General features: G+C 44.6%; 3 protein-coding genes and 1 long non-coding RNA gene across 6 annotated transcripts; 1 reads left to right on the top strand and 3 right to left on the bottom strand.

Moving 5' to 3' along the window:
* Positions 1-11858: 11858 nt before the first annotated feature.
* Positions 11859-13229, bottom strand: LOC136482537 (uncharacterized). Of its 2 annotated transcripts, XR_010765114.1 has the most exons (3): positions 13095-13229; positions 12493-12974; positions 11859-12370 (listed from the first exon to the last, which is right to left on the bottom strand). It is a non-coding gene; the product is annotated as an uncharacterized lncRNA (long non-coding RNA). The 2 variants fall into 2 exon arrangements; XR_010765113.1 differs by having other exon boundaries at positions 11859-12974.
* Positions 13230-50775: 37546 nt separating this feature from the next.
* Positions 50776-54276, bottom strand: LOC136480488 (uncharacterized). The gene is made up of 5 exons (XM_066478016.1): positions 54196-54276; positions 53587-54075; positions 52655-53226; positions 52069-52618; positions 50776-51561 (listed from the first exon to the last, which is right to left on the bottom strand). Exons 2-5 carry the CDS (start codon positions 54037-54039, stop codon positions 50776-50778), a joined length of 2361 nt encoding a protein of 786 aa, XP_066334113.1. The 5' UTR covers positions 54040-54075; positions 54196-54276.
* A 928-nt stretch (positions 54277-55204) lies between these two features.
* On the bottom strand, positions 55205-57483 carry LOC136482538 (uncharacterized). 2 transcript variants are annotated; one of them, XM_066479744.1, is made up of 2 exons: positions 57379-57483; positions 55205-57275 (listed from the first exon to the last, which is right to left on the bottom strand). In XM_066479744.1, exon 2 carries the CDS (start codon positions 57236-57238, stop codon positions 55577-55579), a length of 1662 nt encoding a protein of 553 aa, XP_066335841.1. In that variant the 5' UTR covers positions 57239-57275; positions 57379-57483; the 3' UTR covers positions 55205-55576. The 2 variants fall into 2 exon arrangements, with proteins under 2 accessions (XP_066335841.1, XP_066335842.1); XM_066479745.1 differs by having other exon boundaries at positions 55205-57306; positions 57379-57457.
* Positions 57484-63297: 5814 nt separating this feature from the next.
* On the top strand, positions 63298-64139 carry LOC136482539 (homeobox-leucine zipper protein ROC7-like). The gene is made up of 3 exons (XM_066479746.1): positions 63298-63722; positions 63849-63950; positions 64047-64139. The coding sequence occupies exons 1-2, from the start codon at positions 63360-63362 to the stop codon at positions 63930-63932; spliced, it is 447 nt and encodes a 148-aa protein (XP_066335843.1). The 5' UTR covers positions 63298-63359; the 3' UTR covers positions 63933-63950; positions 64047-64139.
* The last annotated feature ends 7950 nt before the right edge of the window (positions 64140-72089 follow it).

Consider the following 72089-nt stretch of genomic DNA (forward strand, 5'->3'; position numbering starts at 1 on the left):
GAGGACAAGGACTTACAGGCACCACGTGCGAATTAGATTCATCTCTATTTCTCCCAGGTGAAAGCATGTGTGCATGTCATTGAAGTCAAAGACAATTTTCCCGGCTGGGCTTCCAAATGTGCTGGTGGGAAAGCATGCTTGTATGATATCTATGCTCGTTGGGAGAACACGCAAGTACCAATCATGGAACCTTCTCATTCCAAGTGGTAGGCGCTGGATGTCCCGGTTTGGTAGGAAGGGCTTGCCTCTTTCATATCTTTTCGGGCAATCCTTTGACCATTCGATGGCATCAACATTTGGATACTGCTTTGCAATTTGGTGGAGTTTGCTGCTGACGGCCTCCTCAGAACCCCATGATGGGACTTTTTTAACTTGGTTTTTAGGCTTGAACTGATCATGGGAATACCACTTGGACACCGACGACACGTCTTTGATCGGAACATAAACTGGCCTTATGTTGATTGGAATCTTCTTTCGGAGTTCCCATTCAGGCACGTCCTCATCTTCTTGTGCATCACCTTCTTCAGGAGGCACTCGTTGTTCATGTATCGGTTGTTCTTGTTGAGAAGACTATGGCATCTCATGATGCACTTGCCCGGTACGAGTTGGAGAAGGTTGTGGCATCTCATCAGGCACATGCTCGATAGGAGGCGGGGAAGAATGTGGCATCTTAGGAATGTGGGGGTCACGAGACGGTGAAAATATCTCCCTGGCCTCAACAACTCGCTCCAAATTTGGGAGAGGGGGAGGTGGCGAAGAAGCAGTCAATATAATGTCCCGTTTGTGCCAGAGGATGAACTGCCCCATAACGTCTCCGAGGAACACCAGCCCCTTGGGAGTTGCGTAGTCTATCCTCCACTTCATGAACTCGGGCTTCACTGTATGCACCTCGACCCTAGTGTAGTCCGGCAGTATCTTATTATTGTGGTGTAAGCCACCGGGAGGATGTGCCACACCCGTTGCCACCTCCATCACAGTGTTCTGCCGGCCGCTGAGAAACACCAAGGTGCAACTAGTAGGTTCCTGTATGAGATCGACTAGGGTTGTGGCTGCAGTGGAACCTTGGCTGCTAGGAACTTTTGGAGGGCTGCCAACTAATGCCAGTTCTCCCGGCGGCGTCACTAATATACGTGGCTTCGTAGACATTTGTTGCTCCTCCAGCGCCTTCGCAACTAGAGCCTTCACTTGGAGCTCAAGACTAGTCTCCCGGTCTCGACCATGTTTCTTGTACATGTGCCTGTCCTCTTCGAATCCTTGCTTCCAGGTCATCCTTTTCCCTAGCCCCCTAGTGCGGCCTGTGTGCTCCTTGTTTCCCAAGCCAAGGTTAAGCTTGTCCCTCTCTCTGGAAGGATTGAATGAGCCCATCTCTTTGTCTTCAGCATATTTCAGTATCCTCGATACCGCCTCTTGGGTCTTCGGCTTATCAAACTTAAGATTACTGCCGGATGGTTCTGTACTCCTCGCATATATCTAGTTCCTTGAGCGTACCTTCAAGTTCGTCACATCGATATTCCCAGCAGCTGTGGCCTCTTCATCCATCTTCCTAAACTGCTCTTCCTTGGCATAGTAGCCACCGGGGCCTAGATGATGGTGGTGTTTGTTCCTCTTCGCCAGCTCGGTGTTACGGGCACTGAGCTCCAATGCCTCCGCTGAAGTCTTCTGAGCCACGAGCTCCTCCCATTGACTAGGAGTTATTTTGCCAAACTCGTTGCAGGGAGTTAACCCCTTTTGGATATACTTCGTGTTGAGCTCCGACCTCCAACGTCGAAATGACTCTCCCATCATCCTGATAGCATTTTTTTACCAATTCGTGCTTACCCTCCGGAAATCTAAAATTGACCTTCAGCTGCCTATCCCATAGTGCATTCTTTATGTTCTCTAGTACCTCTTTCCAGTTAGGGATTGCTAGGTTCAATTTATCTCTTACTAGGGCCCGATCGTATTACGGAATCATCCTCTTAACTCCTTCGGCTCAAGGATCTCCCCTGCTGGCCCAACCTCCATTATCACATAGCAAGCCTTATCTGGATATAAATTTCCTTTTCTATCCCCTCATTTCCTCTTAGGCTTGGTAGTCGTGGTTGTGTCTTGAGTTTGTGGAGCAGAGGCATCATGATCCGTCTCTGTGGTTGTTGGCTCTGCTCTCCTTTCCTCTACTCCGTCTTGTCCAGCGAGATGTCGCGGACGTCGACATCGTCTTTTTTGAGTTTTAGGAGGGACCTGTATATAGGACAGGTCAAAGTGTTAGCAGAGGTAACATAGCCAAAGCTTTAGCAAAATTTACAAGCTAAGGCTTCTTCCCTACCTCCTCGTTCGGGTCAAAATCCTTGTCCAAATCTTCCTCCGTTGGCCTCCTTCTTGCTTCAGGTGGGAAAGGATCCTCGGGACTTTCATATCCCTCTTCTGACTCATCATCCTCTTCTTCTTCGCCTTCAGCAGCCTCTCCTTCGGGGCCTTCCTCCTCGTCACACTCCTCCTGAGTAAGCATCACTTCTAGATCCTTTTCTACCTCGTTATCGAACTGTTCCTGAGTAAGCTGGTCTTCTAGTGCTTGCTCCTCAAGGGTTGGCTGCTCATCATGCTCGGGGCATCGAGCTGCACTGTCTGTTGTCCGCGACATTATTCCGCGCTTTTATTCTAAAAGATGCAAGAAAGTGTGCTTTAGGTACGCGAGAAGGTATAAGAAATCAAAAAGGTCTATAAACCAAAGTAGTCCTATAAAACAACAATATAAAAAATGAGAAGTAGCAGTGGTAGAGGCCTCAGAAACATGTCAATCATCATCTGATCTTGAACTTGGAGCATCAAGGCATCATAACAGAGAAGAGAGGAGAAGGTAATGTAGGGGCGGCTGCTAATGATGCCAAGTTCCTCACAAGTTCTTGATCATCAGCTCATATTCCATATAATGTATGGACTTAGACAATTTCATCATCGGCAAAACAATGGAGGGGAGAGGAGAGGGAAGATTTGGCAAAAAAAAAGCAACAGCTGCTTAACAAACACAGAGAGGAAATGGTGTAAAAACAAGCAGCTGCTGCTTCCCAAACATAGAGGATAGGAAATATGACAAAAATAGAGGAGATGGGAGATTTGGTAAAAAACAGCAGCTACTGCTTCCAAAAAAAGCAACAGCTGCCATACTGCTATCAGAAGTAGTAGACAATAGTAGTAGGGAACCTGTTATCTAAAAAAAGTAAGCAAGAACAGAAATATATTGTGTAAGTCTATAAATAACAAGGTGTAGATAAGCAAGAACATGCACTTATATAGAGAACAGAAATATACTGCCATCAGAAGTAGTAGGTAAAGGTGCTAAACTCATAGAACATGCACTTATATAGAGAACAGTCACAATAAACTGTATAAAAGAAGAAAAAGAATGTGTAGCAGCCAGCAAGTACCAATCAAGAAGCAAAACGCTAAAAATGTAGCACTAGCATAAAAAGAAGACAAATCTGCATGTGGGTTACTTGATAAAACACTAGATCACCTTTTTCCAGCACATGGCTATGACAGAGACCACCCAGGGCAGGAAGACGGGCCATGCTCTAAAAAGACATATACTCCAATCTAATCATACTACTACTATCATACCCTTGCACAGTAAAGTAATTACCCAATCTAGTCATAAGCGTGTTGCCTTCCAATCTAGCCATTGTCAACACAAGGAATGACCTCTATTATACATACACAGCCTCTGAAGGATCACCCTACATACGCGTCTGGCTTGACTACACCGACAAGATAAGGACTCAAATAGACCGTACATTCTATTTAAGGCAAACAGACATCAAATAAACTGTATCAAAATACCATCTCTCGTACTTTATGCTGGTGTTGATGCCTTGATGGCATCAAATAGTAAAAGAAAAGGGTTAGAAACTGCTAGATTTACTTTTAATTTTGCAGCGCTAAACTTCATAAGAGCATGAATAAAGCGACTTGAACTTTTGCGCGGACACTGGACTAGAACACTTTGCAGTGGCAAATTATACATAATTGTTCCTATAAAGAAACCCATCAACAATGTGCAAGGGTAACTGCTTTGAGTGTTCACAAATTGGTCTTTTACTTCTATATAAGTTAGTCAAGGATCACCACTAAGCATGGCCCTTTGCAAGTAAACTCACACTATTGCAAATGATGCTTGATGATGTAAATTCTGATAGATATATTTCCATGTACAGTACAGAAGAAGAGCAATTTAACAAAGATTTTACTCCCGGTTATAGCTTTTGTGCTGCTACTCACATTCACAGCCCTTGTCTGGACATGTAAAAGAAGAGGTACATAGAAAAAGACCCCTTATTTTCAGAAATGTAGTTTAGTATGTAAATGTTCAGGGAAAAAACAGAGAATCCATTGATGTTTCTATAAGCAGATAGACGACAAAAGAAGAAAGTTCAGAAGAGAGTGATGCTAGAATACTTTAGGTCTTCGGACGAAACGGGGGACAAGAATATAGAGTTCCCAATTATTAGCTTTGAAGACATTGTTGCAGCAACAGACCATTTCTCTGACTCCAATATGCTTGATAATCACATTGATAGAAAAATATGTTATTGATTGTTTTCTGATTAAGAATGATAGAAATGAAGTTGTCTTGATTGCAAAACTGCAGCACAAGAACCTAGTTAAGCTTATTGGTTGCTGTATTCATGAAGATGAGAGGTTGTTGGTATATGAGTACTTGCCCAACAAAAGCTTGGATTACTTCCTCTTTGGTACATTCAATTGTCATATTTGTTAATAAAACCATACAAATAAATATGCGTATGTTCCTAGTGATATGCCTTGTTTCATGTTATTCTCATCAGTCTCGTCAAAAAAATCAATGCTTCAGGGAAGGCAAGGCAAGTCAATCACAATCAGAACTTCCGGGAAGCGAGGTCTGTCATGGTAGAATACCTGAAAACGATGGACCCAGCAATCCAGCCCCAAGAACAATCTGGGGCGTGGGTCGTCGGCGTGCGGGGGCGGGCGCTGGGCGCCGGGCGCGGGACGCTGGGGGTCGGCGCGCGGGGGAGGGCGCCGGGGGCCGGGCGTGGGACGCCGGGGGTTGGCGCGCCGAGGCGGGCGCCGGGGGCCGGGCGCGGGACGTCGGGGGTCGGCGCACGGGGGAGGGCGCCGGGGACTGGGTGCGGGTGTGGGCGGGCACGGGACCGGCGACGGAAACCCTAGGCAGCCTGACGGCGTCGGAGGAAGAAGACAGCGCCCAGACGATGACTCCCGTGCGCTTCCTCCTATTTATACTAGGTACCATTTGTAGGGGCGGTTCCTGATCCAACCGCCCCTACAAATGGATTTGTAGGGGCGGTTCCTGATCCAGCCGCCCCTACAAATGCATTTTTAGGGGCAGTTCCTGATCCAACCGCCCCTACAAATATTTTCTATTTTTTTAAATTATAAATTCTATATTTTTTATATCATAAAAACACAAAGTAATATAAAAAAATTATGTATATACACAAATATAATATTTTGTATTATTCTATATATGAAGAAATATATATATAAACAATTGTAGTCAAAATAATATAGAAAACAAAAAAAAACAAAAATTAAAAATTTGAATTTTAAAACTTCGAATACAATTTTATGATGTTAAATGAAATAAAATGAAAATGTTGTAAACATAAAAGTTGTATAACTCATTAACATGTACAACTTTTATTTTGGTCATCTTGTCATCTGACTTTGTTTGAACGATTCAAATTTTGAAATTCAAATAATTTCAACTTGAAACAATATTTTGAAAGAGTAAATGATTTCACATGAAAAACTCATGAATACCAAAGTTGTAGAACTCATCAATATGTACAACTTTTATTTTGATCATATTTTCATTTGACCAAATTTGAACAGTTCAAAATTTGAATTTCACTAAAGGGCAACTTCAAACAAGATTTTGAAATCTTAAATGATTTCAACAATAAAAGTCGTGAACATAAAAGTTGGTGAACTCCTCACTATCTACAACTTTTATTTTGGTCACTTCTTCATGTGACAAAGTATTAGTAAACATTCTTCATAAATTCACATGACTCATAGTTTCATGAACTATACGAGAAACATGTTGATTTGTGAACAATGTTTACTATCACTTTGTCAGATAAAGAAATGATCAAAATAAAAGTTATAGATCTTGATGAGTTATACAACTTTGGTATTCATCACTTTTTCAGCTAAAAAACATTTAGTGGTTGAAAATCTCGTATGAACTTGTCATTTTTTTAAATTTGAAAATTTGAAGTGCTCAAACTTTGACAAATGAAATTTTGTAGTAATAGAGTGGATGTTCAAATAGAGTCATCTGGATGTTGCAAAGGGTAGTCTCACACGCATGCATAAAATGTAGTCTCATACACATACAAAAATATGTAGTCTTACACACGTACATAAATATATAGTCTCACACGCATGCATAAATGAAGTCTTACAAACACACACTTACACAAACACTCCACGTTCAACAACTAGCTAGCCCGCTGTAACGACTTTCTCTTTGACACCTTTTCGTTCCCATGGCATTATGTCTTTGGGGAGGTTCTTTTTCACAACACTGATCTTCGTAGAAAAGTCTGTGAATAGCGGCATCTCATCGTAGTTATTGTAAGCTTCAACATCATCCACGCCATCAACTCCAATAATGTGTTGTTTCCTGGAGGCAACCACGTGCTTTGTCTTCTTCTTCGGGGGGAGGTTACTTTGTGGGTCAGACATATAGAAAACTTGTGCGACACGTGAAGCGAGTACCCAAGGGTCATCTTGGTAGTCTAGATTCTCGAGGTCCAGAACTCTCAATCCGATCTCATTCAGTTGGTGTTGTTTGATCCAGCGGCATCAAAACAGGGCCACCGTTATATCCCTTCCATAGTTAAGTTCCCATATCTCTTCAATGATGCCAAAGTATTAGATCTTTCACCCCAATCCATCAAGAGCCTCTATTCGAACGCTGTTGTTTTGGTTCACATATTTACTATCCTTTGCGTGGGTATAGTACGTGTACCCATTGATGTTATAAGCATTCCAAGATGTCACTTGTCTCGATGGCCCCTCCGCCAACCTACTGATGGTAATAGAGTCTATGGTTTCTCTAGGCGGTATGTTTTGGTCCTTCAACCATGTAGTTAGTCATTGCTTGTGCTGTTTCATGACCTAATCATCCGAACGGCTATTTCTCTCCGCCATAATGATAGCCAAGTGTTCATCAATATACGGTTGCATCAGTTGTGTACTCTGCAAGACACTGTAATGCGCCCAACTCACCTCTTTGTAATCATGGTCGATGAACACTTTTCTACCACTGGTGCCCTTCCCAGCCAGCCTACCCTTGTGACGAGAATCGGGTTTACCAATCCCTTTCTGTACTTTTAGGTACTCTTGACAGCACTCAACGACTTCTTTAGTACTGTAACCCTCTATCATGGAGCCCTCTGGGTATGCTCGATTATGCACGTATCGACTTAAAACCGACATGAACCGCTCATAGGACCACATTTCATGCAAGTAGCAAGGGCCAAGCGCCTGTATCTGATGAACCATGTGAATCATGAGATGTGGCATTATATCAAAAAAAGCAGGAGGTAAACACATCTCCAGTTGGTTTTGTGTCTCCACTACAAATTCATGTAGGTCACTCAGCTCTTCCTTGCCAATCGTCTTCTGTGAGATCTTCGAAAAGGAGTAGCACATGCGGGTGATGGCCATTTTCAAGAACTCTGGCTTTATAGCCCTGACTGCAATAGGTAGAAACACTGTCAGCATCACATGGCAATCGTGAGCCTTGTAGTGTGTTATTGACAAGTCCTTCATCGACACTAGCTTCTTCACATTTGCTGAAAACCCAGTCGAGACTTTGATCCCCCTCAGGAAAGTGCATATAACTCTCTTCTCGTCTGGTGTTAGGTTGAAGCACGCCGCGGGCAGAGTGTATTTTCCATTAGCCTCAGGTACCGGGTGAAGCCGTGGCATCACGTTTAGCTGCACCATGTCTTTTCGTGCTTTCAGACCATCCTTTGACTTGCCTGTGTCCATCAAGGTAGCAATGAGACTCTCAAAGACATTCTTCTACATGTGCATAGCATCAATGGCATGGGGGACCTCCAAGTCTGGCCAATAAGGCAGATACTGAAAGAAGATCGATTGTTTCTTGAAAGGTACGCCTTCGACAGGAGGTGTGCTTCTATCTCTGTTCTTCCCATCCGGATTCTTCTTTCCATAGACGACGCGTATGTTTTTCACCATTCTGTACACATGTTCTCCGTTATGATGTCTCTCTAGAGGGGGTTCAATCTCCGGGGCGTTGTCATAAAATCTAAAGAACAATTTGCTATGGTACTTGTGACTTGTCTTTAAGAAGCCTCGGTTCCTTAGGTAAACTATCTTCTTGGATGCATCCAGGTACACCCATGTAGTACCATCCAAGCAAACCAAGCATCCTGTCTTCCCTTTGATCTGTCTAGACAAAGCAAACTGCGCGGGGTAATCATTGATAGTAACAAATATTATTGCTCTACATATGAAGTCCTCCTTTCGGAACGCATCGTACATCTGCTCCCCATGCCTCCATAGCCTCTCCATTTCTTGCATCAAGGGCTCGAGGAACAAATCTATATCAATGCCTGGTTGTTTAGGGCCAGAAATAAGAATAGTGAGGAGAAGGTACTTTCTCTTCTGACACAACCATGTTGGGATGTTGTACATGGTCAAGATCACTAGCCATGTGCTGTGGTTGCTCATCCTCTCATTGAAGGGATTCATTCCATCGGTGCTCAGGCCAAACCGTACATTCCTTGGGTCATCGCTGAATTCTTTGTGCTTCTCATCAAACCTTTGCCACTGACTACAATCAGCCGGGAGTGCAATCTTATCATCATCCACCTTGCGCTCATCATTCCACCATGTCATGAGTGCGGCTTCTTTAGGGTTTAGGAACATACGTCTCAAGCGGTCAGTCACTGGCAGGTACCACATTACCAGGGCATGAATTCTTCTCTGCTTTGCATCGTTGCCTAATGGAGTGTCCTCTGGGGGCTGAGATTCTTGTACCATCTTTTTTGTACCCTTCTTATTCCTCTTTTTCCCCGTGGAGGGTTCGTCCCCACCATAAAGGTCATTATTCTTGTACCGGCTGGCCCCACACCTGGGACATTTATCCAATGACTTGAACGTTTCGCCACAAAAAAGTATACAGTGGTTGGGGCATGCATGTATTTTTTCAACCCCCATTGTCAATGGACTTATGACCTTCTTCGCTTGGTATGTGTTGGCGGGAACTGAGTTTGGTTGTGGCAGCAACCATGACAGGAGATGCAATAGATAATTGAAACTACAGTTTGACCAGTCGTACTTAGCCTTTAGGATGAGCAGCTCAAGCACGAAACGTAGCAATGTCCAATGTGTCGGACAGCCCTTTTCAACACCATACACAGTCTCCTTCGATGCTTTTGTCACTCTTTCCAAATTTTCTAGACCTTTCGGGCTATTTAGTAAAATCTCTGATCCAAGGGTTCGAATCATGTCATCTAAATCATCTTCAACTCCGACACGTGCTCCACCATCATTATTGGCACCACCTTCGTCGTTACCATCCCAACCACCAGCATCACCACCTTGTTCATTGCCAAACTCGAAATCCATTCGTGCATCCAGCTCTGCTGAATATTGGGACAGGCATTCTATGGTTTCGTCGTCGTATTCCTCCTCATCCTCGTCGTTAACAATAACCGTTTCACCATGATGAATCCACACTGTGTAGTCCTCAATAAATCCTCGCATAATCAAATGTGATCTGATGATAGTCACATCTGTCCATGCCATACGGTTCTTGCAATCTTTACAGGGCCAAATAATTGTATCCTTATTCTCTTTCAATGTCGTTGCATGCTTCGTTGCAGCTTCAATAAATTTATCCACCTCTTCACGGAAACCTGCCTTGAATCTTAACGAACCATACATCCAAGAGTTCTTGTACTCCATCTTTTACAACAACAACAAAACAAACATTAAAGGACTACTTATTCAGATATATATAAAAATGAATCAAAGTAATAATTATTTGAGAATAATTGTATATACCTCAGATATATATGAATATAAAACTAATATAATTACATGAAGCATACAAACACACCATGGTAGAGGAAAATTAATTAATGGCCCATTTATCCACAAATAATTAAAATACATATTTATTGATTACAATAAACAATTTCAAAGACAACAATTAGCAATAATTATACTTTACCCAATATCTTTCATACAAACCCTAGTCCAATTTTATCAAACATAAATTTACAAAAACAAAATTAATAAAAAAATCAAACCCTAGATCTAGATCACATGCACATGAAACATCCATAAAACTAACTAATGGTTCACTAAAATCAAGAAACATGGACCAAATAAGGGTATGATCTTGTTCCCCTCCCTAATTTACCCTAGTACATTTAAAAGTTGGGTCTAATTTGCTCATAAATAGCTCAAGCACCATAGAAGAGAGAGAAAAACAAAACTCTAATTACTCACTAACCAACTATTAAAACTTCAAAAAAAAGTGTGGAATAGCATTTTCTTACCTTCTACAACCTCTCCACCAAAGGATTTGAGACCAAAATCTTCCCCCCTTAGTAGAGCAATTTTTGAGAGGTGCCCAAGGCCTCCCCACCTTTCTTTCACAGGTTGGAGTGAGTGACCCGAGGAGGAAGAAGGTGCCGCTTCTGTTTTATATGGGGGGCATTTGTAGGGGCGGCTGGAGCTATAAATACGGGGCCATTTTTAGGGGCGGCTCAATCACCAGCCGCCCCTACAAATAGCATTTCCAGGGGCGGCTGGTGATTGAGCCGCCCCTACAAATCAGACCCCATTTGTAGGAGCGGCTCGTAACACCAGCCGCCCCTGCTGTTCCATTTGTAGGGGCGGCTGGTGTCTGGACACCTGAGCACGCCACTATAGGGGCGGCTCCATCACCATCCGCCCCTACAAAAAAATCGAACCATTGCTAAAAATCATTTTCTACGTAGTGTCATCGTGTACTACAATTCCATACACAGGACCGAGCAGTCTAGTCGACGGTGGACTAATAAACGTAGAATATATAGAAGGTCTAGAGGGACACCAAAAGCAATTAATGGACCCCAAATTTTCATCACAATTTCAAATGTGCAAAAAATAGAAAAATGACTGGTCAGGATGACAATAAATAAATACACGTGGGTTGAATGCAGAAATTGGACGGAGACGGAACATTGTTTACTCCGAGTGTATTCACCCGTAATAACAATATCCCACCATAAGTTAGTCTACTTTATTTTTTGAGGCAAACTAGAGCGGGGAATACTAAATATTTATTAAAAGAAGGTGAGAAATAAGTTACAAGCGGTTCAGGAAACAAAGAAAGAATAAAGTTAGTATATTTCTTATGGTCATGTGGATATAAAATTATAAAAGGGTCACACTAGAGGAGTCAACCTTGACTCCCACTATAGTGCCCCTAGATCAACCTTTTGGTTGGATCCATTCCGAGTCAACTACCTCAACCAGCAACAAGGACAAAAGATAGCCGCAGCAGCAACAAGAACAAAAGATAGCCACAGCCCGCCATATGTGGGAAGACCAGAAAATTCTGGCTTCCTAGCACCATAAGCACAAAAAATAATCAATGGAAATAGATTGCAATTATCTGGACTGTTAGAAATGATGCTACAATCAAGCAAGTACAGCCCTCAATTCCTCACTGCAAATCAGTCTTCAAGAGAGAATTTGCTCAAGTTATTCTTCGAGCAAAAAAGCAGCTTAGCACCTTTGTTTACCCAATAGCTAGAAGCTTATGTGTAATTCTTTAGATTTTTTCATTTCTTTTTTTTTTGTTTCTTTTTTTTTGTTTCTTGAGCCACCTTGTAAGATCTGTACTCTGTTTTTTTTTAAATTCAATAAAAGCACAGTAGGGGGGGCACCCCTCCTGTTTCCCTTCAAAAAAAAACTTAACCCTGTTTAGATACCATACAAAAGAATAAATAGGATCAAGAGGATTTTAGAGATTTAGGGTTTGCCAGAGAAGAGCCATCAATAGCCAGTTCGGAAATTCTGCAACGATCCTTTTAGTGTTCTTTTATTTAATATCAATTTATAGTTTTTCCTTTTAGTCCCCACAATTTAAGCAATTACATAACAAGGCTTACACTTACATACACACCAATGGAACATGCGAGATTGTCTAACAGGCAACATAGAAATCGATCTGAATTTTCCATCATGACAAGCTTCCTCTTGTAGAGCTTAATGCCCGGATGACACACACTTAGTAACATCAAATCCTTTAGGCATTGAATATGCGCTGCACGATTTGATCTTCCTTGCTAAGGATCTGTGATATTGCGAAGAAATCAACAAGATTTGACAATTGTTGATGCAAGGATTAGTTTTCAATAATAACGGTAGCGGTCAAAAAACGTGTATCTGCGTGGTGTGCCACCATGCTCCACGTACCTCAAGAATTCGTTCGCACCTTCTGCAATCTGTTCGAATCGCCAGGTGGCAGTGGATCCTCTCATCTCATCATCGTTACCGCGACTAAAGATTAACGAAACATACGACACGGCAGTATGCGCGATTCTCTTCGGAAAGGATGAGCTCCTTAACTCTTGCTGTACTTCTTCCTATTCTTGGAAGCGCTGCCTACAGCTGCGCAGAGTGTTGTCGCATTCCTGCGAGGCGCGCTTGAGCTTTCTCTGCCAACGCAGCAGTGGTGCGCTGGTGACATTCCACTTGTTGGATGTGTCTAGGGCGGCCTCCATCTTGATGTGTGCCATCTCCATCCTCTCAATGTGCTCCTTTGCATCTGACTTATCCTGACAACCCTCCTTGATTCTTGATAAGATTTGGATGACAGCCTCCTGGGCCACTGCAGATCTGACCATCTCTGCTGCCATTAAGATTGTTCAAACAAACCTGATGTAGAATCGGTTCTCCTGTATGCAGAGAAAGGAAGAAAAATATTCCACACTTATATGAGCCAGATCGTCTCAGTTCAACAGCTTAAAATCTATGATCGATCTTGTAAAGTGCAAGTGCGGAGAGGAAATCAATACCTGGCGTGGTTGAACACTTGAACTAGCTGTAGTGTCACAGAAAGTGGTACCAGCACTATGACATTTGACAGTCTAAAACCATGACAGCACACACAAAAGGTTGGGGAATCTAGCCTGCTCAGCCAGGCAGTTGTGAATTGTGATCATATACATATAGAGAGGTACTTTAATTGTGAGGGGGACATTGCAGAAATTTGACGAGTGACACGGACGCAGGACGACTTCTGTGTAGAATACAAAATTAAACACTGTGGTCGACATAGAGTGCATACCAGCTAGGTGATGCAGAGGGGGGAAAGCAACAGTGACAGTGAGGTTGATGTACATAAAGCTGCTAATGGTTTGGATTGAAACCGGATCATGTGGTTTTGTTTTACCTTTGGGTCTTGATTGGATGGGGCAAAACAATTTCAGCCAACAAACGGTTTGGCTTGTGTTGGTTTTATAATCAAAATGGTTTGGTCCAGATTGGAACGGTTCTCTAAAGTTCGTAACTTATCTATCCAACTCTCTGTTTTCATAAATAGTTTAAATTTATTTTCAAAATTATTTTATAAAAGGTTGAAAGTTTTGATAGTTAAATAGTTTAAAAGGAATTGGAAAAGTAGCAAAAACTCTGTTCTATATTATATATAAAAGAAAAAATATTTATTCTCTCCTTCCCTATTTCTGGCCTGCGGTAGCATTTGGGCCTGCTCCAACCAGTTCAGCCCTGCGCTTCCGCAGCAGCGCCAACCGAGCTGGACTTCAAATCAACCACGTGTCCACACGGGCAGTCTTCCCCATATGCTAGAGAAAACGTAAAGTCTATCAAGCGACCCGTCGCACCGGGGCATGACCACGCTACGCGGGCTGGCCCACGTGTCCGTGCCTGACTGTGCCCGCGCCCGCGCCCGCGAGCCACAGGAGACGGAGAAGAAGACGCGGCGGTGGCTACTAGAGACGGAGAAGAAGACGCAGCGGCGGCTAGGGTTTCAAGGTTAGTAGATCTTTTCACCAGTGGGCTTAGAAGAAGCTTTTGGGGGAGGCTGGCCGGCCGGCAGTGGGGACGGCGAGACCGTGACATTATGGTTTTGGCGGCGTAGGAGGTGGCCGGGCCAGGTTGGGGCGTGGGGGTGCCCATGGCCATAGCAGCGGCGAGAGGGGGGAGGGGAAGAAGGAGGACACCGCGGAGCTTCGGCCAAACTCTACCGCTTTGCAGCATGGCGGTGGCTGGTGGGACGGTGGGCAGATGCACAAGGAAGGAGGCGTTCTGGTGGAGAAGAAGACGGGTCGCGCATTACTCAAATGTGCAACCCGTCGCGCGATAACTTCGTCGCGGAGAAAATGCACAAAAACAAGAGTAAATAAAGGTGTTCAACTGAACATTAGAATCTAGGCCACATAAAACCCAAAACCAGCAGTTCAACAGAAGATTCGGACCTAGGCCACATAAAACCACAAAAGCGTAACCTAACATTGCACTATAAGTGAAGTTATATTATATACTACCCCCGTTCCAAATTACAATACATTTTAGCTTTTTTAGATATGTTATTTTAATTATATATCTAAACAAAGTGTACATTTAAGTGCATAGCAAATACTATGTATCTAGAAAAGTCAAAACATCTTATAATTTGGGATGAAGGAAGTACTAATGTAGCATACTATTTATAGTAGAAAGATTGAGTAGCCACGTCTTCCCAATTTGGACTGGAGCGGCACACCTGCAACAAGTAGGCACGGACGGCACTATGAATTTATAGAAGAAAAAATAATAAAATATTAGAGGAACCAATAACACAAGCCACTCATTGTCCATCTAAAATAAATATCTATGGATGGTCCAAAATTACATGAGAACATGCTTTTATTGTGAAAGAACGTGAACAATGCCTAGACTGGGGGGAAAGGACCACAATCTTTGTAGCTCTCGGGAAATATCTAGTCGTCTAGAGCAAAGCTCAAAATGTAGAAGCAAATGCTTGACACCGAAACTTGATGTTGCCATGAAGTGCTCAAGGTTTGCTCAGCTTTTAATTTCTCAAACACAGTCTCGCCAGGCTCAAATCTTGCACTCCAACTCAATAACATAATAGGAGTACCTATGACTAAATACTAACAAATTTCACATGAATTTCGAAGAGAAAAAATTAAAAATACTAGAAAACTGAAGTTCATCTGAAATTCAAAATTTTGAATCAAATTCAAATGAAGAAATGACAAAAATAAGAGTTGTAAATCTTGATGAGTTCTAAAAATTTGTAATTGATGGCTTTTCCATTTCAAATCATTTACAACAACAACAACAACAAAGTCTTTAAGTCCCAAACAAGTTGGGGTAGGCTAGAGTTGAAACCCAGCAGAAGCAATCAAGGTTCAGGCACGTGAATAGCTGTTTTCCAAGAACTCCTATCTAAGGCTAAATCTTTGCGTATATTCCATCCTTTCAAGTCTCCTTTTATTGCCTCTACCCAAGTCAACTTCCGTCTTCCTCTACCTCTCTTCACGTTACTATCCTGGCTTACGATTCCACTACGCACCGGTGCCTCTGGAGGTCTCCGTTGGACATGTCCAAACCATCTCAACCGGTGTTGGACAAGCTTTTCTTCAATTGGTGCTACCCTAATTTATCATGTATATCATCGTTCCGAACTCGATGTCTTCTTGTATGACCGCAAATCCAACGCAACATACTCATTTCCGCGACACTAATCTGTTGAACATGTCGTCTTTTCGTAGGCCAACATTCTGCACCTTACAACATAGCAGGCCTAATCGCCGTCCTATAAAACTTGTCTTTTAGCTTCTGTGGTACCCTTTTTGTCACATAGGACACCAAATGCTTGGCGCCACTTCATCCACCCTACTTTGATTCTATGGCTAACATCTTCATCAATATCCCCGTCTCTCTGTAGCATTGATCCTAAATATCGAAAGGTATCCTTCCTATGCAATACTTGACCTTCCAAACTAATATCATCATCCTCCCGAGTAGTAGTGCCAAAGTCACATCTCATATACTCAGTTTTAGTTCTACTGAGTCTAAAACCTTTGGACTCCAAAGTCTCCCACCATAACTCTAGTTTCTGATTCACTCCTGTCCGGCTTTCATCATCTAGCACTACATCATCCGCAAAAAGCATACACCAAGGGATGTCCCCTTGTATGTCCCTTGTGACCTAATCCATCACTAAGGCAAACAGATAAGGGCTCAAAGCTGACCCTTCATGGAGTCCTATCCTAATAGGGAAGTCATCCGTGTCTCCATCACTTGTTCGAACACTAGTCACAATATTGTTGTACATGTCCTTAATGAGCCCGACGTACTTTGTTGGGACTTTATGTTTGTCCAAAGCCCACCACATAACATTCCTTGGTATTTTATCATAAGCCTTCTCCAAGTCAATAAAAACTATGTGTAGGTCCTTCTTCTTCTCCCTATACCGCTCCATAACTTGTCTTATTAAGAAAATGGCTTCCATGGTTGACCTTCCGGGCATGAAACCAAATTAGTTCATAGAGACCCGCGTTATTGCTCTCAAGCGATGCTCAATAACTCTCTCTCATAGCTTCATAGTATGGCTCATCAACTTAATTCCCCGGTAATTAGTACAACTTTGAATATCCCCTTTATTCTTGTAGATCGGTACCAATATACTTCTCCTCCACTCGTCAGGCATCTTGTTCGATCAAAAAATATGGTTGAATAGCTTGGTTAGCCATACTATAGCTATGTCCCCGAGGCATCTCCACACCTGGATTGGGATACCATCGGATCACATCGCCTTACCTCCTTTCATCCTTTTCAACGCCTCTCTGACCTCAGATTCTTGGATTCTCCGCATAAAGCGCCTATTGGTGTCATCAAAAGAGTCATCCAACTAAAAGGTTGTGTCCATATTCTCACCATTGAACAATTTGTCAAAATACTCTTGCCATCGATGTCGGATCTCATCCTCCTTCACCAAGAGACACTCCCTTTCATCCTTAATGCACTTAACTTGGTTGAAGTCCCTTGTCTTTCTCTCACGAACCCTAGCCATCCTATAAAAGTCCTTCTCTCCTTCCTTCGTACTCAAATGTTGGTAAAGATCCCCGTACGCTCTACCCTTTTCCACACTCCTAGCTCGCTTTGCAGTCTTCTTTATCACCTTGTACTTCTCTATGTTGTCCACACTCCTATCACGGTACAAGCGTCTATAGCATTCTTTCTTCTCCTTAATAGCCCATTTACTATACCAAAAATTTGTTTGAAGTGGCATCAGCGAGCAACTAGGACCTTGCCCCCGACCACACCAACATATGGGAGCCCGCCTTCGACTGCTCCAAGAAGCTAGGTGTAACACCCCAAAACCTCACTACCTGATATGCCACCACAAGAGTTGGAAACTGGAGTGGTCAACAACAATTTTGGCAGCATCTCCCCTTAAAACAAGAGCAACACGGAAGCAACAACATATAGAGAGATATAAATAAAGCTCAACCAACAAGATATAGTATCCTAATGAGCAGGTAAGCGTCGAACAAAGTCTAGAATTCTAGTGAGCGGGTAAGCATCGAAAAACTTCCCAACAACAAGTACAAGCCAAAGTTAAGGTTAACCAATAAACAAGGACTCTATGTTCTAGTACTATTATTATTATCATACACCACGAGATTTTACACTAAAAGCTGACATGGATGTGTTGAGTGTGTTGCTAGATTCCCACCATTCAAGCAAAAGCCACTTGAGTGTCTGGAAAGATAGAAAGGGGGTGAGATATAAAAATCTCAGCAAGTAAACTGCTTTAACAAAAATCTCAGAAAGGTGGTGAGACTACAAGCACATGCATTTATGTTATCCACGTCAGTGTGACAAATCATCCACTAACATAGATTTAGCTGTTCACATCATTATATGCAGTCTAATTTTACTCCAAATCATTCACAATCCCTGTTTCTACGCGATATCTTCTAGTTCAACATAAAATAGAATAAATTGATGATGCATTGATGCGGCACGTTAGGAAAATAATGTTAAAATCAAATGAGTAAATAAAGCTGAATCCATATAGAAATATAATAAAAAAAATAGCTATCTACCCTATTTGTTTGTCGCTGGTTATCTGTTGCAATTGTACCGTGGTAAACCTGCCCCGGACACTGGTATAAAGCTGATGTCATCTCCGAATTCTGCTTTGCCTCCACAAGTATATCATGGGCTCACTGGTCACAGCTTTCATTGTCCCTCTTGTAGAATTTCTAAGTTCAATCCACAATCGACTTGACAATTTGGTCCTGCAGTGCGTGCTGCGTCGAATTCTTGCGCACGATGGCACATGCTGCCCAGAGCCAACACCTAACGCGTTCATTCAACCTCACATCCTATAACAACCTGAATTTTGACCTAATTTAAAAATCACTAAAATTTGAACTTTTTAAAAAACTTTGCATAGGAAGTAATACATACCAATAGCATAGATATTAGATTAATATAAATAGGTTCACTTATGAATAAAATGTGATGTGTGGAATTGTGTGATCACTTGTTTGCTTGCTTGATGAACATATGGTGGTACACCTTGCATACTTCCATATTCAAATTTGAATTCAAAAATCATTCAAACAAATGCATAGCAAATCTGGGAAATAGAAAAAGAAATGGAAAATGAAAAATGCCACTTGGGTTCATTCCTCCCTCCCTCCCTTTCTCGGCCTGCGGCAGCAGCAGCCTTCCCTCCTCCCTCTTCCTTCCCTCCGCAACCAGTCGGCCCGACTTTGCACCCTGGTCCAGCGCGCAACGTGCCCGCGCCCTCCCCCCACTCTCTCACTCGCTGACGGACTGGGCCCGCCAGTCTCATCGTCATCGACCTCGCGATGATGGGAATACCGCGTCCCGCGGCGTCGCCTCGACCTCACCGCGAGCACCACGCCCCGCTCCGCCCAGCATTGAGTGGATAAGACCGACCGCACTCTCGCGAACCCCCTTGGCCCCACAGACGCTCCTCCCTTTCCGTCTCTCCCTCACTATGCCGCCATCGACACGCGGTGTCATGGCCGCTCCTCGCCAGCGCCACTTTGGTAGCCGCCAAGAAACCCTGCCGCGCATTGGATGAGGCCGCACTATGGCGAACCGACCTAGCCATTTTGAACTCGAGCGCGTGCAATGGTGGAGCGCGCGGCGAGAAAATATCTCGCCGGCCGAATAGCCATTGCCGGCCTATAAATAGGCTCGGCTGGTGACGCTCCAACCTCACCCTCCCCACTCTGAGCTCCGCTAGGAGCTAGACCACCCCATCTCCCCCTCCATTCCTCTTCTCCACTTCCATTCTAAGCTCAGTCTCGTCTTCCCCAAATTGGGAGTCGCTATCGCCCTTGGAGCCGCTCCCTCCTTCTCCTTCTCTGTTGCATCCCAAGCCAATTGGTGAGCCAGGTGAGTCCTAGAGCCTCCCCTTTTCCTTCTGCCGTAGCTAAATGATCGTCTTTCGCTCTGTGTTACGCTACCATGGAGTACCTTGCTCCGCTGGGTCACCATGACCGGCAATCGCCACCGGCAAGGCTCGGCTAAGCACCACACTGTGACCATTGCACTCGCCACTCACCCGCACCCACGTACACGTAGCTAACTAGACGGATTTGGGCCTCTAAGGCCAAGTCCACCGCTCGGCGCCGCCGTGTTTCCTCCAGCGAGCCGCCACCACAGTAATTCCCCAGCAGCCAGATCACCACGAACGCCCGTGGCTTGGCCTCCCAAGCCTCGTCCACCACCTCACCACCTGCACTAGGGCTCAGCCTTGCCAGCATGAACCGCTCCGATGAACCCGAGCCCCCTCCCCTATTCTTTGGCGCCGCGACGGCAGCCGTTTGGCCGCTATTGCCTCCCTCTCTCTCTCTCCCTTTCACTTACAAGTGGGACTGGACGGTGACACCGTTTCCGTAACGGCCATACCCAACCGTTACCCTCCTCTCCCCTCTCTCTTTTTCTGACAAGTGGGCCCGCGGCCATAACGACATCATCACCACGGCCCCACCAATCAGTCACACATGCCACACACAGAGCGCTGGTACACTATACAAAATGCTAGGTGCACCCGGGTAATGTACACAGAGTGCAGAGTGTTAGAAATCTATTTTCCTGACTTAGAAAAACTCCCAGAAAATTTGTAAATAAACTAGATGCAATAAGAAAATTAGTCATGTAGTTTGCACATATTTTAATGCACCAGAAATACATGTAGAATTCCACCTAGTTAATTAACTATAGGTTAAACTTGTAAAATAGATAAGTTTTGCATCATAACTTCGTTTTCCATGAAACCACTTCTAAAATTCATCTAAAATCTAGCTCTATGCATTCACCTGGTACCACCATAATGTTCTTTGTTTGCTTTGTCCTTTTATTTTATGTTTGGCGCTAGTCTTATTCGATAGCTATGCCGATAGACGATGGTGACTACTAGGAGAAAGAGGACCCGGACTACGGAGATGTGCCGGAAGGAGACAACAGCGAAGGCAAGTCCTAGCTCCCCTCCCTTCTACCACCTTGCTTTAATTATTATCAAATGCATAAACTTGATTAATTATTATCCTAGAATATGAGCTCGGGTATTATTATATGGTTTATGTTAAGATAAATGGTTATCTTTTTATTTTTCGAGCTCCATGATATGAACGAACTTAGGGATAATAATTTGTGGAACTTAAAACTTTTTAAACATGAAACTAAACCCCGACAAGGGGCGAGTGGAGGTAACTTATGTGGGATAAGTTATCTTGGCAGGATCGCCTGGAGAGGGTTCCTGTGGGAGATACTCGCCTCGGTCACATAAGGACCGGATCGTAGTCCCTCTCGCCTAGTGAGATATTACGTACAGCCACACGTCTAATATGGGTAGACTTGACCTCACACCTCGTTAGATAGAAGTATAATTTCTACTAGGAGGCCAGTGTAGGCAGCGGAATATGAGGAGAAGGCACGGATGCTATGTGATCTTCCGTGGCTCGGTTGATGTGGTTACTATGTGATCGTCCATGTTTGGCCCTTGGATTTTTGGCCACGTTCGAGCCTATATTATTGTTTATATTGATGATTAGGTATCATCGGCACTGTTATTTGGGATGATTTGGTATCGTCCGAGATTGTATGATGGGATGATGTGGTATCATCCGGGATTATGAGATGGGGCAATTAGGTATCCTCCCGAGATTAGTGTGTTTTCCAACCCCTGAGAAGCCGTGGTAGAGTTATATGGAAATTTAAGGTCGTGTACTTTCAGGTACGGGGTTTCGTTAGGCCTATTCTATTTGCTGATCACGGAAGGGATTGCGCCTATTGTGTGGAGAAATTTGTACACCTCTGCATAGTTCATTAAACCTATTTGAATAGCCACGTCCTTGGAATGGACAGATGCTAGGATGGGATACTATGATTGGATTTACTTTTATGTGTAATGGAACTGGTAATGCAACTTGACACTAACCCAGGAACTAGTGCGAGTGGTAATACTTTGCTAGGACTCAACCCTTAATTATGATCACCACACCACTTCTATTTCCACCCTATTGTTAGATAGCGCATGCTGAGTACGTATGTACTCAACCGTTGTTGACTCACAGACTTCGGCACCGAGGAGGACCAAGACTTCAACGAGGAAGCGCACCACGAGGACTAGGAGTGACGCAAGGTTTACGATTGTAGGAAGAAGACAGCGAAGCTAGGGTTTCGACCACGCTCGAGCTTGCCTGTGGATTAGGATATCGCTACACTGTATAACACTATCGTACTAGAGACCACAATGATGTAATAAAATGCCGCTTCATGGCAGTAGTCTTCTGCTAGTAATGTAACCTATAAATATGCCCTTTGGGCCACTGTTGTAAGACCCTATTTTCTAGATATCAATAAAGCTCGGAACTTTTCATTATATTTCTGTGTGCCATTTTTGTTAACTTGTGCGTACTTGTGTGTGATCCTGGCGCAAGTACAGATGCACCTAGGACTCTTAAAATGAGGGGCCGACACATCCTCACTGCTTTGCCCCCCCTCCTCAAAGTCCTGTGTGCATCACTCTTGACAAATTTCCTTGAGGATGCCCCTCTAACCAATGAAGTACGGAGTACCTCTCTATATGTAGCGTATGGCCGCCGGGAAGGATAGACTCACAGACTCTTGTGTGTGTTACTATGGTGTCCACTACTGGTACGACTTCTCGGTGGTGCGAACCTAAAGCTAGTTTAAGTGTTCAACCACGCCAGGTTGCATTTCATCTGCACTTAACTTTACAAGATCGATCATATTAGATTTTAAACTGACCCATATACACGTATTGAATAGTTTTCTTTCTTTCCCATACAGGGACAGCCGATTCTACGGGGGTTGCTTGTTGATCAATCCTAATGGCAGCAGAGATTGTCAGTTCTCCGGTCTGGGCCACTGCAGAACTGACCATCTGTACTGCCATTAGGATTTATCAAAGCAACTTGTAGAATCGACTGTCCTTCATGCTCAATAGGAAAGAAAAGCAAAATACTATAAATACATATAGGAGTCAGAATGTCCCTGTACATCAGTTTTGCAAGTGCAGAGGAAATCAGAACCTGGTGAGGTTGAACTAGCTGTAGGATTGATAGCTTCTTAATGTAACGATATGTAATCCTCCGGTTTATTTGAGAAAAAACGGTTGCAGGGCTGTGACCAACACCAACAAGAGTGGTAAAATATTTGAGAGCGACATCGTGGAAATTTGTGATGAGTGATATGCACACAGGAAGACTTTGAAGACTTAATTTGGAGTAGAGGGCAACAAGCACTGAGGTCAACATATGCATGTATCACATCTCGGAGACCGCCAGAATTAATTGATACATAGACACCTCTAGGAACGCATCAGACATGGGCCAGAATTATTCATCCGTAAGACCAACTGGAGTCAAAGTCGACGGTGACTAAACGTAGAAATCTTGGCTGGAAAGCTCGGAGCAAAAAGCAGAACCCGAGGCTGACGGCAAGCTCGCAGCTGTGCGTACCAGTGTTATGGGTAGGTTACCACGACAAGCAGGGCCGGGGCCACAATTTGGGCATACCGAGGGTCTTTAAGCCGACAAACTAGAACATTGGATAGGCAATACTAAAAAGAATAAAAGAATTGGGGCAAATGTTAGGACGCTAATCCGACACTAATCCATCAGTTTGTACTCTAGGATAGGTTAGAATCTTAGAAAACATAATCATAAGAAAACAAAAACCAAACAAAAGGCTAGTGAGAGGGTAGCCAAAAACGAAAACAACCCCACAAAGACAAAGAGAAGAAGAAGAAACATAAGAGGAGGAAAATATTAAATTTTGTTTAATACCGCTAACTATTAAAAATTATTTATGCTGAATTGTGTTTTTCTCTTTACTTATTTTCTAATACAATAGACATAATAAATAATTCATAGTATATTGTTTTCACAACAGACTAGCTTCAAAAATGGTGTAGCTATGTAACTTGTATTCAAATTTACTTAGGTTATTTTCATAATAACATACGTAGTTTAAATGAATATTTGGGGCTACTTTAGACTATTTTTTACAATAGCAGATTGTCGACGAAATATGGTCGGCAGTCTACCTAGGGGTATGCCCAAGGTAGTAGATTATCGGCAGACAGATGCGCAAGCTACAAACAAGATGGTGACGCAAGACAGACACGAAGTTTTATCCAGGTTCGGCCGCTGTGAAGGCGTAATACCTATGTCCTGCGTTTGATTGTATTATTGTATGTCAATGAGAGATGTTTTGAGAGGGGTCCCCTGCCCGCCTTATATAGTCTGGGGAGCAGGGTTACAGATCTGGAAACTAATCCTAACCAGTTACAATTGCCATAGGTGGTCGGATAAGGATTCCTATTCTAACCGACCAGGATCTTGCTTGATCTCTAAGTCTGCCTTGATTCCTTGCGCGGGACTCCGAGCAGATTGGCCGGGCCACGCGTCGTCTTCTAGTGGGCTAGACCCCGTGGTCCGGGCCGGCCTATGCCTAGCCGTAAGGGTATAGGGGTTAATACCCCCACAGCTAGTCCCCGAGCACCATATATTATGCTGCGACACGCCGTTCGATCTCCTTCGGCTAATGCGATCCGTTTTCATGCCATCTCCAATTGGTTGAAACATTGACCAAGCGAACGTGCCAGTATTCTGGTCAGAACAGAGAGCAATAGACCACGATTATAGCCGAAGATTCCGGTTGTCCGAAGAATGCATGGTGCTCAAAACAAAAAAGAAAAAGATTTCTTTCCTGATCAAGTGTGCCCACTTGTATTTCTGAAAAGAAATGTAAGTGACCCTTGCACAGTAGTAGTTATGACCAACGGTCAGAGCGTAGGGGTCGATAAAATAAGCATATTCACCGCAAGGTGAAGTGTGCCCACTTAGTCCCTGAGCCTGGTAGTAGGTGACGCAGGCACGTGGTGCCAGGGTATAAAAAGAATTCCCAATTAAGTTGAGAATCCAATCGTCGTACAAGCGATACGAGATGCACCGACAGGTGCATTGTACCGATGTAGTCCCCGAGCTTGCTGGAAGGCGAGGTATCAGCCTTGTAGCAAGGTCTAAGTGTGAAAAAATAAATGCCTCTCAATTGTAAGTGAGTACAAATCACATGTAGCCGAGGAGAGCGGTCTCCGAGCAATGGTCGGAGAGTTGTCGGAGTAGTCCCCGAGCACGATGGTGGTCTAGACAGTTCCCGAGCACGATGGTGGTCTGGACAGTTCCCAAGCACGATGGTGGTCCAGACAGTTCCCGAGCGCGATGGTGGTCTGGACAGTCCCCGGGCACAAAAGGTGTGGCAAAAAACCATATGTCACTTGTACTATCATTTTATGTATTTATTTATTTACTTGTTCTGTCAAGTCCAGTCTGACACGTCTGGTCAAAAAAAAAGTAGACGGGCATAGCACGTCATACTGCCTTTTTGTCTTGTCAAGCAAACAGTTGCGTGACACCTGTTAGTAGGTGCGTCAGCATGGGTCCTCCCGCACTGGCAACGAAGAGGTGCATATATTGGCGTAGATCTCGAGGGTGTGAAAACAACCGTCTACGGCGCGTGCGCACGTCCCCCAAGAATCCCGGGTAGACGAAGCGGCATAACTCTTGGGTTAAATACGGTATATGATAGGCCAGTTACTAGTTACTGAACCCCAATGCCATTCGCAACTGTAGCTTTCGTCTTCCTCTCGCCAACCCTAATACATCTGAAATCGCCACCAATCAATCCGCCGTCATTTCCCCATTCACCTGCAAGGCCGGAGCCATGGCGAAAGGTGATGCGCAGAAGAAAGCAGGGGTCATGGCGAAGGAGTGGTGGAAATCAAAAAGCAACGAGCAGACCATTGAAGACCTCGTCACCATGGGGGTACTCCACAACAAGGAGCTCACAGGATGGCGTGCGCCGGAGGGCGAGGGGCACCCCGATCCACAACCAGGTGAGATCGTGGTGTTCGAGGATTTCTTTAAACAGGGATTTGGGGTTTCAATACATCCGTTTCTTCAGGGGCTATGTCTTTACTACGAGATTGGGATTTGCAATCTGCATCCCAACTCGATCCTCCTTGTCGCCACTTTTATACATCTCTCCGAAGCATATGGCGGCTTCCAGCCCCATTTCGATTTTTTCCGCCATCTTTTCTGTCTGCGGAAGAAAGGAAACGGTGGTTCAAAGATAGCCGGGGGTGTGTACCTCAACCTCCGTGACGGTATGGAAGCCCAGTACCTGCACTGCCCATGGAACACGTCGCTCGACGACTAGTACAAGAAATGGTTCTACATCCGCGAAGAGCCGAACACGATCACGCTGTGCGACGTGGGCTACATTCCGAAGAAGAGGACAAGCTGGTCGGAGAACCCCGAGCACCTGGAATAGATTCTAGAAATATTTGGAATGATCCCGTGGAAAAAACTGGATGGTCCAAGCGTTGTCGGGAGCTTCATCAGCCGACGGATCTAGCCCTGCCAGAGGAGAGTACATCCTGGCTATGAGTATCAAGGGAGTGCGGACCCAACGAGGGCGAGGCAGGGGGTGCTTGACAAAATCGAAGTCAAAGCCAGAATTGGCGAGCTATTTCACTTAGCCGATCCAAATTATGCTAGATTGAGTGACATCGAGCATGCTTTCAAGCTTGCCCGACCTCCCCCAAAGGTAACTCGTCTTGCCTTGTACCCGTAGTCTTATATTGTGGTAGGATAAGTGGAAACTTACTGTGTTCACTCATTTTTGTTACCCAGGTTAATGGTCGGGATAGAGCGACAGTGTTTGTGTCGCCACCCCCTGGAGTGGAGTGGCCACAAGGAGCTGGTCCCACCACCCAGACCAGCGTCGAAATCGAGGACGAGGACGTCGACTAGGTGGTGCTTGGAGCTGGAGGGGAGGCAGTGGCCTTAGCCGCTGGTAAGTGGCCGGCTGCCCCCAAACAGTCGAAGGAGAGATCAGCAACCACCCTGCTCACCGGGGGGGGGAGTGCTAAATATCAATGAGCCCAAGGGGGCCCAGAGGAGAACCCGGCTAGCAAGCGTCGACAGGCGATTTTTGCTTGGTCGGACGATGACGCAGAGGAGGGAGAGGATGCAGACACCTTTCGACTTGTCCCTCGAAAGAGGAGGGAGCAACTGGAGTCGATGGAGCAAGGTGTCTCCTCCATGCCTATGGGACCCACATCACCGACGGCGGTGAAGGATGCAGCAGGGTCGACCTCAGGAGTACCTAGGCAAGGAACGTGACCGGCGACAGAAGCGACAACTCAACCGAGCACACCACCGACCACTGCAGCACGAAGGACAAGCGGCGGAGGGGTCGAGCACTAAGGCCCAGCAATAGTGCTGGATGTAGAAAGAGACTAGGAGTCACCCGCACAACACGTGGAGCAAGTACGGCCGAAGAGACGTGCCTTCTCCACATCATTCCGCGCTTCCAACATGTAAGTATTTGTAACCTTATTATAAGTTAGCAATTTGCATTTAATATGGTTGCTTTCTGAACTTATCTCGGATGTACTAGCTCGGCGTCCACCGAAAGTCCAGACCAGCTAGCCAGAAGTGGCGTGGCGCCGCCAATAAGTGCAGAGCAGACTGCCCAGCAGCTGACCACCAAGGAAACCATAGTAAAAGATCCGTTGGGGCCTCAGCAAGCAAACAGTCAGACAACAGTCACCGAGCAGGTGGTCGAGGGAACAGTCGAACCGGGCACAAGTGCCCTGAGAGCTAAACCTGCTGAGGGCAACACCTCAGCGTCGAGGGTAACAGAGCAGACCGAGGAGTTGTGGCTGGAGGTGAGAGCACAGACCACGTTTATCGACGCTGCAGCCCGTGGGAAGGCTGTGGTGATCACAGATGCTGCTGACGCCGGACCAGCACCGGGACCCAAAGAAGAGCCCGAAGAGGACGAAGTGGAAGAGGTCCTGGGCCATCCGCAAGACAAGCGACAACATGTGTATGTGTCGTGTTGGCGGAACGACCAATGGGTTGTCCATGAGGAAATCCCAGAGGTCGAAGAAACCAAGAAAGTTGAACGGGCGGCGAAACAGCTTGTGATGGAGGTGCAGGTAAGCTTCGCTTCACCCCCTGATCTTGCTGTCTAGTTGTAGCTGTCTTACTTAGCTATCTGCACACAGGACTTAATGAAGACCACAAGGTACCGCAAGAGATGCTTCGACCAGATTGAGGGGATCGCTGCAAGCAACAAGGAGCTGACAGTGGAGGTGGAACGCTTACGCCAGTGACTTGAAGCCGCCAATCATGAAAAGACATTGCAAGAGTCCCAGAACCAGAACCTGGTCATCCAGCTCAGTAATAAAGAGCGGGAAAGAACAAGTAAGTAGCCATTTTATCATACCTACTACTGACAAGTGCTGCTGTGTTGTTGGTAGTAATAGCTATAGTGCAGGCTTAGAAGCTAAAGTGATCCGTCTCCGAGAGGAGAACAATCGTGTGGTCGGGGAGTGTGATCGCCTAAACGAGGACAACAGAAAACTGGCGCAAGACCAGTCGCAGCTTTGAGACCACACGACCAAGATGACAGAGGAGCTGAAAGGTAAGTTGTCCAACCACCTTTGCTCATTTTTGTTGCCTACCGTAGTTTGGCGTAGTATAGTGTCTTAACAGCATGTGCGGTTTGCAGTTATAAAAATCAATGCAAAGAAGCATCTGGAGGCCGTGATGAAAGATTGTGACGGCTGGAAGGCGCAATGCCAAGAGATCACCAAAGACCATGACACCTAGAGAAGCCGGTGCCAGTAGGTGGCAAAGGGCATTTTGCCGGTCCTTAACCTCATCGATCCGGCGCTAGCAGAAGATGTGCCAAGAACGCCGCAGCTGGGATTGATCGAGAGATGCCAAAAGGCATGGGGATGGTTCCAGGAGTTCGTGAAGGAGGCGGGAGAGTACGCAGGCGCACATGTGCTAAGCATGGTACGTGCTCACTACCCCTTGATCAATCTCAAGCACCTAGAGGCTGGATACCCAAAGGAGGTAGATCCAGACAAGGCCGAGGAGCTACGGATGACCCAGCTGGACTTGTCGGCAAAAATAATTGGCGATATTAACCTGTGTGGAGGTGCGACACCACCCATACAAGGAACGCCGTCAACAAGTCAGCTGGGAGCGCCATCATTTTCAAGCCAACCGGCGAAGCCTGCGGTCTCGACCAGCCAGGCATCGGTGGGGCCATCTTCTTCAGCTCGATCAGTGCCAGAGTCCCCGAGACCCTTGCACGATGTCAGGCCCGGCGAGCAGCAGGTGCCGCGTGCCCCGACCAACCAATAGTATAGGCTAGAGCTGTAGAAGAAGATGTAGTTGTGTTATTGTAAACTTGGACCTTTTCAGGCAAGCTTGTAATAACGTAACTGTATATCAACATAAGCTTGTTTGTTTTGTAGAAATCATGTTTAAGCTCGGATATCATGTTGATGTAACTAAGTTAGAACGTGTTGGCATTCTATTTAGTTGTACCAGTTTAGTCGACATGTCATCCTGAAAGGTTTGTATGGCCTTGGTTTGTCTTGTGGTCGGAGTGTAAGGTGCGTAGCTTGTGCACACGTAGAAACACACAAGTCAAACTAGAGAGCACCTGCCGATCACCCATAGCGTAGAGAGCAGATCCCATGCACGCGTTGGGAGGAACCGGAGACATGGCCTGCTCCGAGAACCCGAGAAGGAATGGTGGTCGGTTTTGATTGGTAGAGTTAGAATAACAAAAGACTTCGAAGTGACACATTAGAGTGGTCGGAGAAATCATAATAGCTTTATTGAAATAAATCGAAAGTACAATAGGGGTACATATCTTAGTAGTTAAGCATAGAAACGCCTAAGCTTGTCGATGTGCCATGAATTGGGTATGTCTATACCGTCTAGGTGAGCTAACCTATAAGATGTAGGGCGTGTGACCTCCTTGATCAAGAAGGGCCCTTCCCATGGGGTTGCGAGTTTGTGGACGCCAGCCTGATTCGTCTTCCACTTCAAGACTAGGTCCCCAACCACGAAGAAACACTCCTTGATGTTCTTGTTGTAGTACCTGCGCAACACAGCAAGCTATTTGGCTGTACGTACACAAGAATCAAGCCGCTTCTCTTCTGCACTATTCACTTCTAGCTCCCGTACTTCATTGGCCTTGTCTTCATCGAAGTTCTCTACCCGTGCTGATCTGAAGGCTATATCTGCTGGGAGCACTGCCTCAGCGCCATAAACCATAAAGTATGGTGATAAGCCGGTATTGCGACTGGGCTGGGTTCTGAGACCCCAGACCACGGCTGGTAACTCTTTGAGCCATCTTCCGGGAGCTTTGTCATTCTCTCTGTACATCCTCTTCTTAAGTGCGTCCAGGATCATACCATTTGCCCGCTCGACTTGTCCATTAGCTCTAGGGTGTGCCACCGAGATGTATTTTACTACTATGCTCCTTTCATCGCAGAAGTCCCAAAAAGCGTTCTTGGTGAACTGAGTACCCAGATCAGTGATGATGCTATTGGGTATGCCGAAGCGATGGATGACCTAGTCGAGGAACGCGACAGCCTTTTCCAAAGATGCCTTGACCAGGGACATGTACTCTATCCACTTGGAGAATTTGTCGATCAGCACAAAGACGCATGTAAATTGCCCAGGGGCCGGTTTGAAAGGCCCGATCATATCTAGTCCCCAGCATGCGAAGGGCCAAGAGGCTGGTATAGTCTGAATCTCATGTGCTGGTACGTGGATTCTCTTGGCGAAGAACCGACAACCTTCATAATGACGGACTAGCCTCTCTGCATCGGCTATGGCTGACGGCCAATAGAACCCTACTCGGAAAGCCTTGCCCACCAGCGTTCTTAAGGCCGCATGATTGCCGCAGGTGCCAGAGTGGATTTTGTCTAGGAGATGTTCACCATCCTCCTGGGTTATACACTTCATCAAGATTTCCTCCTTCGCGTTCTTGCGCCACAATTTGCCATCGACGAGCAGATACTGCTTACGGCGACGCATCAGGCGTTCATTTTCTGTCCGATCGGTGTAACCGCTGCCATCTGTTAGGTATTTGATGAAAGGTACTCTCTAGTTGGGCTCCTTAGTGGTCAGAGGTGATTTGGTGGTGTTTAACGCCGGAACCGTAGCCACCAATAGCTGGTCTAGAGGCTTGTCGACCGCGGGATCCTCTTCTTTGATGGAGGGCGTGAGCAGGTCTTGAACAAATACACCATGTGGTACTTTGGCTCGGGATGATCCTAACTTTGACAGCGCATCTGCTGCTTGGTTTTTGTCTCGGACCACATGTGTGTACTCGATGCCATAGAACTTGCCTTCCAGCTTTCTGATCGCTTTACAGTATGCGTCCATCTTTTCACTAGTCATATCCCAGTCTTTGTTGAGTTGGTTGATGACTAGAGCTGAGTCTCTGTAGACATAGAGACGTTTGACACCGAGCTTGACCGCAATGCGCAAACCGTGTAGGCATGCTTCGTACTCGGCGGCGTTATTAGACGCTGGGAAATGAATCCTGAGGACATATTGGAGCTGCTCCTTGGATGGTGATATGAAAAGGACTCCTGCTCCTGCACCATCGATGTTGAGAGAGTCATCGAAGTACATCTTCCAATACTCGGTGGGCCCCTGAGAGGCAGGTGTGCTTAAGTCTGTCCACTCGACGATGAAATCGACAAGTGCCTGAGACTTGATTGTAGTGCGTCTTGCAAATTCCAAGGAGAAAGGGCATAGCTCCATTGCCCATTTGACGATGTGCCCGTTTGCATCCTTGTTGCGAATGATGTCTCCCAGAGGGTACTCAGCCATGACCACCACACGATGTCTGTCGAAGTAGTGTTTCAACTTTCGAGATGTAATTAGTATGGCGTAGATCAGTTTCTGAATCTGTGGGTACCTTGTCTTGGATTCATTGTGCACCTCACTGATGAAATAAATTGGTTGATGTACCTTGTAAATGTGATCGGGCTCGTCACGCTCGACCACTATGGCAGTGGAGACCACTCGATTAGTTGCTGCAATGTAAAGCAGGAGGGTTTCGTCTTCTCTACGAGCAGTGAGGACCGAAGGTGATGTAAGGAATTGTTTTAGCTGTGTAAAGGCAGCGTCTGCTTCCTCCGACCACTCAAACTTCTCGGATGCTTTGAGCAGCTTGAAAAACGGTAGTCCTTTTTCGCCTAATCTTGATATGAAACGACTGAGAGCAGCCATGCATCCAGTAAACTTCTGAACATCCTTCACCTTTTTGGGCGGCTTCATGTCCAAGACAGCCTTTACCTTCTCTGGGTTAGGGCGTATGCCATCATGACTGACGATGTTGCCGAGCAATATACCAGATGGAACACCAAAGATGCACTTCCTTGTGTTTAATTTCCATTGGAATGTGTTAAGGGCTGCAAAGGTACGTTCCAGGTTGTCAACAAGGGTGTATGCTTCCTTGGTTTTAACAACTACATCATCAACATAAGCCTCGATGAGGTCGTCTTTTATCTTGTCTTTGAGGCAGGCCTGTATGGCGCGTTGGTAGGTAGCCCCGGCGTTCTTGAGCCCGAACGACATGGTCGTGTAGCAGTAGGCACCGAAGGGCGTGATGAAGGATGTCTTGATCTAATCATCCGTTTTGAGAGCGATCTGGTGATAACCAGAGTAGCAATCGAGAAAGGAAAGCAACTCGCAATCGGCAGTTGAATCTACGACCTCGTCTATGCGAGGTAAGCCAAAGGGGTCTTTAGGGCAGTGTTTGTTGAGATCAGTGTAATCAACACACATTCTCCATTCATTATTCTTTTTGCGTACAAGAACCGGGTTGTCTAACCACTCCGGATGATACACTTCTTTGATAAATCCGGCTGCCAAAAGCCATGTAACTTCTACCCTAATAGCCTCCTTTTTGTCGTGAGCAAACCATCGTAGCTTCTGCTTGATAGGTTTGGCCTTGCCATCGACATTTAAGGAGTGCTCAATCAAGTTCCGAGGTACACCGGGCATGTCAGCGGGTTTCCATGCGAACACACTCACGTTGCTCCTCAAGAACCTGACGAGCGTGTCTTCCTATTTAGGATCCAGGTTGGCCTCGATAAGGGCTGTTTTGCTAGGATCACCGTCGACCAGCTGGATCGCTTTGTGCTCTTTGGACTTGATGTTCTTCCGTGGGGCCTCGAGCTCTGGGATCTCTAGGTGGTCGGCTGGGATCTTCTTGGCGTCGAGCGTGGTCTCGGCCATGCGAATAGAGAGGTCGTGAGCCTCTGCTATTTTGAAGCTATCTTCCTCACAGGTGTAAGCTATGTATATGTTGCCCCTGAGAGTTAGAACCCCCTTCTCAGTAGGCATCTTGAGCACCAAATACCTGTAGTGAGGTATGGCCATGAACTTGGTGAGCGCTGGTCGGCCAAGGATAGCATGGTAGGTTCCTTCAAAGTCAGCGACCATGAAGTTGACGTAGTCGGTGCGGAAGTGGTCTGGGGTACCAAATTACACAGGTAGCGTGATCTGCCCGAGAGGTGTGGAGCTCTGTCCCGAGAGAACACCCCAGAACTGTGCCTTGTATGGCTTGAGATCAGCCTGGGTTATCTTTAGGGCTGGCAAACTGTTCTTGAACAGTATATCGATGGAACTGCTGCCGTCAATCAGCACTCTATCGAACTGAACCTTGTTGATACAAGGATCGAGAACCAGAGGAAAATGCCCTGGCTCAGGTATTGCAGCCCATTGGTCCTTTCTGCTGAAGGAGATCTCGCGGTGAGACCAAGGAGGGAGCCGCGGATTGGCGATGAGGTTGTCGGCGTTGGCCATGTTCAAGCAAGCACGGGCGAGCAGCTTGCGTTCTCGTTTGGTCTCGATGGACACTGTGCCCCCAATTATGGTGTGGACGCGGTCGGTTGGCTTGACGTACTTGTGATGGGGATCTACGTCTTCATCATCATTGTCCTTGTTACGCTGCTCCCCTGCGTCGTTAGGCTTGTCGGATGTATCCGGAGCCTGTTGGCGCGTGTAGATAGATTTGAGAACACGGCAATTCTCCATGGTATGGTTTGACTTGGGATGGAGCTGGCAGGGTCCTTTCAATGGTTTGGCGTAGTCTTCTTCATAGTTGCGACGTCCGCCACCTTTTTTAACGGTGTTGACTTCGCCGTCATCTTCCCGAGCACGGTTGCCCCTGTAATCGTCATGGCGATTACGCCGCTGATTACGCTGGTCGCGATGGTCGCGAGAATCGTTGCGCTGGTTGTGGCGATCAAAATTGTCGTTCTGACCACGGTTGCAGCGGTAGTCGTCGCGGTGTGGGGGGTGGTCGGAGCGTGGAACCCTTGCTGCTTCTTCGATGATTATCTTTTTAGCATCATCGGCATCCACATATTTTTTAGCAGTGGCTAGGAGCGCTATGACCAATTCAGGTCTTTTGCGGAGGAGCTTGTCCCTTAGGGCATTGTGGAAGCGGAGACCAGTGATGAAAACTTCAATTGCCTCGTTGTCGGAGATTGACGGGACCTTGATGCGCAGCTCCGAGAAGCGTCAGACATACTCGCGCAGTGGCTCATCTTTGCGATCTCGAATCCGCTGCAGATCATATTTGTTGTCGGGTTGTTCATAAGTAGCAATGAAGTTGTCGATGAATGCTTGCTTGAGCTCTTGCCAAGAATCAAAGTAGTTTACCGGCAAGCTGACCAGCCATTTGTGGCCTGCATGGCCGACGGCGACTGGGAAGTAGTTAGACATGACGTGCTCGTCAACCATGGCTGATCTGCACGCGGTTTCGTAGAGCATGACCCATAACTTGGGGTTCTCCTTGCTGTCATACTTCTGGAGTTTTTCGAGCTTGAAGTTTTTGGGCCATATGACTTGGCGAAGGTGAGGAGTAAACTACTTCAAACCCGGAGGGCCATGGATAGTATCATATTCCATACGGCGATAGCTTTCGTGGGATGCACGATCGTTGGCCCTTTGGTTAATGCGATCGCGCAGATCGCGTTCTTCGAGGGAATGGCAGAGATCGTTATTGCCATCATGGCGATCCCGATTGCCACGCTGGTTGACCCTGCGACCGTGGTTATCACGGCGATTGTCGCGGTTGTCTCGTTGATTATCATCCCGGTTGTTGCGGCAGTTGTCATCCCGACCACCATCATGACCACCGTTTCTGCCTTGACGGTTGTCTGATGGGTCGTTGTTGCGCGCGCCACGTTGGTTGGGTGACTGTGGGCGACTTGAGTACTGGCGACTGTGGCTTGATTCGACTGAGACGGACGGAGCCTAGGCTTGGTTTGCAATCTCTGTGGTCTGGGCTATAGCAGCTGTCAGGTAGGCTTGTACATCATCACGAATTGCCTGGATTTCCGGGGTATTGGGTAGTCGTTGCATTATCGCCATAGCAACAGCTACGTTGGCGCTTGGAGTCCTAAAGACCTGCTTTTCCCCTACCCTATCAAAGGCATTGTTGAGATCGCGTGGCTGGAACCTTATGCGTCGTGCCTCCTCTTCTGCCTTGGCTTCGGCTTGTCTGCGATTAAACCGGTCAATATTGCGTGCTTCGCGTGCTAGCCTTTCTTGTTCTATTTCGTCAACTGCCGGTGGTTCGTCATTACTGACAACTTTGATCAAGTCTCCTTGCCTTGGTGGGAAGGATGGGAATCATGGGAACCCCGGGGCGTGGTCTGGGATATCCAGATCGTACTCAACTCCTTCATTATCATGATGATGGAGCTCGGTGTGGACGGAGCCATTAGATGCGATGCCGGACGGGGAGCTTGAGCCGCCCTCTTGAACTGTGTGGACGGATCCTTCTTGATACTCCTCAATCCGGACCATGTTAACGAAGTTGCACAGGCCGTAGGGCTGAGCCTGGTAATTTTCCATAAAGGCTTCACACTCAGAGAGCCGGAGACCCATCGCGGGGGCTGGTCGGCGGCGAACGGAGCGCCCTTCAGGAGTAGACGTGACCACGAGATCCGTACCAAGTTGTGCAGGATGACTGGCCCAAGCTGGTCGGGTAGATCTGTTGTGGGTAGTGGTTACCAGCTTAGTAGGTTGATTTTGAATCAAATCTACCAGAGCTAGGGTTTCAGCAAGCTTGGTGCCAACCCGATCGATGGAGTCAAGCAGGTCGGTGTTGTCGATCTGCCTCCCTTTGTAGCAAGGAAGCGGACGACGGGTTGTCGGCGTGGCTGAAGACGATGCTGGTGTGGCCGGATCCAGATCCAACGTGGTCGGAGCCGTAGCCGATGCTGGTGAAGCAGTGGTTGACGCAGATTGGATCCACGCCTCCTCTGTGGTCATGGCAATGAAGTTGTCGGAGCCAGTGGTCCAGGTGATCTGGCCGATGGTGAACGTGAGGCCGTTCGGCGTAGCCATGGAATCGGGGATGATGACCATCTTGTTCGTCTAGAGACTAGTACACACACCCCCTACCTGGCACGCCACTGTCGATGAAATATGGTCAGCAGTCTACCTAGGGGTATGCCCAAGGTAGTAGATTATTGGCAGACAGATGCGCAAGCTACAAACAAGATGGTGACGCAAGACAAACACAAGGTTTTATCTAGGTTCGGCCATCGTGAAGGCGTAATACCTACGTCCTACATCTGATTGTATTGCTGTATGTCAATGAGAGATCTTTTGAGAGGGGTCCCCTGCCAGCCTTATATAGTCTAGGGAGTAGGGTTACAGATCTGGAAACTAATCCTAACCAGTTACAATTGCCATAGGTGGCCGGATAAGGATTCCTATTCTAACCGACCAGGATCTTGCTTGATCTCCAAGTCTGCCTTAATTCCTTGCGTGGGACTCCGAGCAGATTGGCCGAGCCACGCGTCGTCTTCTAGTGGGCCAGACCCCATGGTCCGGGCCGGCCCAAGCCTAGCCGTAAGGGTATAGGGGTTAATACCCCCACACAGATGTGGGGATTTGAGATAAATATCTAGGGGTTACTTTTTGCTACTTTCAGGAGGTGAGTAATATTGGGATTGTGGGTTACTTTAGGCAAATCTTTTATAATAATGACAAGGTTTGGTAATTTATATATAGATTTTTGGTGTTAGTTTATGCTATTTCCACAATGGAAGATGTGGGTAAGTTTGAAAAAAATATAATATAACAGTCATAGGCAATAATGACTAGAATGTCACAAATTATGATTAATGGCCCGATGTTTCAGACTTCTTTTGAAAACTTCTAGATTATCTCACTACTACATAAATGATTTTGCGAGACACTACCCAAACATTAACGCAGACAGTCACAAAATGCATCTGTCTCCTAAAATACGTGAGGATTTTCGGAGGCAGTCATTTTATTTACGGAGGTGTTTACAATTGCTTGCCCCACAAAATGGATTTACGGAGGCAGATATTTTATTTAGTAGGTGGTCAAAAATTGCCTACCTCCTAAAACAGATTTACGCTTGTGGTCGAAAATTGCCCGGCTTTGTTAATAAGGCCGAGCCCTTTTGCTATTTGCTTGGCGCATATTGGCCCGATATCGTACTCGGAGTATATATAGGGACACTTAGGATTTTCGTCTCATTCTCACCCCTCTCCTTCCATTCCTGTGTGGTGCCTTCTCTCTCTCTCACTCTAATGCGGCGGCCCATCCCCTGATGGCGATGCTCTATTAGAGGACGTGGGGTGCCACATCCACCTAGGTGACAGTGTGCGGGGCGTTAGCTCACGTTCCGACAGCGGCGCAGGCAAGGCAGCCTCCACCACTGTGGCAGCCCCGACGAGCGGTGGCGTGCAACGACCCCGGCCAGTGGATTCAGTGGAGGGTGGCCCGGACATGCGGATCTGGTGGAGGGCGGCCCCAACACGATGGATCTGGTGGAGGGCGGCCTGAGCTGATGGATCTAGTGGAGGGCGCCACGCGTGGTGGATCTGGTGGATGGTGGCCTCGACGTGTGAATCCGGTCGAGGGCAACACCCACCGATCGATCTGGCTCCTTCCTCCACCAATCACTAGTAGAGAAATGACTTTTGATCCACTTCAAAATTTAGCTTTAGTCCTGGTATTTTTCGCGCCCGGGACTAGAGAAACCTTTAGTCCCGGTTGGTAGCTCCAACCAGGACTAAAGGTCCCTGCCCAATGGCTACTGCAGCAGGCTTTTGCTATAGGGGACCTTTAGTCCCGGTTGGAGCTACCAACCGGGACTAAAGGTTAACTTTTACTCCTGGTTGGTCCCTCCAACCGGGAGTAAAAGTCTACTCCCGGCTGGAGGCTCCGTCCGGGACTAGAAAGGGACCTTTAGTCCCGGTTTCTGTCTCCAACCGGGACTAAAGGTCCCCTCCTATATACCCCTTCTTCCTCCCCAAGCCCGAGCCACTTCGAGCTCAGTGTTCTTGCTTCATATCGCCGGCCTCTCTTCTTCCTTATCGTCGGTAATCACAAGATTTCTTCGACTCCTCCATCGATTCTTCGGTTCTAAAGGTTACCAACTTTATACTCTCATGTTTCATCAGTAGCATATCTCATTTTGTGGACTAGATATATGTGGTTTTTTATGGTGGATTTTTTTATTTGTAAGCCATTTAAGCTCAAAATCACTTTAAAGTTTGCATATTTGGATGAAGGAAGGTTAAAGTAGTTATTCAAAACTAGTATTCAATTTTCATTTCTTGCATGCATAGTACACTTCATGGTTTAGAGATATAGAGAATTTTAGAGTTTTTTTAATTTTATTTGTTTATAAAATGAGAAATTTATATTATATTAAAAATGAGTATAGAGAGTAGATCGCAACTGCTTTTGGGTCCTCGGCCTCTCATCGGGTTCCGAAGCGACTGAGGCTGGACCTCCCTCTCATTGCATGCGGCAAGTGTGAGGAGAAGATTGTGATGGAGTACCGGGTGAGGAAGGAGTGTCCCAACAAGGGCCATATCTTCTACAAGTGTTCGGATCGCAATGTGAGTTATTTTGTCGCATTTGATGATTATGGTTAATTTATACTTATTTTCATGATGATTGTGATTAAAGTTCTAATTTTTTGTTTTCATTTCAGTGGAATGGCACTGGATGTTTAGGCTGGTACTGGGAGGAAGAGTATGCTGAACACGTGCAAAACTCTCTTGCACAGGCGGCTACGGCGGCTGATGAGGCAGTGATCCTGCGGAAGAAGCCCATAGATGTTGAACAAACGCATGATCTTTCTGTTTTAGTTGGGATTGGTCGCGAAATCCTTATGCTGCTGAAGTGCATTTTAGCTTTAGTTTTTTTTAGTGGTAGTTGGGATTGTCTACATTGTAGCGAGACTTTCATAAATTAATACCTTGTGTGGTGGCATGCATGTCGTATAATTAACTAATTATGTTCTAGGTTTTAATATGGTATGTATCTCATGTAATACAGATGAGCCAGCATTGGATGTACAATGCTGATCGCCGCTCCCAAGAGTTCATTGAGGGCGTGCATTCTTTCTTACGTGTGGCCGAGGCAAACAAGCGCGATGGTTTCATGTGCAGCCCATGTGCCATATGTAAGAATTTGAAGGAATATGCTAGCTCAAGGATTCTTCATTCACACTTGTTGAAGTCGGGTTTCATGCCAAACTATATTTGTTGGACGAAGCATGGAGAAACCGGGTGTAATGGAAGAAGGTGAAGAAGAACAATGGGACGATGATGACATTATTGCTGAATATGGTGCCTTCAATGATACTGCAATGGGGAAAGTGGAAGAAGAGGTAGGGGTAGAAGATGAGCCTGCTGATGATCTTGGTCAGGCCATTCGTGACGCACAAAGTGAATGCGAAATTGAAAAGGAGAAGATCAAGTTCGAGCGCATGCTAGAGGATCACAAGAAATTGCTATACCCAACTTGTGATGCGGGGCAGAAAAAGTTGGGTACCACACTAGAATTGCTGCAATGGAAGGCAAAGAATGGTGTATCTGACAAGGGATTTGGGGAGTTACTAAAAATCCAAAATAAGATGCTTCCAAAGGATAACGAATTGCCCGCCACTACGTACGAAGCAAAACAGGTAGTCTGCCCTTTGGGATTAGAAATCCAGAAGATACATGCATGTCCTAATGACTACATCCTCTACCGTGGCGAGGAGTATGAGAAGTTAGATGCATGCCCGGTATGTCGTGCATCATGGTATAAGATCAGGCGAGATGACCCTGGTGATGTTGAGGGCGAACGTCCCATGAAGAAAATCCCTGCCAAGATTATGTGGTATGCTCCTATAATACCACACTTGAAACGTCTGTTCAGAAACAAAGACCATGCAAAGTTGTTGCGATGGCACAAAGAAGACCGTAAGGTAGACAATATGTTGAGACACCCTGCTGATGGGTCCCAGTGGAGAGCAATCGATAGAGAATTCCTGGAGTTTGCAAATGACGCAAGAAACTTAAGGTTTGCTTTAAGTACGGATGGTATGAATCCTTTCAGGGAGCAGAGCAGTAGTCATAGCACTTGGCCTATTACTCTATCTATCTACAACCTTCCTCCCTGGTTATGCATGAAGCGAAAGTTTATTATGATGCCAGTGCTCATCCAAGGCCCAAGGCAACCTGGCCACGACATCGATGTGTACCAAAGGCCAATAGTTGAAGAACTTCTACTTTTATGGAACAGACTAGGTGTACGTGTGTGGGATGAGCACAAACAGGAGCACTTTGACATGCAAGCATTGTTGTTCGTAATAATTAATGATTGGCCTGCTCTAAGTAATCTTTCAGGACAATGAAACAAGGGATATAATGCATGCACGCACTGTTTCGATGACATTAAAGGTATATTCTTGAAAAAATGTCAAAAGGTCATGTACCTTGGCCATCGTCGATTTCTTCCTGCGAATCACCCCCTAAGAAAGAAAGGCAAGCATTTTAAAGGTAAGGCAGACCACTAGACCAAGCTGGGCAACCGAACTGGTGAGAATGTACTCAATATGGTCAAGGATGTGAAAGTAGTATTTGGAAAGGCACATGGCAGCGAACCTGTTCTGAACGACGCCGATGGTCACGCACCCATCTAAAAGAAGAAGTCCATATTTTGGGAGCTACCCAATTGGTAAGTCCTAGAGGTTCGTAGCACGATCGACGTGATGCACCTGATGAAGAATCTTTGTGTGAACCTGCTAGGCTTCATGGGCGTGTATGGCAAGCCTAAGGACACACTTGAAGCATGATAGGACCTGCAGTTTTTGAAAGAACGAGACAACCTGCATCTAGAGAAGACAGATGATGGACGCCATTACTTAAGTCCTACCAGCTACACTCTTAGCAAAGAAGAGAAGGAAAGCATGTTTGAATGCCTAGCAAGCATCAAGGTACCATCTAGATTCTCCTCGAATATAAAGGGTATAATAAATGTGCCAGAGAAGAAATTCCTAAACTTAAAGTCCCATGACTGCCACATGCTCATGATGCAATTGCTTCCTGTTGCATTAAGAGGAATTCTACCTCCAAATGTACATCTAGCCACCGTGAAGCTATGTGCATTCCTCAATGCAATTTCTCAGAAGGCAATCGATCCAATGGATCTAGCTAAACTATAGAATGATGTGGTTCAATGTCTTGTCAGCTTTGAGTTAGTGTTCCTTCCTTCCTTCTTTAATATCATGACACGCCTCCTAGTTCACCTGGTCAAGGAGATTAGCAATCTCGGTCCTATGTTCCTGCACAACATGTTCCCCTTTGAGAGGTTCATGGGAGTCCTAAAGAAATATGTTCACAACCGTGCTCGGCCAGAAGGAAGCATCGCCAAGGGCTATGGAACAGAGGAGGTCATTGAGTTTTGTGTTGACTTTATTCCCGACCTTGACCCGATTGGTGTTCCTGAATCGCGACACGAGGGGAGATTAAGTGGAAAGGGGACACTAGGGAAGAAAACATATATTGGTACGCAGGACAATTATTTTAATAAAAGCACACTACACAGTTCTGCAAAACTCCTCCTTGGTTGGTCCATATATCGAGACACATAAAGAGTTGCTCCGATCCGAGTTTCCAGGGAAGTCTGAAGCTTGGATTATGCGTCAGCACATGGAAACTTTCAGCGACCGGTTGCGAAAAAAATGTCAGGGTGATGAGAGTATTGATGAGCAATTGTATTTATTGGCGAGGCAGCCATCATGGCATATCCTCACATACAAAGGGTATGAGATAAATGGGAATACATTTTACACAGTAGCCCAAAATAAAAGGAGCACCAACCAAAACAGTGGTGTCCGCATAGATGCCACCGACCCTAATGGAAATAAGCAAACATATTATGGCCGCACAGAGGAGATATGGGAACTAAACTATGCACCTACTTTTAAGGTACCTTTGTTCAAGTGCCAATGGGTATAGGCGACTGGAGGCGGGGTAGCAGTCGACAACCAGTATGGAATGACAACCGTGGACCTCAACAATATTGGGTACAAAGATGAACCGTTCTTCCTTGCCAAGGATGTGAATCAGGTGTTCTATGTCAAGGACATGTCTACAAAACTAAAGAGAGGGAAAAACAACAACGACCCAATCAACGAGCCAAAGCGCCACATAGTTCTTTCAGGGAAAAGAAATATCGTCGGAATTGAAGACAAGTCAAACATATCAGAAGATTATGAAAAGGATGACCGAATTCCACCCTTCATAGTGAACAAAGACCCAAGCATCCAGCTAAATGATGAGGACACTCCATGGTTACGGCGCGATCATAACCAAGGGATATACGTTAAGAAGAAGTTCACTACTGTGCCCGCTTGATATATATAGTGATGTTTAATAGTGTGTATTAAAGGTATTATGTAATAATTATGAATTCAGAGATGTTTATTAGGTGTTTCCTTTTTTTCTATGTTCAGATTAAATTTGTGTTTGATGGTGGGATTTCCATGTCGCACAAAGCAAAAAGCAAAAGCAATGCATCTGATGTGAAAAAATAGTGAAAAAATTGATATGGTGCTGTATTAGACCTATTATGTAATAATTATGACTTCAGATTTTTTTGTCGTGTTTTTATATTTTCTAGGGTTTAAATGAATTTTCTGCTTGACGGTGGATTTCTCGTGGAGAATGTGTGATGAAGAACCAAATGATCGACGTTAATAAGATGTGAAAACTAATTTCCTGTCGAAAAGCAATAGTTTTAATGATTTTAATCAAGTAGTATATTTTTGCATGGTGCAAATTGTAATTATTATTTACACTATGTTAAATATTTATACAGTAAAACAAAAGAGTTTATGTTACAAATTTTTGTTGTGTATAATAATGCAAAACCAAGTCTAGGAATTTTTTTATATTTTTTTGGATAATATTTTATTTATTAGGCAATTAATAACTCTCTGCATATTTATATAAAAGAAATATATATAAAAAGGAAAAACTTTTGGAAACTTTCAGAAAGCCAATTGCAGCCCACCTTTACTCCCGGGTGGATCAACCACCCAGGACTAAAGGTGGGCTACGTTTTCGTGGCCCGCCAAAAAAATAACTTTAGTCCCGGGTCATGGTTGCACACGGGACTAAAGGTTATACCTTTAGTCCTGGGTCATGGCTGCACCCGGGACAAAAGGTCCTTTAGTCCCGGGCCATGGCTTCACCCGGGACTAAAGATCCCCTAAATATATATCGCCTCGTCTTCTTCTCTGCCTCCATCATCTTCATCCATCGCCCGAGAGCCACCACGCCACCGTCGCTCCTCATCGGCTCCAACTGCCGCCACGCGCCTCTCCAATCTCTCGTCGCTCGGCTTGCGCCTCTCCTGTTCGTGCGCAGCGCCCAGACCCGGATCCATCGCCATCGTCCTCGCCCTCACCCAGATCTGATTTGGATCTACCATGCCCTCATCGCCGTCGTCGATCCATGTCCTCGTCATCGCCAGCTTTGTCCCCGGCTCCACGCGCTCGCACGCCTCGCCGTACGCTCGTCGTCCCCTTCACCGGAGCGCTCCTCATCGTCCCCTTCACCAGAGAACCAGAGCACTCGTCGTCGTCCCCTTTGTCAGACCGCTCATCGTCATCCCCATCGCCACGCGCTCATCCTTGTCGTCGAGAGATCACCTCCGGCCAGCACCGCGCCTCGAGCTCGTCCTTCGTCCCCGGTGGCTGGCTCTACGCACACGCGCGCCTCGTCCTAGCCGGCTCCACGCGCTCGTCATCCTCCACGCTCGTCGTCCTCGATCTCCTCACCATGCTTGTGCTCATGCTCGCCTCGCCATCGTGCTTGCAATTAGTAGAGTATGAAACTGCTAGTCCTATTGGGAGCGGCAGCTACTACTTGCTTGTTGCTTGTTGCTTTGCAGGAATGATATAGTATCGAAAAGAAAAATTTTCATCTCCTTTATTTAGAGGTTATTATCCATTTACCGTGCTTGTGTGCATGATATATCTAGGGTGGAGAGTATTTTCAAGATGATTGTATTAACTCAATGTATTTTTCTTCAAATATCAACCAAAAAGTTCATTCATTTCTTCAAAAAACAACTAGTTTTAATAATGGTTCAGATGAACGCAAATTTATTCAAACCACTCATCTTGGTTGCAAATATATAAAAAAATTTAGACTTGCTAACTTAAGCATGGTACATATATATCAGCACTTGAGTTAATTTATTTGGATACTAAAAGTAACTATATATTGTAGTAACTTAAGCATGGTACATAATTGTGCTCGCCGTGCTATACAACCCTGAGGCCTTAGGTGAACTGGGTACGCAAATGTACCTGCTAAACAAGTGGTACATGGCGGCGTATGAACGGGGAGAGAACTTTGTTTCTGTCAGAGTTAGAAACCAACATTACTTCCGTGGCGATGACGTTATTTATGTCGAGTTTTTAGAATTACACCAACTATGCCACCTGGACTCTCTCGACAAAAGTCTCATTAGCTGCTATTGTCTGTAAGTGTGATTATTTTCTACTATTAAAGTGTATGTGTATAAAGCTACATGTGTATATATAAATTATATATCCTCACACTATATTTTTATATATGCAGATATGAGATGACAGAACTCAGAAAGAGAAAGGATAATGATGTTGGTTTCGTTGATCCAAATGTCGTATTCAAACACCCTAATCCCCCGCCTCAATGGAAAGCTGAACTCGATAAAAATCTCATGAGGTTCTTAGTGAACCAACAAAACAAGGACATACTCTTCCCCTACAACTTCAAGTGAGTGTTAAATAATTAATGTCGATCATATGGACATTTGTTCAATTATTTGCTTACTAGCTAAGCTATCTCCCATATATATATATATATATATATATATATATATATATATATATATATATATATATATATATATATATATATATGTTGACTCTAGTTAATGTCGATCATATTTGTGTATAAAAACATATGCAGCAATCATTGGATATTGATGGTCATCGATATGGCCAATAGTCGGTTGAGCATCTTAGACTCGTTAAGAAAAGAGCAAACAGAGTATCAAGACATGATAGATATTATCCAAGGGTAATTTGGTCTCTCTAGCAACTATATATACCCCGATCTCTTAACTGCAACAATTATTAAAGGCTAAATTAATTTTTTATTTTATTGGGCGCACTGTTTGAAAAAGTTTCATTAAGGAACACCAAATGAAACATTGCAAAGCGCCACTGGATGTAATCGCACACAAAGTAAGTACTAGCTACATTTATATATATATATATATATATATATATATATATATATATAATTCAATTAACACCATGCATGCTTTCAATTCACCTGATCTTTTTTCTCGTAAAAGTGGGTTCTGAGGCAAGAACAGGGGAACAACTACTGCGGATACTATGTTTGCGAGTTCATCATGGCGTACGCAAAAAGAACTCCTGAACTCAAAGTACGTTATATAAATATATTCATATATTCACAATTTCTTTTATTGCTCATATATATAAGTAATCACGTGACCAACACACACACACACATATATATATATATATATATATATATATATATATTAATACTTTTCCTTTAACTTTTATTGAAGACTCTATGGTTGAAGGAAAAAGTCATATGACGTGACCAATTGAAAGCAATTCAAAAGACCATAGCAGGATTTCTTAATGACCAGGTCTTAAACCCCGCCGGCGAGTTCTACAATGACGTGAACCAAACATGGAAGCCAAACCAGATGGAGTGAATTTGTTATCCCAAGGATATGATAGAATATACAATACAAGCTTTATTTGTAATATATATATACATATTATATGTATATAAAATAACATACAATATATGTATATGCATGTAATATATACATTAGTTTCATACTTTAGTTTATACAAAATGTTCGAATATTATAAACGTGTAGAATACGTATATTATTAGCAGTGTAGAATGCGTATTCGAAAACCTATTCGAAAACCAAAACGAATCATCAATTGAAAATAGAAACCAAAAAAAAGAAGAAAAAAAAAGAAAACCTTTAGTCCCGGTTGGTAATACCAACCGAGACTAAAGGGCCGACCCGGTCGGCCCTTTAGTCTCGGTTGGTATTACCAACCTTTAGTCCCGGGCGAGAAACTGGGACTAAAGGAGGGGCCCTTTAGTCCCGTATTCGTGCTCCCGGTTGAGAAACCGGGACTGAAGGGGTTTCCCAACCGGGAGTACAGCTCGTTTCTGTACTAGTAAATGGCGGATCTAGCGCCCCATCCTCCACCATCGGTGGATCGGGTGCCCCTTCCTCACTGCTAGCGGTGGATCCGGTGCGGTGGCGCGGTGGATTAGGATTAGGGATGAGAACGGGCTCGCCGGTGGTCTTGTTGGTTTTTGTGTTTTTTAATCCATTAATAGAGGCGGCCACCTTTGTAGTTTCATTTTTGCAGGCGTGCAAGGAGGCCGCCTACGTTGTTCTTGATTAACCCAGACGTTTATTTCCAGGCGGAGGGAATGCCTGGCTACAGAAACGAAAATGACCAAGTGCCTGTAGTAGTGTTTTCAGTTTTAGGTATGTGTCGTAGCCACGTTGGGGCCATCCTTGGCTCCGTACACCCCCTCCCTACTCTGCATGGATTTCCAAAGGACGACCTTGTGATCCGGTGCATGGCTGCATGCATACTCTCTTGTCCCATCCAGACTAGCCTCTCTATTCATTAGCCTTATGCTGTTGTTACTCATCTTTAGAATTTTAACAGACTAGATGTTTGACTGCATGCTTAAAATGAGAGGAATAGTTAGCTAGGGAGATCTAGGCCTCGTTTGGCGGCGCTCCACTTCACTAATGAAGCTGTTTTTTCTTATTTCAGCTCCACGAACAGCTCTCTCGGTGGAGCTAGAGCCGTTTTGGTACCCCATTTGGCAAAACTGCTCCTTATGCCAGACAAAAGAGATAAAAAGACCAAAATGCCCTGCATTTCATGCACTTGGTCCTTCCCCAATCCCCATTCCCTTCGTGCGAGACCTCCTTGCCCAATGGCCGGCTCCCCGAACTCGCTCGTGCTCCCCCGGCGGCCATACGCGCAATCCCAGCGGCCCGGCGGATGTGCCCTCCCTACTCTTGCGTCCGGTGGCAGGTCTCCAGTGGTCGTGCCTTGGTGGCCACACACTATCTCTACCTCTCCATGCGCGTCCTCTCCGCCGGTGGCCGTGCGCCACAGTGTCCGTGCCTATTGGCCGCGAGCCCTCTCCGCCTCCCCCTACGCACCCTCTCCGCCGGTGGCCAAGCGCCTCTCTCGACGCGGCTGAGCGCCCGTGAGCCTCGACACGTTTTTAGGGGCAAGGTGCAGCCGGATGAAGCCACTATTTTTGGATTTACCCCTCATCTATCCTTTGTCTAGCATGTTTTTAGGGGCTTCACAAAAGGAGCCATTTCATTTTGCCCCATTTGGCAGAAAATGGATCCAAACAACTTCTGAAGCTTGTGGATAAGCCCTCCAAATGGGGAGCTAATGTGGACCTTTATTTGAGGAATAGCTGACCTAGACCTTCATTCGCCTCCCGTTACCTATTAGCTCCGACTCCACCATGGGTCGTGAGATTTATAATGGCAAGGCGCGATGTTGTGCGGAAGCCACCGTGACCATGAGAGATGGGAAGGAGGGATAGAGGAAGCAACCACGATGCTCTGCCTTGTGGGATAGGGAGATGCAAAAGAGAAGACTGAAGAGGATGGAGGCTTTCCAGACATGCGTGATATTTTGAGATGGACACAGTTATCGCGCGACGGGTCTCACTCCTACGTGAGCGTGCGCGCGACCCCGCCCACCACTGCCTCCAACCATCGCCCGAGCCCATCGGCGACATGCTGTGGCGTTACACTGCCATCCTCCGCCCCACCCGTTGACCCCACTCTCTGCTAATCCCTTGCATCCATCAACCGGCAGCTGAGAACTCGCCCCCACCCCTGCTCTACACAAACCACTCCTCCACCACCACGGCCGGCGACATTCTCGCTACCCCGCCCACCCACCGCCAGACCAACTTATCACCGGAGGTCCAGAACCAGGGGAGACGACTAGACCCTAACCCGTCTCTGGCGGAGGCGGTGACACTGGCGCCGGTACAGCGGTCGTGAAGTGTTTCAACTACGTGACCATCACGCCATGTTGCAACCATGTCACGTGTTAGATCGAGTTTGCGTTTCCAGACTGAAGAGTATTGACATGCGCGAGGAGCGGTTGACTTGGTCGCTCTCGCGTAGACACACACACAGACGGACGTCGACTGTTTCTGTTACCCGTGCGTGGGCCGAGGAAGTGGATCAGGCTTTTATGCATCTGACCCCAGCTAGCAGCAATCTAGGTGCTGTAGGCCCATTTACCCGTTTGCACACATATCTTATATTTTCCCAGGTGACCATCAACTGGTAGCTGAATTAAAAGAAAACTTTTTACTAATAATTAAAAATCTTTCTAGTAGCATATTATAAATAAACTTTGTGCTCTCAACTTCAAAAGTTTGCACATCCTTCGCCCATGTTTCAATCAGACGAATAGCATATGCTCTCATGAAACCCTCTGAACGCTCAGCGATGCAGGTACACTCACATTAGTTACATGTATGGATGGCCCCACAAGAAACTTTTTTTTTCAAAAGATCCGTTACCGGCTTTCATTGAAATAAGAGAAGAGCAAATTATATTCCCTATGTGGCCAAAGTTGCGCCACACCTATTTTGCTTGGGGCTCAGTGAATTTGCCGAGTGCCAGGGGCACTCGGCAAAGCCCAATTTGCACTCGGCAAAGGCTTTGCCGAGTGCTGCACTCGGCAAAGAGCACTCGGCAAAAAAAGAGTCGGCAAAGACGTCTTTGCCGAGTGTCTTTTATCGGGCACTCGGCAAAGCCTTTGCCGAGTGCCGACACTCGGCAAAGTTGGAACCGAAAAAAAACCCGAAAAAAATGGGAATTTTTACCCAAAAAAAATGGAAATTTTTTTTAATTGGTGGAGGCCCCCACCGGTCAGCGCCCATCCATTTCCGGCTTTTTTCGCGTAAATTTCACGGCTACGCGGCCGACGGGATTCGAACCCAAGACCTCTCGCTGCGCACAAACCTCCTCTACCACTACACCACACTGTCACTTGTGTCTAGAATCCGTTTTAGTTCCCAATATATTATACTAAACCGAGTGTAAATTGCTTATTTGAGGCCCTAAATGAATTCAAATCAAAAAGTGGTCAACTACAAAGTTTCATAAATTTTTGAGATCTACAATTTTCATTTAGTAAGTTTTTCCATCCGAGGTCGTTTGAAAAATTTGAATTTTAAATTTGAGAGATTCAAACGTAGTTTTGCATGATAAGATGATTTCAAATCAAAAAGTTGTCAACTACATAGTTTCATAACTTTTGGAGATCTACAATTTTCATTTAGGAAGTTTTTTCATCCGAGGTCGTTTGAAAAATTCAAATTTTCAAATTTTCAAATTCAAACGTCATTTTTGCATGAAAAATGATTTCAAATCAAAATGTTGCCAACTACAAAATTTCATAACTTCTCAAGATCTACAAAGTTTATTTTGGTCATTTGTTCATCCGACATAGTGGTAGTAACATTGTTCACAAATCATATATATCTCTCTTCTATTTTCATGAAATTAATATGAGAGATGTATATTTTATGAACAACGTTATTGTCGCTTTGTCAAATAAAGAAATGACCAAAATAAACTTTGTAGATCTTGAGAAGTTATACAACTTTGTAGTTGAAAAGTTTTTCATTTGAATTCATTTAGGGCCTCAAAAATTGATTCGAAAAACTGATTTGCCGAGGGCCAAAAAAATACACACGGCAAAATACCTCTTTGCCGAGTGCCAAAACATAGGCACTCGGCAAAATACGGCTTTGCCGAGTGCTAGAAAAAAAGCACTCGGCAAACTGAGAGTAAATTGCTTGTTTGAGGCCCTAAATGAATTCAAATCAAAAAGTGGTCAACTACAAAGTTTCATAACTTTTTGAGATCTACAATTTTCATTTAGTAAGTTTTTCCATCCGAGGTCGTTTGAAAAATTTGAATTTTAAATTTGAGAGATTCAAACATAGTTTTGCATGATAAGATGATTTCAAATCAAAAAGTTGTCAACTACATAGTTTCATAACTTTTGGAGATCTACAATTTTCATTTAGGAAGTTTTTTCATCCGAGGTCGTTTGAAAAATTCAAATTTTAAAATTTTCAAATTCAAACGTCGTTTTTGCATGACAAGATGATTTCAAATCAAAATGTTGCCAACTACAAAATTTCATAACTTATCAAGATCTACAAAGTTTATTTTGGTCATTTGTTCATCCGACATAGTGGTAGTAACATTGTTCACAAATCTTATATATGTATCTTCTACTTTCATGAAACTAATATGAGAGATACGAGAGATGTAGATTTTATGAACAACGTTATTGTCGCTTTGTCAAATGAAGAAATGACCAAAATAAACTTTGTAGATCTTGAGAAGTTATACAACTTTGTAGTTGAAAAGTTTTTCATTTGAATTCATTTAGGGCCTCAAAAATTGCTTCGAAAAAATGATTTGCCGAGGGCAAAAAAAATGCACACGGCAAAAAGCTTCTTTGCCGAGTGCCAAAACAAAGGCACTCGGCAAAATACATCTTTGCCGAGTGCCAGAAAAAAACACTCGGCAAAGACGTATTTTGCCGTGTGTTTTTGTTTGCCGAGTGTATTTTATTTGGCACTCGGCAAACACGGTCTTTGCCGAGTGCCCGATAAAATACACTCGGCAAAGCCTCGGCACTCAGCAAATCGCCGGTTTCCGGTAGTGTATCAGGTGCAGAGTCCCTCGTCACCCCTGAAGCCACAAGACGTTGATTTACATGAAGAAAAAAAACACAACTAGCTAGTTCTACTGACTAGGCCGCGGCCGAAGCCGGCAGCAGCATGTCTAAATCCCTATTCCCAGCGAATCTCCAAGTCCGCGCTTCATCTTGAATGCTGTACATAATTTGCCAGACAGTCCTAGTTTCCTTCCTGAAGACGAGGTTGTTCCTCTCGCGCCAGATTTCCCATATCGTTAGAGTGACCATCGACTGCAACCCCGGTCTCAATGTTGATGGATCAGCAGCAGCTACCATATCAGTGAACCAGTCGCCTATAGTGGAACTGTTGTTCCAGTTAGCTGGTATCAAGGACGCTACCTGAATCCAGTTCGCCACCTCTTCCCAGACTTTCCTTGTTAAATGACACTCGCAGAACAGGTGCCGAGTAGTCTCAAGGTTTCTGATACATAGCTGGCAAAAAAACTCATTTGGCCATCCTCGGCGTTGCAAGCGCGCTGCAGTCCAGATTCTGTCCTGCAACATGAGCCATATGAAGAATTTGCATCTCGGTGGCGCCTTTGTCTTCCACGTCTGAACTTCTGCCACACATTTAGTCTTTCCCTCAAACTGCACAGAGTATGCAGACTTGGCTGTATATTTGCCATCGGCTGTGAGAATCCAGGAGATGGTGTCTTCCAGTGACTCTATTAGGACGATATTTTCCAGCTCCTCCCATAGCCTGATGTACTCTACAATAAGCTGCTGATTCAAATTGTGATCAATATTCGCAATCCATCGGTTGTTTGTAATCGCATCCACCACCGTCCTGTTTTTCCCCTTGCTATGCTTATGCAGCCCTGGAAAGCGCACGGCCAGTGCCTAGCCATGCAGCCAGCGCGAGGTCCAGAAGGCTGCCATGCGACCATTCCCCGAGCTTACAAGAGTGGCTGCACTAAAAAGCGCTCTGTTATCATTGGAGATCGGTAACTGCAAGCCCTTCCATGGTTGCCGGCCCTTTAGTGGCGTCAAGTGTCCTTCCTCAGTCGCAATGTCGATGATCCTGCTCAGTATGTCCATTGATAGTTTAAAGAGGTAGGGTGATAGAAGGCCATGCATCGGGAATGATAGTGGTGAACGAGCGTGAAAGGACCGAGGAATGTCATGATACACTATGTCTAGGTATATAATAAAAGCAACATATCTCGAAATGTCAAAATATCTTATAATTTGGAATAGAGAGAGTATTACATTTTATAGGCGAACCCAAGATAATCTTATATTTGCAACACACACAAACAGTTGAACTTTTTTATGTACATCAAGGTAGTACAAGAAAGTGGAAATTCTTCAGGGGTTTAACGTGCTGGACATCTTGAGCTTCCTTGCCAAATAACTGTGATCTTGCAAACACAACATCATTGTGATTGGACAATCATGGACGCAGGCATTAGTTTTCAATATTAACGGTAGTGTGGATCGCTTTTGTTTCTGAACCCAATAGTCGACGATCGAGCCCAGCAACTGGGCAGGCGTGTGCACAACCCACGAGCTCATGAACTCAATGTTAGCACCTATCCATCCCTGAACTGGAGCCTTCTTGTCCAGCCGTTGCTTACGGCATTTTCCAGCTTTGTCCTTCCTAGTAGTTGCTCTCCATGAGGTCTTCTCCACCTGAAGGTACGCACTTCCATGCTTGGACTTCCACAACATCTGATATGAGGTAGCCTCCACATTCCTACTAAGGCAATCTACTGCTTTTGGCATCGTGATCTCACCCAACTGTTCAAAGGAAATGTTTGCATACATGACAGATTGTTTGGCTTTATCGTTGATTATCTCTGACACTGAACCTCTGACAGTAGGTGACAAATCTTCAACAGAGGCATGAGGCCAGATGTGTGCTCCAAGTTTCAGACATGGAAAGTCTCTCGTGGGCCTTATTTGGCTTTCGCCATCGATCACTGCGCTCTGCCTATTGTTCCCAACTGACAGTGCAACATGTCTTAGCAAATACACTTGGAAAACTGGTTCCAAGTATATATCACATGGCAATGATTTTGAAGAGGAGCTCTGTGCATGGGGATGGTCTTGTTGTTGACAACAAAATGGGTTTGGTCGAAACCATTTAGAACACATGGTGCGAAGTCTATTCTGTTGTTCATCACAGCCATAAACTGAATAAGCATCAAACACCCAACACAAGTCTTGCGTTGGCATCTGGGTCAGCTTTGTCTTCACAGTCTCGGCTGTTGAGCTCAAGTACGGTATGAACAGCTTCAGGCATCTGACTACAACCCCAACTATGTCAGTACTCTCAGAGAGCCGTAAGCTGAGGGAAAGAAGGAAATTATTCTGTGGCACATTGCCATCTTCAAGTAAGAATACCAAGCTCCCACCCATCCCATTGTTGGGTAGACTAAAGGGCTGTAGAATAAGTGAGAGATGTTGGCCCCCACGAACAAAGCAATACTTTGTTCCTTTGCCAGCGAGAAGATGTCGTATAAGAGGCACAGAGAACATGTATCTGCATGGTGTGCCACCCAAGGTTTTTTTTATCGGCCGATATTCACCGAAATTTCCGAAATTTCCTTTCTATCCACAGGGTCCGATAAAATTTGACATCGGCCAAATTTTTCCTTTCTTTCCTGCTCTCACACAGACAACCCAAATTCAGCCGTGCGACGGTCCCACACTATAATGTTTTATTCTTGTTTTTATCGGTGAACAAGTGATGTTTAATAGCTTAGGAATAGTTTCAAGTCAAATTCTACGAAATTTTTTTAAAACAATTTGAATTTTTTTTTGAATTTGGTCCGATATTTCCGATATATCTTGCTTATCCTGTTTATCCATGACCTCCGATAAATTTTTATTTCCGATAATGAAAACCTTGGTGCCACCAAGCTCCACGTACCTCAAGAACTCAGTTGCACCATCTGCAAAACGCTCGAATCGCCGTACGGCGGTGGATCCTGTCAGCTTGTTGTTGTTACCGCTGCTAAAGATTGACGAAAGAAATGACATAGCAGTATGAGCAACCCTCATAGGAAAGGAGGATCTCTGTATTGCTTGTTGCACTTCTTCCTCTTCTATGAATCGCTGCCTGCACTGGCGCAGAGTGTGGTCGCACTCCTGCGCGGCACGCTTGAGCTTGCTCCGCCAGCATAGCCGTGGCGCACTGGTGACGTTCCACATGTTGGATGTCTCAAGGGCAGCCTCTAGCTTGATGTGCGCCATCTCCATCCTCTCTATGTGCTCATTTGCATCTGACTTCTCCGCATAACCCTCCTTGATTCTTGATAAGACTTCGTTAACAGTCTCCTGGACCACCGCAGAACCGACCATCTCTGCTGCCATTTAGACTGATCAAAGCAACATGTAGAATCGGTTGTCCTGCATGCACAGAAAGAAAGCAAAATATTGCATACATATATGAGTCAGACGGTCCTTGTTCACCAGTCTAAAATCTATGATTGATCCTGAAAACTGCAAGCGCGGAGAGGAAATCAAAACCTGGCGTGGTTGAACACTTGAACTAGCTGTTGTAGGGTCTCAGAAAGTCGACACCACAACAACTCAGACACAAGAGTTGGGGAATCTATCCTGCCCAGCCAGCCAGTTGTGACCATACATATCGGTATCGTGGAAATTTATCAAGAGTGATACACACGCAGGAGGACTTTCTATCAGTGAGGTTGATGTACGGGTCTCATCGCAAAGACCGCCAGATCAGCAAGTGAAAGATTATATTACTTTAAGTACACCACAAATACTGTCTGGTCAAAATGTACAGATCAAATCGCAGAGATGGCCAGAGTGGAGTGATATATATAGACACACATTGGAAGTTAGCTAGGAACTCGTCGTGTGTGGACAGCATGTCTCATCGTGTACTACAATTCCATACACAGGACCGAGCAGTCTAGTCGACGGTGAACTAATAAACGTAGAATATATAGAAGATCTAGAGGGACACCAAAATCAATTAATGGACCCCAAATTTTCATCCCAATTTCAAATGTGCAAAAAATAGAAAAAATGACTGGTCAGGATGACAATAAATAAATACACGTGGGTTGAATGCAGAAATTGGACGGAGACTGAACATGGTTTACTCTGAGTGTATTCACCCCTAATAACAATATCCCACCGAAAGTTAGTCTACTTTATTTTTGGAGGCAAACTGGATCGGGGAATACTAAATATTTCTTAAAAGATGGCGAGCAATAAGTTTACAAGCGGTTCAGGAAACAAAGAAAGAATAAAGTTAGTATATTTCTTATGGTCATGTGGATACAAAATGATAAAAGGGTCACACTCAATCTCAAAGGAGTCAACCTTGACTCCCAGTATAATGCCCCTAGATCAACCTTTTGGTTGGATCCATTCCCAGTCGACTACTTCAACGACCAACAAGAACAAAAGATAGCCGCAGCAGCAACAAGAACAAAAGACAGCCGCGGCCCGCCATATGTGGGAAGACCACCAAATTCTTGCTTCCTAGCACCATAAGCACAAAAAACTATCAATGAAAATAGATTGCAACCAACAAAGTTAACCCAGTTTAGATACCATACTGAAGAATAAATAGGGTCAAGAGGATTTTAGAGATTTAGGGTTTGCGAGAGAAGAGCCATCAATAGCCAGTTGGGTAATTCTGCAACGATCCTTTTAGTGTTCTTTTATTTAATATCAATTTACAGTTATCTCCTTTTAGTCCTTACAAATTAAGTAATTACATAACACGGCTTACACTTACATACACACCAAAGGAACATGCGAGATTGTCTAACAGGCAACATATAAATTGATCTGAACTAATTTTCTGTCATGACAAGCTTCCTCTAGTAGAACTTAATGCCCTACTGACACATACTGAGTAACATAAAATCCTTTAGGCATTGGACATCCTGCACGATTTGATTTTCCTTGCTAAAGATCTATGATATTGCGAAGAAATCAACATGATTGGACAATCATCGACACAGGGATTATTTTTAAATAATAATGGTAGCGGCAATCGCTTTTCTTTTTGAACCCAGTCCATGACTGTGCCCTGCAAGTGGGCAGGCGCGTGGGCAACCCACAAGCACAAGAAATCTTTGTTCGCACTTGCCCATCCCTGTACCTTCTTGCCCTGTCGTTGTTTAGGATGTTTTCCACCCATGCCTCTCCTAGTAGTTAGCCCCCATGAGATTTTCTCGACTTGAAGGTATGCACCGCCATGCTTGGACTTCCAAAGCATCTGATACGAGGTAGCTGCCGCACTCTCGTGAAGGCAATCTACTGCCTTTGGTATCATAAAGTCGCCCAACTGTTCAAAGCAAATTTTTGCATACAAGCCATGTTTCACGGCTGCCCCATTGATTATTTCAGTTGCTGAACCCTCGACTCCAGGTGACAAATCTTCATAAGGGGCATGGGGATAGAAATGCACTCCAAGTTTCAGATAAGGAAATTCACTCAATAAGGGGCTTGTTTTGCTTTCACCATCGGCGACTGGTCTCTGCATGTTGTTCCCAACAGACAGTGCGACATGGCCTAGCAAATACACTTGGATAACTGGTTCCAAGTATATATCACATGGCAATGATTCTAATGATGAGCTCTTGGAATTGTAGCTCTGGGAGTAGTGATGATCTTGCTGCTGGCAACAAATAGGGTTCGGTCGAATCCATTTGGACCAGATGGTGTGAAGATAGTTCTGGTGTTCAACACAATGGCTAAAAACCGGATAACCATCGGACACCCAGCATAAGTCTTGTGTTGGTACCTGAGTGAGCTTTGTCTTCACAGTCTCGACTGTTGAGCCTAAGTAAGGTATGAACAGGTGCAGGCATCCGACTGCAATCCTAACTATGTCTGTACTTTCCGAAAGCCGTAAGTTGAGGGCAAGAGCAAAATCATTCTCTGGTGCACTGGTATCTTCAAGTAACAATAGTAGGCCAACCTCCATCCCATGCTCTTGTAGTGAACTAAAGGGTTGTAGAAGAAATGAGAGATGTTGACCATTGCTAACAAAGCAATACTTAGTTCCTTTGCCAGTGATAAGATGGCGTATAAGAGGGTCGGAAAACATGTATCTGTGTGGTGTTCCACCAAGCTCCACGTATCTCAAGAATTCGCTCGCACCTTCTGCGAACCGTTCAAATCGCTGGGCGACTGTGGATCCCTTCAGCCCATCATCGTTACCATGACTAAAGAATAATGAAACAAACGACATGGCATTATGAGCGATCCTCTTCGGAAAGGAGGAGCTCCTTACCGCTTGCTGTACTTCTTCCTCTTCTTGCAAGCGCTGCCTACACATGCGCAGAGTGTTGTCGCACTCCTGTGAGGCGCGCTTGAGCTTGCTCCGCCAACGTAGCAGTGGCACGCTGGTAACCTTCCACTTGTTGGAGGTCTCAAGGGCGGCCTCCAGCTTGATGTGTGCCATCTCCATCCTCTCTATGTTCTCCTTTGCATCTGACTTGTCCTGATAACCCTCCTTGATTCTTGATAAGATTTGGTTAACCGCCTCCTGGGCCACTGCAGAACTGACCATCTGTGCAGCCATTAGGATTGATCAAAGCAACGTGTAGAACTCTACTATCCTGCATGCTCAACCGGGAAGAAAGCAAAATACTATCAGTCGATACATATAGGAGTCAGAATGTCCCTGTTCATCAGTTTTGCAAGAGCAGAGGAAATCAGAACCTGGTGAGGTTGAACTAGCTGTATCCTGTAGGGTTGCTAACTTCTGAATGTGACGATATGTAGTCCTGTTTATTTGAGATAAAAAGGTTGCAGGGTTGTGGCCAGTACCAACATGAGTTTGTGAATCTATCCAGCCCGGCCAGCTAGTTGTACGAGGATAGACACGGAGAGGTACATTATTTGAGAGCGACATCGTGGAATTTTGTCATGAGTGATATGCACACAGGAAGACTTTGAAGACTTTGGAGTAGAGGGCAACAAGCCACTACCGGAATCGAAGGATTTGCTGGGTGTCATATTCTTTGCCAAGTGTATTTTATCAGACACTCGGCAAACTATCTCTTTGCTGAGTGCCAAACTAAAAACACTCGGCAAAGATTCTGACACTCGGCAAACTCTCTGTTTGCCGAGTGCCTTACTAAAAAAACACTCGGCAAACATTCTGACACTCGGCAATTCTACTGAAAAATACTTGGCAAACTCCGGCACTCGGCAAACATCGTGCCATGTGTCTCTCCGTTGCCCTTTTGCCGAGTGTCCGTTGGGCAACACTCGCCAAACAATTTATTTATTTTTTCTCATTTGACCTTGAAACTTTTTTTGTACTCAACAAACAACATAGCATAATCCATGTTAAAAATTAGCATTTTTTTGGATCTGTTTGCTAGTTTTAATTCATTAAATGCATTCTTGGAATTTAATTGATTTACGTCAAATTTGATCTATAAGTGCATGAAATAATAGAATAAAATGAGTAGAAAAATCATATTCATGGAGTCAAGTCTATTTTTTGGCCTTATCGAAGAAATGAAAAGAAATTTGAAACATCTGTGTGCCAACACTCAACCATCGACATGTAGCTTATTGGTTTTTTAATTATAAAAAATTCAAACGAAGTCTGAAAAACATAGGACTTACCATTGTATCGTGATATGATACGTAGAGGCTATGGTAAAAATTGAGAAGATTATGGAAAAGTTGTAACGTACATTGCTTAGAAACCGAAGCATCTCTAAGGAAGAATCGTGGTATCGAGAGAGAACGGAACAGGTTTGAAGGCGAAGTGACAGTTCAATCATCGTTTGACCTTGAAACTTTTTCTATACATTAGAGTGAGCTCAAACTTTCTGAGCTTGCTATTTTCCCCTCCCATGAAAAGAGAAAAATAAATAAAAATAAAAAATATGGGGTTTGTCGAGTGTCAAACAAAAAATTAACACTCGGCAAATAGGGGGTTTACCGAGTGTAAAAAAAAAACACTCGGCAAAAAGAAAGGTTTGCCGAGTGTCCAAAAACAACACTCGGCAAATAAAAAAAATGAAGAAAAAAAACCCCCACCCGCCCCTCCCCTCCCTCACGACGCACACACCCCCTCCCCTCCCTCCCAGCTCGGTCCCTCCCATCCTCTCCCACGTGCGGCCGGCGCCTCCCCTCCTCCCGACGGTGGCCGGCCCCCTCCCCTCCTCAACGTCCGGCCCCTCCCTCACCGGCGGCGCCCCTCCCCTGGATCCGCCGCCCCCTCCCTCCCCTCCCTCACCGGCGGCGCCCCTCCCCCAGATCCGTCGCCCCGCCCCTCCCCTCCCTCACCGGTGGCGCCCCGCTGTAACACCCAAAAATTTCAATCTTTTGAAATAAGAAAATTCGATTTAATTATCTTATTATGTGTGCATTCAAATATAGGAAATTAATAATTTTTGGGAAATTAAAATCAAATATAAGGTTAGTAACCTTTTTATGCATACATGCCGCTCCAATTTATTTTTGTGATGATTGGTCTTGATTCAAAGTTCAAATGAATTCAAAATCTATTAGAAAGTGCTTTTGGAAATCTATTTGGAAAAAGGAAAGGAAAATCCTTCTCACTCCCTCCCCTCTCTCAATTTGGCCTGCTGGCCTAGCCCGCCAGCCCAGCCGCGCGCGCCCTCCTTTCCCCTCCCACTTCCTTCCTGGGCCGGCCCACTCGGGCGAGCCAGCCCGGCTTCGCGTGGCCCAGCACCGTGCGCCAGCAACTGCCGCCGCATTTTTCTCCGCGCCTCAGCCGCTGCCAGCCCGGGCCTGCCTGTCGGCGCCTTCCCCCTCCTCCCGCTCGCCCCACGCCCGGTCTAACCGGTCAAGCCGCAACCGCCGCCGTTCCGTGCCCACGTCCGCGTCGTGGGAGCACCCCTCCCCCGCGCCCGGCCTCTACAAATGCGAGCCGAGCCTTCCCCGCTCCCCCTGCTGCTTCCCCGTTTCTTTTTTGCGTTTGCCCGTGCACGAGAAAGCAGCAACCACCGCAGCAGCACCGTGATCCGCCGTTTGCCCTCCGCGTGGCCCGCCGTCCCCGAGCCGCCTCCATCTCCGAATTTCGCCACGGTGAGCTTCGCCGTGCTCCCCTCTTTCTCCTCGTGCTGTTACTTGCGTGTTTCGTGGCCCGTAGACCCCGTTCGCGTGCGCCCGATAGCTCCCGGCCGCCGGCCATGGCGACTGCCGCCTCGGCCGCGTCCTCCTGCCACCGTATCGGCCTGGCCGAGGTCCCCTACTCCCCCGCCATCTCCCGGTACTCCCCCACCATGGCCCGTAGGCCAAGTTCCGCACGCACCGGCATGTTCTTGCCGCCGGCCATGGCTGCGCCGCCGCTGGAACTACTGTTCCCGGCCGGTTCCTTCTTTCTTTCCCTAGAGCTAATCCGAGCCACCCATCTGTGATCCAACAGCTTAGATCAGCCGGTACCCCTTCACGTGTCAGTTTTGCTTAAGAGACCCTGAGCTTTTCTAAGTCCTAACCCGTAGTCCAAAGCACATTTCCAGAGTACGCTTTCCCCTTTTGAAAACGTAAAATATCCTGTTTTAGTCCAAAATACGTTTTCGGTATTTACAGAAATGCCATTGCACTATTTTGCTCATAGAATCGTCGTTTTAGCTCCAAATCGACCCGTTCAAATTGCTTTAGTTTCGTAATTTCATAAACTATGTGTTAGTACCACTGTTAATCATGTTTGCAACTTTTAAATTTTGAGATTAGATTTAGTTAAATAAATTGCTATAGGAAATCCCATTTAAATCATAACTTTCGCGTTTTAGCTCCGTTTTTCGTGAACTTCGCGTTGCCGTGATCGTAGTGAGATGTAGATTCTTTTCATAAACATTTTAATTTGTTTTCTAAACTGTTGGTATACCGTTCTAACTGTAGTATTGTTTGCTTTGCATGAATGTTCCTGGAATGTTGTATGTTGCTGTGTTGGTCGTGTTCAGACGGTGAGGAGAACGTTGGTGACCAGGAGTACTTCGACGACCAGCAGGATCAGCAGGAGTTTGCTAACCAAGGCAAATATAGCATGGGCCTACCTTGATGTCCTATTCACTTTAATCATTCACTCATGTGCATGTATCTAAATTTGATAACCATAAGGACATCCTAGTTATTGGATGACATGTTTCCTTGACTCCTATGGGTTAATTGCATATGGGTAGATTGCTAGCGCTCTAACTGAACACGGTCTATACAATGGTTAATGGTTCTATGGAACTAAAGGTAAAACATGCTTTATAACAACTGATCCATAGGGCGAAGGAGCAAATGACTTTCGATCATGTTGCTCTCGGCCCTCCATAAGGACTTATCTGTTAGCAAAAGCTGGGACTGACAGTGCAACCGTGAGAGTCATATGGCTCTGACTTTAGCTTAGTAATAGGACCTTTTTCTAGCTTGTTAGAGGTTACCTTTATGGCGTAAAAGGGGCTTGCCACGTTGGGTATAGGGCTGCCTCTGTTCCTATGTGTATAGCCGTGATGGATATGTGCCATAGGGAAGGGGGGTTCCTACATCTGCCTACCGAGGAAACCTAGCGGCCCTAACTTGTTAGAGAAACCTATGAAATGGCTTCATAGTGTACCCTGCCCACTCACCTTGGCAGTGATATGGGAGTAATTAACCCGGGCATATGGGAATCACGACTCGCGGTGAATGTGCACAACCTCTGCAGAGGGTTACAAACTGTTATAACAGTCGTGCTCACGGTCACAAGCGGCCCGGAAAACTCACAGAATAATTGGTTACTCAATGTTGTTCATTTATGATGTTCTATGATGATAATATGATGCAATTGATTCTGATATATGATCACGTGGGTTTAATTGGGCTTAAGCATAACTTGATAATACTTGATAATAAAATATTGACTTACTAAAAGTGCTAACTGCAGTAAACCTGTGTCATCCTTTTTGAGCTTCATAACCTCATGTTATCTTGTTAAGTACGGGAAGTACTTACGCTTGTTTACTTTCTATATTTAGATAAAAATCCCGGATGGGTAATAGATGACAACGTGTATGAGGAGTTTTCTGAGGATTATTAGGCTTGAGGTCAACCAGTTGACCTTCCGTGTGATAGAGTTCCACAAGAGAGTTATCTTTTTATCTTCCGATGTGTTGTGTAAGACTATGTGATGTTATCAATCGTGATATAAGATACACCGTGATGATACTTTTTATGATTTGTCAACTTGTGTGTGTGACTGATCCCTAGGCACACATGAGTTTAGTGCATTCAATTTTATCCTTAAAATTGGGTGTGACACCCTCCTCCGGATCCGCCGCCCTGCCCCTCACCGGCGGCCTGGGCGAGCACGTGCGGCAGGTGCCCTGGGAGGCGGACGTAGAAGGCGAGCAGCGGTGGTGGTGCTGGCGACGGGCTTGGTGGTGGCGGCGGCCGGTGGTGGCGTGGTGGTGGTGCTGGCGGCGGCGGGCTTCGTGGCGTGGCGGCGGGAGGCAAGGGTGGCATGGTGAGGCTCTAGGGTTTTGTGGAAGGCCAGGGAGGATATTAGCTCCTCCCCAGCTATGCCCGGGGGCCTGATGATCCTCGGCCGGAACATGCCGACGGCGGCGGCCATGATCGGCGGCCTCGCCAGCTATGCCGCCTCCCTCGGCTAGGTATTGTAACATCCCTCGCTCATCACTTCTTCTCACCATCGTCCCAACCTCCCTTTCTCTCTGCACTTCTTGCTTGTCTTTACTTCATCTTCAATTCGGCGCCGTGCATATACGAGTTACGAACAGATTCAGTGATTAGCTAGCTGCCTGTATTTGTTCTTGTCTGCTTGATTTTGCCAGGACTGTTTTTTTCACGCTTTGTCTTGTCTGTGCATTGTTAATGAGTCGTGGCCGGGTTTCCTTTTCCATGAATCTGTGCTTTTAAATGTTACAAATCTCTTAAAACCTACCATTTCATTTCTTCTACTAGTACGACTACACTGATGAGTTGTAAACGCTAATAGTAGTGGTAGTCGTCATATATATGTTGTCATCCTTCAAAGAAAATAAATTCCATCATCAAACTATACGATACCACCATCAATTTATTTCCGGAAAAGAAGGCATTTAAGTAGGATATAAATAAATGCCAAAAGGGGACTCGTATCTTCAGGATTAAAACCTGCTGCATTGCATGCTCTCACTACTAGTCACAACTCACAACCGACCTACAGTCATCACTCACCTGAGACTGAGACTGAGACTGAGAGTTGATTAAAGTATGGTTGGTGTGGTGAATGAAGGCATTGAGCACTTTCTGCTGCATATATATCTACATATATATTATCTGCTGCTGCACTGCACTAGCTGTATATGTGTAGACTTTTCAAGAAGCCCGGTCATATATCCTTTATTTCTCAAGAAAGCAAGTGTGCTGTGTTCTTCTCCTGATTTGGTTTAAGCTCTCCAATCCTTTTCGCCAATGAACTTAATCGGTACTTGCTCGACTTTATTGCTCCACCATAGTGTACCGAAACTTCCTACAGTCTTACAAGTCAGTACAGATGCTGGCGTCTTAAAACCATAGAAGACCTTTACACAGTTGGTTCACAGCAACAAGTAAATGCACTCGGTTTTTATTTCTACCTAAGGAAACAGTACAAGTGTCCTTAATATTGCAAATGTACTTCCAAGTACGTTGGCAAGCCTGCAGGTAGCCTGCTGCCCAACTTGTCAAATATCTCCTCGGCCTCAATGGCGCCATACCCACCACCGCCACCACTTTCCTCCCACCACCTCCAGCCCGGCGGAACAGACATATTTGGTGACCTTCATCTTCATGGTGCCGCTGCTGGGTTAGACAAAGGGTTGGTAGTTGAGCTCGCCGTGGCCACGATGGAGGACCTGGTGCGGATGGCCCAGCTCGGTGAGCCGCTCTGGACCCCTGCCCTTGTCATAGACAGTGCTACCATTGAGACTCTCAATGAGGAAGAGTATGCCCGCGGGTTCCCCAGGGGCGTTGGTCCGAAGTTGCCGGGGCTCCGATCAGAAGCATCGCGGGAGACCGTCGTGATCATCATGAACCATGTCAACCTCATCGAGATACTCATGGATGTGGTAACCAACTAATTCAGTAACTATTGTGTTAATCCACACGCTCTGATACTTCACTGTGCATTATCTGAGACTGCTATATCCATCCACCTATGTATGAGTGTATGACCCATTTCCATTTTGGTGCAGAACCAGTGGTCGATGCTGTTCTCAAGCATTGTGTCACGGGCTGCAACCCTCGAGGTGCTCTCCACCGGCATTGCCGGCAACTAAAATGGCGCGCTGCAGCTGGTCTGATCTCATTGAAGTTCTGTTCGTTTCATCTTTTGATTTGGTCAAATATTAATTTGTTGTTACTAATGCATGCGCTGTGACTATTGGATGCAGATGACGGCTGAGTTCCAGATGCCGTCACCGCTGGTGCCAACACGTGAGAGCCAGTTCTTGCGCTACTGCAAGCAGTACACAGATGGCAGCTGGCGAGTGTAATTCCTAATTTTTTTTTTTGGAAAATAGATTTGCCGAGTCTAGTTCCTAAAAACACTCGGCAAACAACAATGGTATGCTGAGAAAAAAATTAGTTTTTTCTTTGAAAAATAGGTTTGCCGAGTGTAATTCCCAAAAACACTCGGCAAATAATAATCCTTTGCCGAGTGTATTTTGAAAAAGCACTCGGCAAACCACTTTTTTTGTCGAGTGTCAAATTTGACACTCGGCAAACCATTTGCCGAGCACGTGATAAAAAACACTCGGCAAATAGTTGTTTGCCGACACTATAGATGTCATGTGCTGTTTGTCGAGTGTTTTTTTTTTTTTGTCTTTGCCGAGTGCCTGTGGCACATGGCAAAGTTACTGTTTCTGGTAGTGAGCACTGAGGTCGACACCTGTAGGAACGGGCCAGGCATGGTCCAGAATTATTCATCGCGTAGGACCAAACCAGAGTCAAAGTCGATGGTGACTAAAGGTAGAAATCTTGGCTGGAAAGCTTGGAGCAAAAAAAAAAAAAAAAAAAAAAAAACCCGAAGCTGACGGCAAGCCCACAGCTGCGAACCTGTGTCATGGGTGTTACCACTACAAGCAGGGCCGTGAAAAAAAATCAAGATAATAATAGAAACAAAGAAAGTTAGAAATATAACAAAAAGAGTAATCCTGAATAATACATATGCCATTGAAGATTAATTCGGAGTGAGAGCAAACAAGCAAAAGACTAATTACATCAATTAACTAGGTTATTTGAGGATGTACGCTAGGGACTAACTAGAACGATGGATAGGCAATACTAAAAAGAACAAAAGAACTGGGGGAAATGTTAGGACACTGACCCGATACTAAATTATATACAGTGCTATTAGAGATTAACTAATCCATCAATTCGGACTCTCGCATGGGTTAGAATCTTAGAAGACAGTTCTATTTTTTGAACCAAAACTGTGGGGAGAAAAAAACAATGATTTTACTGAAACCAAAAACCGAACAAGAGGCTAGTGGGAAGGTAACCAAAAAGGAAAACAACAACACAAAGACACAAAGAAAAGGAGAAGAAACATAAGGGAAGGAAAATATTAAAATTTGTTTAATACCGCTAAATATTAAAAATTATTTATACTAAAATGTGTTTTCCTCCTTACTCATTTTCTAATACAATAAACATAAAAAATATTTCATAGTATATTGTTTTCACAACAGACTAGCTTTAATAATGGTGTAGCTATGTAATTTGTATGCAAATTTACATAGGTTATTTTCATAATAACATAGATAGTTCAAATGAATATTTTGGGTTACTTTAGATTATTTTTATAATAGCAGATGTGGAGATTTTAGTTAAATATTTAGGGGTTACTTTAAGCTACTTTCACGAGGTAAGTAATATTGGGATTGAGGGTTACTTTAGGAAAATCTTTTATAATAATGACAAGGGTTGGTAATTTGTATACATATTTTTGGGTGTTTGTTGGTATATATTAATGCACACAGAATAATCCGCAAGCACACCGATATTATACCGATGTAGCACTTCACAGGGAGTACCTAGTTTTATATCGAACTCGAGGAAATGTGTGCGAGAATAACCAAATCTAGCTTAACCCAACTTCACAATCAAGGCTAGATAATAGGAGCATAGAGGAGATCACAAAGGTCTTCTAGTTCTTACTTCGGTAAGCTCTGTCTTCTATTGTTCAGTTCTGGTGATATTACTAGAGAAAACACAGGCAGAGTATGTTTCCTATAGCAACAATGTCCTGCTAAGCCTACTAACGGGAGGTGGACTACAAAGGATTCAACGAGGCTATAAGAGTCACCCTCACGAGCTACCACCGATCCGGAAAGTAGGGTACATCCACGAGTAATTGAGTCTAAGCACCACGCTTACACTACGAATACTACTTTAACCCAGGAGCTACAACGATTAATGTACTCAAAAGAGAGTCGCAAACCTAAAGAACAATATGAACAAGATGCTTACTTGAATGAGTAGTCGATTACCAGAGAAATCTCAGAAACAAGCTCAAGAAGAACTTTATTCCGCCAGAGTACAAGCCGTAGAGAGAGCACCGATAGGCCAGGACTCCTCCAAAACTCTTCCCTCTCACTCTATCTCTCTATCTCTAATACAAGACTAGATCTTATCAAGGACTAATCTTCTCTTGATTGCTAGCTCTGATCCTAGTGAAAATATGAATTAGGGTTTCTAGCCCTCAAGCTCTTAGGATCAAATGCATGGCATATGCCCTAGAGGGGGGCACGTACAGGTATATATAGGCTGGAGCGTCAATTCTGAGCCCTCGGATCAAACCGACTTGACTAAACGGCGTAGATGCAATCTAGGAGGCGATGGAGAACCGACGTAGGAAGCTAGAGGCTGACTGGTCGGCCCAAGGACCGGGCAGCCTGCATGTGGGACCGGCTGGCCCCACATGTTAGTGGCTCAGGCTCCGCTTTGGTGGAGAGCCTCCTAGAGTCTTCTAGAGTCTTCCCACGTTGTTTATCCTACGGAATTATGTGATTTCCTTTGACGAATAGGTCCTCCTTGGTGGTTTTCTAATTAAATCCTGCTGAAAACACATATTCACCAAAACTCGTGGAATTTGTTAGTTAAAAACCCTAAGTCTATGTTGGTGATCCATTTTGGTCATTTATGAAAGTTATATTGACGGTTTGTGATGAATGTTAACTACCGTCAACAAACTCCCCCACAATTAGGCTTTTACTCGTCCTCGATAAAAGGATAGATTACTCAAGACAGAACTTTGGGACAAGACATGAACATAAAACCATTCCTAGTCATACATGCTCTATAGGATTCAAAGTGTCTACCATGAAACTTTGGACCGTTGAAGAATGGAATAGCTTGAAACAGATCACTATCTTCCTTCAGTCAAGTCAATTGGAGAAACATTTTAAGATTTTTGAAAACAAAATGTAGCTTACCTTCTCCTTTTGTGATACTCTTAAATCACTCTATATATGTGGTATTTTTGGATCCTCGCCAAGGCATTAATGACTTTGCGTTCTTTTTGCCTACTTCTAACAACTTATGTGGAGCTCAAGTACGGATAAGTATGAGAACATACTTGCCTTGCATATATTGTAAAGTCAAAACAATGATCCAAGGAGAAAAATGTCATACTCTTAGATCAAGATGTGCATGTGTGTGGATATGTATATGGTGGCTATCCTAATTCTACTATGCTCCTTGAAACATATCTCTCTTATTTGAAACTTAGAAAACTTTTGTAAGAAAACATGGGCTATCTTATTCATTTCTTTCTTCTTCTTTTTCTTAGGCGGGCACTGAGTACCCATTGTTTTAGATAACTCGGACATTTGTCCATTTTTTCAACACTTTTCTTTTCTTTTATGAATAACTTTTGCATAGCCCATGCCTCTTTTTCTGCAATTGAAACTTTCAAGAGAGGTTTTTACAAGAACTTGGAGCATTTATCCTTACAAACATATTTTTGTGTCTAATCCCAATGTAGCAGTAGAACATTTTTGGGTGGATGAAAAACATGTTTTTGCATACTCCTAATGTAGGAGTAGCAGATATATGTGGAGTGTACGTCATCTTGATCTTGAGAGCATGATAAATTTCTCAACAAGGGTCACAAGGTTTGACCAAACTCAATACAATTACAAGTAGTATATGTAGATGGTTTTCGAAGTCTATGTATGGCTCTGGTGGGATATTGCTTTACCACAAAGGACATGCATAGCTACTCAATTAACTTTTTAAAATAAAATTCTCCAACAACAAGACATCAAGAATTAAGTTCTTATTATTTTACTATATCTCATTACACAACAATTTAAGTAACACGGTGTTGACGGTGGTTATCAACCATTATAAACCGTCAATTAAACATGGATAAGGGCATAAATATAATCACCAATGAAGGTTTAGGGGTTTAAACTAATAAATTCCATGAGTTTTGGTGAATCTATGTTTCGTTTCCAGCAGGGTTTAATCTGAAAACCGCCAAGGAGGACCTAAACGTCAAAGGAAAATACGGATTTCCACCGCTGCACCTACGTGGGAAGGTTCTAAAAGGACACAGAAGCCACATCACCGAAGCGGATGGCAAGACGTCGCCAAGTGGGGCCGACGAGCCCCACCTATAGGCCAGCCGGCCTCCCCTGGGCCCACCTATTAGCCATCTTCGAGGGTTAGTTTCCCACTGCCTTTGAGGACGCATCTAGGTCGTTGCTTAAGTTGGATTGATCCAAGGGCTCACGTGGCAAGCTCAGGGCTATATAACCAGGCCCTGCCCCCCTCCCTAGAGGTCATCCTAAAACCCTAATTCATATTCTCCTCATGAGGATCAGAGCTAGCTATCAAGACAAGATTATACCTCCATAGGACCTAGTCTTTAGAAATAGAGAGGTGGAGAGTGAGGGAAGAGTTTGGAGGAGATGCCGGCCTGTCGGTGCTCTCTCTACGGCTTGTACCTTGGCAGAAGTTAACCTACATCTAAGATTTCTCACGTAATCAACATCTAATTTAAGTAAGCATCGTGTTTATATTGTTCATCTAGTTCATAGCTCTTTGAGTGCTTTAATCTGTAGGACCCTATAGGTTAAAGTAGTAACTATAGGTGTAAACGTGGTGCTTAGACTGCGTTACTTGTGGATGTACCCTATATTCCGGATCGGTGGTAGCTCGCGAGGGTGACTCTTATAGCCTCATTGAATCCTTTGTAATCCACCTCCCATTTGTAGCTCTAGCATGACATTTTTCCTATAGGAATCATACTATGTCTATGTTTCTATAGTAATATCCACAGTTGAAATATAGAAGACATAGCTTATTGAGATTAGAATTAGAAGACCTTAGCGATCTCCTCTACACTCCCGACTTTCTTAAGTCTTGTTGTTACTCCGGGTTAAGTTGGACTGTAGTTAACCTCACAAGTTTCCCTGTGGATATGATACATGGAAAACCTCTGGGTGAAAGCTATAGCGGTATTCGTGTGCTTGCGGATTTATCTGTGTGCGTTAAAATATACCAACAAGCTTTCTGGTGCCGTTGCCAGGGAAACGGTTGCTGAATTAACTATGAATCTAGCCTAACCTTGTATCATATTCTTTTATCTTTTTATTCTTTCATTCTTTTCTTTTCTTTTTATTATGAATTCCACTCCTATCTATCAATACACTAAACCCACGAGCGTGAGCTTTGGGCCACCTAAATCTATAGAGCCTATCCTAACACCTAGCTATGAGCTGTGCCCATGTTTAATGAAACTGATTCGGGATCAATCCTTCTCGGGAGAAGGCGATGAAAACCCATACTCACACCTATGAGAGTTTGAGTAGACCTGTGCATGCTTGCATATGGCTGGCATGTCTGACAAGACTTTAAGATGGAAGTTGTTTCCGTTCTCTTTGATGGGAAGAGCTAAACATTAGTATAGTCAAACCGTAGGAAGTATGCAAGGAGATTGGGAAACGTTATGCTCTAAATTTTGTTTACGTTTCTTTCTCATCTCTAAAGTGGTTAGCCTTCAGAACGAGGTTCTAAATTTTAGACAACTAGAAGAAGAATCTCTTGGTACATCGTGAGATCATTTTAATGAACTCAACATCACTGACCCAGACCTTGCCATTTAAGACCCTATACTTCTTCAACATTTTTACATGGGTCTTAGCAAGGATTTTAGGGAATCCCTTGATGCAGCCTCTAGAGGAGCTTTCCTTCATTTGTCTACTAGTGAAGTAAGGGCTATGCTTAATAGAATTAGTAGAATCACTCCCTGCACTAGCATTCATAATGAACTCCTCGAGGAAGAGAAGGAATCACCTCCCGAACAAGAAGAGGAAGTTTTGATAGCCAAATCACAACCACTCCAATCTCAAGATTTAGCTATCAATCCTGAACCATCAATACCCCAAAATCCCCCAAGAGAAGATGGAATTCCACCTTTAGAAATCCCAGTTGAAATTAAGGATGACCTCTTTGGTGCTGATTTTGGGAGAACATTAAATTATCATCTTCATAAGAGACCTTCGAGTGAATATAATTCAAATCCTTTCAAGAAGGGATCTCTTAGGAAGCATCCTTATTCATCGGGAAGAATACGAGGATGGCATGTCTAGTGATGCCATAGAAGGAGAGCCAAGCTATTCAGAAGCCAATCTTATCTTCTCCCCTTCAATGCCCACATTAGATTTCTCATATGAACCCATCTTTCAACCCATCCTTCACCCCGATGATCCCTCGTATGCTCTTTCTCCTCAGTCTCATGAAGACCCTAGATATTCACTAAGACAACCAAAGCATAGGAATCATGAAGGCCACAAGGAAGACCAAGAAGAGCAACAACAATGGCTGGAGCATATTAAGAACTTATGTGTCGTTGCCATTGAATGGATGGACGAGATTTTAGATAAGATCAACCCGAGAGTCACCAATCCATGGGAAATCTTGGACAATAAAAATGTCCAATGATTGTCTTAGGTGTGGAATGATAGAGACAATGTTTTCGCCTATAGACATTCATGAAGAAACACCGTGGTGGCATAAAAATAAAAATAAACATGCATACATATTTTTTCTGCATTATACAAATAAGAAAATCCAAAAATATTAAATAGACATCCTGTTAGAACTTGATCAACTAGGAAATCTTTCTAAACCTCCAAGGACAACAAATATCTAAATGGCTGACCGCTAACCCTTATCCTAATATGTGTCACGAGTTTTGGTGTTCTTGTTGGAGTATTTTGCAGGATGATCAAGAGTAATGCCATCCATCCAAAGTACATTCTTCCGAACCGTTGCTACACCCGCTACGCGAGGAACACAACTTCTGGATGGATAAGAAAGACCACGACAACATCCAGCTTGGGGGAGGAGCATCCTCCATGTATCTAGCTAAGTATTTCTTTCTCTTTTTGGTTCTACTATTTTTTAAGTTTGCTTCATATTTGCAAAAGAAATAAAAAGATGCATAACAAACTAAAACAAAATAAAAAATTATCTTAGCTATATATCATAGTAAGGTGTGATTTTAAATTATGAAAACAAAATAAAAAGTATGTGTCTAGTTTTCTATTTTTAAGAGTTAAATAAAATAAAGATGACTTAGAGAAATCTCTTAAATGAAAATGATGAATAGTTGCTCTGTTGTAATTCCTTTCAAGTACCTAGTTTTCAGCCTTGAATTCTCCCAAGTTTTGGATACTACTGATTTGATATAAAGATTTATTCTGAACTTGATACTCGTGGGTAGCGAATGCCTGATCTAAGTCTAGGTAATTGACGGATATGATATGAGAAGGTCTGAGCTACTGTTTATCTTGTTCCTAGTGACAGTAAAGTTCTGGAGATTTACTTTTTAAAAAACATAAAAATGTTAAATAATGAGTTCCTGTATGACAAAGCTTGAATTCCCACCAGAGCCATACATGTTATTTAGGCTAGGAAAATTGCCATGTCTATGCTGCTTGCTTTTGCATGGATTTTTGTCAAGCTTTGTTGACCCTTATGAGAGGTTTGTCATGCTCTTAAAATCAAGATCACATACACACCACCCAAATATGCACTACTCCAACACTGGGGGGTAGGCGCAAGAACATGCAACCCATCTACATCCACCCAAAAATGTTTTACTCCTACACTCGGAGTGAACACAAAAACACGCTTGATAGGTTTTCCATCCACCAAATAAATGCTCCAAGTTCTTGTTACTATCTCTCAATAGTTTAGTTGCAGAAAAGAGGCATGGAGCTATGCAAAAGTTATTCATGAAAAAAAGATGAAAAAAGAGATTTGAAAAAAAATTGGACAAGTGTCCGAATTATCAAAACAATGGGTATTTAGATGCCCGCCTGAAAAAGATGAATAAGATAGCCCCTGCTCTCTAGCAAGTGTTTCCAAGTTTCAAAAAGAGAGATAAGTTTTCAAGGAGCATAGTACAATTAGGTTAG

This window comes from Miscanthus floridulus, chromosome 9 (assembly GCF_019320115.1).
Source record: "Miscanthus floridulus cultivar M001 chromosome 9, ASM1932011v1, whole genome shotgun sequence".
Taxonomy (NCBI): domain Eukaryota; kingdom Viridiplantae; phylum Streptophyta; class Magnoliopsida; order Poales; family Poaceae; genus Miscanthus; species Miscanthus floridulus.

What these genes read in the sequence shown, in the direction of transcription:
- LOC136480488 (XM_066478016.1), bottom strand. Translation starts at nt 54,039, where the DNA reads ATGGCAGCAGAGATGGTCGGTTCTGCGGTGGTCCAGGAGACTGTTAAC. An exon ending in AGTTCTTGAGGTACGTGGAG is followed by an intron (nt 53,227 to 53,586) that starts CTTGGTGGCACC and finishes ATAAAAAAAACC; the next exon opens with TTGGGTGGCACACCATGCAG. An exon ending in CTGTCAGTTGGGAACAATAG is followed by an intron (nt 52,619 to 52,654) that starts GCAGAGCGCAGT and finishes AAGCCAAATAAG; the next exon opens with GCCCACGAGAGACTTTCCAT.
- LOC136482538 (XM_066479744.1), bottom strand. Translation starts at nt 57,238, where the DNA reads ATGGCTGCACAGATGGTCAGTTCTGCAGTGGCCCAGGAGGCGGTTAAC.
- LOC136482539 (XM_066479746.1), top strand. Translation starts at nt 63,360, where the DNA reads ATGGCGCCATACCCACCACCGCCACCACTTTCCTCCCACCACCTCCAG. An exon ending in TCGAGATACTCATGGATGTG is followed by an intron (nt 63,723 to 63,848) that starts GTAACCAACTAA and finishes ATTTTGGTGCAG; the next exon opens with AACCAGTGGTCGATGCTGTT.